Source organism: Schistocerca serialis, chromosome 10 (genome assembly GCF_023864345.2).
Source record: "Schistocerca serialis cubense isolate TAMUIC-IGC-003099 chromosome 10, iqSchSeri2.2, whole genome shotgun sequence".
Lineage (NCBI taxonomy): Eukaryota > Metazoa > Arthropoda > Insecta > Orthoptera > Acrididae > Schistocerca > Schistocerca serialis.
Window position 1 is genome coordinate 101,997,124 of NC_064647.1, and position 72,089 is coordinate 102,069,212.

The following is a 72,089-nucleotide window of genomic DNA, read 5'->3' on the forward strand; positions in this document are numbered from 1 at the left end:
CTGAGAATATGTTCGAGAATCCTGCAACAAACCGATGTTAAGGATGTTGGTCTGTAATTTTGAGGATCCGTCCTTCTACCCTTCTTATAGAGGGTGTTACAAAAAGGTACGGTCAAACTTTCAGGAAACATTCCTCACACACAAAGAAAGAAAATATGTTATGTGGACATGTGTCCGGAAACGCTTACTTTCCATGTTAGAGCTCATTTTATTACTTCTCTTCAAATCACATTAATCATGGAATGGAAACACACAGCAACAGAACGTACCAGCGTGACTTCAAACACTTTGTTACAGGAAATGTTCAAAATGTCCTCCGTTAGCGAGGCTACATGAATCCACCATCCGTCGCATGGAATCCCTGATGCGCTGATGCAGCCCTGGAGGATGGCGTACTGTATCACAGCCGTCCACAATACGAGCACGAAGAGTCTCTACATTTGGTACCGGGGTTGCATAGACAAGAGCTTTCAAATGCCCCCATAAATGAAAGTCAAGAGCGTTGAGGTCAGGAGAGCGTGGAGGCCGTGGAATTGGTCCGCCTCTACCAACCCATCGGTCACCGAATCTGTTGTTGAGAAGCGTACGAACACTTCGACTGAAATGTGCAGGAGATCCATCGTGCATGAACCACATGTTGTGTCGTACTTGTAAAGGCACATGTTCTAGCAGCACAGGTAGGGTATCCCGTATGAAATCATGATAACGTGCTCTATTGAGCGTAGGTGGAAGAACATGGGGCCCAATCCAGACATCGCCAACTATGCCTGCCCAAACGTTCACAGAAAATCTGTGTTGATGACGTGACTGCACAATTGCGTGCGGATTCTCGTCAGCCCACACATGTTGATTGTGAAAATTTACAATTTGATCACGTTGGGATGAAGCCCCATCCATAAAGAGAACATTTGCACTGAAATGAGGATTGACACATTGTTGGATGAACCATTCGCAGAAGTGTACCCGTGGAGGCCAATCAGCTGCTGATAGTGCCTGCACACGCTGTACATGGTACGGAAACAGCTGGTTCTCCCGTAGCACTCTCCATACAGTGACGTGGTGAACGTTACCTTGTACAGCAGCAACTTCTCTGACGCTGACATTAGGGTTATCGTCAACTGCACGAAGAATTGCCTCGTCCATTGCAGGTGTCCTCGTCGTTCTAGGTCTTCCCCATTCGCGAGTCATAGGCTGGAATGTTCCGTGCTCCCTAAGACGCCGATCAATTGCTTCGAACGTCTTCCTGTCGGGACACCTTCGTTCTGGAAATCTGTCCCGATACGAACGTACCGCGCCAAGGCTATTGCCCCGTGCTAATCCATATATCAAATGGGCATCTGCCAACTCCGCATCTGTAAACATTGCACTGACTGCAAAACCACGTTCGTGATGAACACTAACCTGTTGATGCTACGTAGTGATGTGCTTGATGCTAGTACTGTAGAGCAATGAGTCACATGTCAACACAAGCACCGAAGTCAACATTACCTTCCTTCAATTGGGCCAACTGCCGGTGAATCGAGGAAGTACAGTACATACTGACGAAACTAAAAAGAGCTCTAACATGGAAAGTAAGCGTTTCCGGACACATGTCCACATAACATGTTTTCTTTATTTGTGTGTGAGGAATGTTTCCTGAAAGTTTGGCCGTACCTTTTTGTAACATCCTGTATACAGGCGTCTACTGCGCTTTTTTTCCAGTCGCTCGGTACTTTACTTTGGGCAAGTGCACGTCTTTCACAGTGTTTCCGGACATAAGTTCATTAGACGCTTTTTGTTCCGTGTTATCTCATCGATCACTCCCTAGAGTTTCTGTTCCGGCGTAAGGTCAAGAGCCGGCACTCCAGTCGGAAAAGATAGAGCGGAGAGGGCTGCGAAGAAGACGTCAGCCAACAGCACGCTGACCGACCCCTCTCCAGGACGACCATGCGACACCAGCGGCCTCTAGCCGGAGTGAACGTAAGCGCCGCTGCCTACCGCTCGCGCCGCGCTTCTACTTAAGCTACTGGATAGAAGCATCCAATGTATTACTTCACTTTGTATTGGAATCGTTATACTGAAGGACATTGATTATACAGGGTGAAAAGTATTTAAACCGACAACTCTGGGTGGTTGTAGGGGACATCAAAACAAATATCTTTCCCTGATGTCATTTTTTCGTATGAGGAGTATTTAAACCGGTAGAGGAAGATTTCTCTGGCGGCCAATTAATTAAACCAACAAACACTTTTCCATTTTTTTATGACCAAGAGACAACACATTAACACAACCCAATTTCAATTACAGTAGATTTTCAAAAATGCCTCCATTGACACGTAAACAAAGGTTACACCGTCGCATCATGTGCTGCCTGACAAGGGCAAAAACGCCAGGAGTATCCTGAATTGTTCCTGCTGCTGCTACTATCCGGGCAAACAGATCCTCTTCTGATGCAATAGGAGTTGCGTAAAAAAGGTTGCGCATCTCTCCCCACACTAAAAAGCCCAGAGGGGACATATCTGGGGATCGAGCAGGCCATGGCACAGGACCACCTCTGCCAATCGACACTTCTGGGAACTGTCGGTCTAGGAATCGACGCACACGACGACTGAAATGTGCCAGCGCCCCGTCATGTTGGAACCACATGCGTTGTCTTGTAGGGAGCGGGACGTCTTCCAGCAATTCTGGCAATGCTCTGGTGAGAAAATTGTAATAGTGCCTGCCATTTAATGGCCTAGGTAGCAGATACGGCCCAATTAAACAGCCCCCAAACAACACCGACCCACACGTTAACGAAGAACCGCACTTGATGAGCGCTAGTAACTGTGGCATGTGGGTTATCCTCACTTCAAACATGCAAATTGTGCACGTTGAAGACTCCATCACGCCCGAACGTTGCTTCATCGGTAAACAACACAGAGGATGGAAATGTAGGATGCATTTCACACTGTTCCAGGTACCACTGCGAAAACTGTGCTCTTGGTGGATAATCAACTGGTTCCAGGTTGTGGACACGCTGTAAGTAAAATGGATCTAACTATTGCTCTCGAATGACTGTTCTTACATTCGTCTGATTCGTCCCCATGTTACGTGCAATTGTACGAGTGCTGATTGAAGGGCCCCGCTCCACATAATGCAAGACAGCTTCCTCAAATTGTAGCGTTCTTACCGTGCGACGGCGTCCCTGTTCAGGCAATCTGCTAAATGACCCGGTCTCACGCAAACGTTGGTACACAGCAGCAAAGGTCGTATGGTGCGGGATACGGCGATTAGGATATTGTTGTTGATAAACCCGCTGTGCAGCTCGTCCGTTGTGATGCGCTACGTAGTACGCACCAACCATATCAGTGCACTCACTCCAGGTGTATCGCTCCGTTAGTAAACAGAGACAATGCACTACTACACTGGTGGACAGCAGTTGCCTACAACTGAAGAGCGTAATACGGCCTCTTAGCAACTGAAGAGCGTAATACGACGTCCACCGGTTTAAATAATCCTCATACGAAAAAATGACATTAGGGAAAAATATTTATTTTGATGTCCCCTACAACCTCCCAGAGTTTGTCGGTTTAAATACTTTTCATCCTGTATTGGATGTCACCGTTTGCTTGCGACACTTCTGTGTTATTGTCAAAGTTAAGTATCGTCATTGATTCATTTTGTAATAAAACTCTTTAATACGATTTGCTTTATTTGTTGTCTAGCAATCCGAGAAAACAGGTTTCCTTGACACCTCACATTTGACGAGTAGACAGGATTCAACTGTTTGCACACGGTGGAAAAAAATCACCTTGTATTTAGGACTTTTGTGGTCGGTGGAAACATGAGGGCGATTGATATGGCGCGCGCAGCTATCCTGTGATCTTGTTCAGAGCGCGCACTGTAATCGATTATACACTCCTGGAAATTGAAAGAAGAACACCGTGAATTCATTGTCCCAGGAAGGGGAAACTTTATTGACACATTCCTTGGGTCAGATACATCACATGATCACACTGACAGAACCACAGGCACATAGACACAGGCAACAGAGCATGCACAATGTCGGCACTAGTACAGTGTATATCCACCTTTCGCAGCAATGCAGGCTGCTATTCTCCCATGGAGACGATCGTAGAGATGCTGGATGTAGTCCTGTGGAACGGCTTGCCATGCCATTTCCACCTGGCGCCTCAGTTGGACCAGCGTTCGTGCTGGACGTGCAGACCGCGTGAGACGACGCTTCATCCAGTCCCAAACATGCTCAATGGGGGACAGATCCGGAGATCTTGCTGGCCAGGGTAGTTGACTTACACCTTCTAGAGCACGTTGGGTGGCACGAGATACATGCGGACGTGCATTGTCCTGTTGGAACAGCAAGTTCCCTTGCCGGTCTAGGAATGGTAGAACGATGGGTTCGATGACGGTTTGGATGTACCGTGCACTATTCAGTGTCCCCTCGACGATCACCAATGGTGTACGGCCAGTGTAGGAGATCGATCCCCACACCATGATGCCGGGTGTTGGCCCTGTGTGCCTCGGTCGTATGCAGTCCTGATTGTGGCGCTCACCTGCACGGCGCCAAACACGCATACGACCATCATTGGCACCAAGGCAGAAGCGACTCTCATCGCTGAAGACGACACGTCTCCATTCGTCCCTCCATTCACGCCTGTCGCGACACCACTGGAGGCGGGCTGCACGATGTTGGGGCGTGAGCGGAAGACGGCCTAACGGTGTGCGGGACCGTAGCCCAGCTTCATGGAGACGGTTGCGAATGGTCCTCGCCGATACCCCAGGAGCAACAGTGTCCCTAATTTGCTGGGAAGTGGCGGTGCGGTCCCCTACGGCACTACGTAGGATCCTACGGTCTTGGCGTGCATCCGTGCGTCGCTGCGGTCCGGTCCCAGGTCGACGGGCACGTGCACCTTCCGCCGACCATTGGCGACAACATCGATGTACTGTGGAGACCTCACGCCCCACGTGTTGAGCAATTCGGCGGTACGTCCACCCGGCCTCCCGCATGCCCACTATACGCCCTCGCTCAAAGTCCGTCAACTGCACATACGGTTCACGTCCACGCTGTCGCGGCATGCTACCAGTGTTAAAGACTGCGATGGAGCTCCGTATGCCACGGCAAACTGGCTGACACTGACGGCGGCGGTGCACAAATGCTGCGCAGCTAGCGCCATTCGACGGCCAATACCGCGGTTCCTGGTGTGTCCGCTGTGCCGTGCGTGTGATTATTGCTTGTACAGCCCTCTCGCAGTGTCCGGAGCAAGTATGGTGGGTCTGACACACCGGTGTCAATGTGTTCTTTTTTCCATTTCCAGGAGTGTAGTTGGCTGTTCTGGTGCGGGCGGCGCTCCGATGGCCATTTGCTATGACGTCGCTGGCGTGCGTTTGCGGTGGCCGGTGGAAAGCGAGAGGGTAGTTGGTTTTTCCGGGTATTGCACGGAACGTGAAGTTCGCTCTGCCTGACCTGCTAGTGACTGGCGCTAAGGTGGTTGTGCCTCGCAATATGAGCAGAGTGGTCTGGGGCGGAGGCGACTCGCCGCTGTGCTGGCCATGCGGTGGTGATTGATTGGAATCGGCGTACTCGTTCTGCCTGTCTGTCTGATGTGGAGGTCCAGTGGGGTCCTGTGATACTCTGACCCGGAGACAACTAGTTGCTGAATTTTGGAGTCGTCTGCCAGGTTAGGGTGTGGGCTCGGTAGGCTCTTCAGATTTTCCCCTAGAAGTTCCAGCAGCGGTTTCTGAACTTTTCTGGTGTGGGACGCTGTTGTTGGAACTTTTTGCTGTGTGTGTGGCTCGTTACGATATTTGTTGGTACTAATTTATTTGCTCAACTGGAGTCCTGCCCGGAGTTGCGTTCATGTATGGTACATTTGGCAGTCGATGTGTTAGGTAAAGTCTACCTAAGAAGGGCGGTTTTGTACAGTATATACATAGTGAATTATTGCTGCTTGGTATATGTGGTCTTCTGGGACCTGAACAACACGATCTAGTCAATTTGGTTGTGTAACAGCATTTAGTGGTATGTTCTGTATTTTTTTACTGAGTTATTATTAACTTGGTGGAATAGTCGCGTTTGGTGTCGTTAAGGCACTTCTAAGGCTGTGGTTTGACTATTCATGTGCGCTTGGCTTTTATTGTTTCGTTTTAGGAAGCGAGAATTGTTTGAGATTTGTGTCTGTGGGCTTCCGGCACTTATTAAGAGCGCCCGAGTTAACGGCACCGTGGTTATCATGTGCTGTCGGGATGTTATATTGTGTTGATATTATCTGTCGTGTGTTACAGAACATAGCCAGGGTGCGTCAGTGATGGGCAGTTGTGGGAGGCATGTCGGGGAGCTCTCAGCGGTTTATTGCGGGGACCGTTTCTAGTGGGGAGGCTCCCAAGTGTTGAGAGCTCGCTCGTCTGTGATTGCGTTGGGAGTTGCCCTCGCCCTTCGGTTGTATCAAATTATTACTTTGTTATTATATTTATTGGTTGTGTGTTGCGCTTCTTTCATTTTATGGTGCCAAGCGCCTTTATCTTTCTCAAAGTTTTTTACATAAATCATTTTAAATTGTAATGCCAAGTTAACTTATTATTGGATTTTGTCTTTTGGATAAACTCTAAAAGCACTATTGTAAAAGGTTCTTGGCTTTATTGTGGCAAGCCGCCGTTATTGTTTCTAAAGCTCACTCTTTAACCATTTGTTAAGTTTTGTAAGTGATGTGTTGGTAAATGTGCCAACACCTTGTAGATAGAGGAGGCCGAAATGCACGCTATCTAACGCAGACGGGCGTGAATTCTGGAACAGGATAAGTAGTGAAAGCTAATAAGAAAAGTATGCAGCTCCTCGAATACTTAACTTTTATTTATCCTTGTTGTGAATACAGCATTCTTGATGAGACATTTCATGCGATACTATCAAACTATGTAAGGCTAATGGCGCCTTGCTAGGTTGTAGCCATGGACTTAGCTGAAGGCTATTCTAAATGTCTCTCGGCAAATGAGAGAAGGCTTCGTCAGTGTAGTCGCTAGCAATGTCGTCCGTACAACTGGGGCGAGTGCTATTCCGTATCTTGAGACCTGCCTTGTGGTGGCGCTCGGTCTGCGATCACACAGTGGCGACACGCGGGTCCGACATGTACTAAATGGACCGCGGCCGATTTAAGCTACCACCTAGCAAGTGTGGTGTCTGGCGGTTACACCACAGTAAGTTGTATGAATTTGTTGTTATTTAAAAGAGTTTAGTATTGGCAATTTAATAAATTGTGTACAGAGTCTTGTAAGAGGTCCATGATTAAAGAATTTGTTGCTACCGCACTCGAGCAGATGTAATTTCGATGGACTGCTCATGCGCTGCGTGCGATATGTAAGCTGTAAGAGAATCTCAGATCACAGAGCAGTGTTGTCAGCAGTAGGAACTGTGTGGCAGTAGGAGTAAGTAGTAGCTAACAGTCATGTGTGTGGAGTTGGCTGGGCCGGTCGTGGGGGAGCGATGGCGGTGCCTGAGCGTTGTAGTATAAGGTAAAAGCAGCCTCGCGCATATGTAATATTGTTATGTCATGTCCCATGTAAATGTTTTTAAAAGAAATCTCTTAATAATAATCTTTCCTATAAAAGTTAACTTTTGACAATGATTCATTTCAATTTAAAGAATTCACTAATTTCACCAATCCTTGGTCATCCCGATTATTGAAAAGAAAAATCAGTTGTTTCTTTTTATACATGACAGATCTATCGGCCAGTATTGCACTCGGCTGTGCCAGAAAAATTTCTTATAGGAGCAGATACATATGCATTATCCGGCGACCTTACTGAGGTAAGAATTTTCAATTTATTCAGAGTGATCTTTCGGGGCCATGACGCAGCACTGCTGACATCCAAAATTTACCAGTATAAATTCACGGTCAATTATTGAAAGGTTATAAGTGAGCCACAATTTTTTATTGAGAGATTAGTCACTTTTTCTTGTTGATAGGTTATGCAATTTATTTTTTGGGAGGATACGCTAAATGTCAATGTTATAGTTATATTTTTTACTGTTGGGAGGTTTCAGAACTTTTACTGTTGGGAGGTTACACTAAAAGTGAATATTATTCATATTATTTTATTGTGGGGAGGTTACAGTCTGCTGTTTGGATATTATTGGGCGGAACTCCTTGGATAGTTGTGCTGTAAGAATACACATTTCAGACAGTGTCTGCTGTGTTTCCGTCCGAGTAGTTCTCATTGTGTAAGTCGGCTCCAGTGAGGTGACCCGTTTGGTGTGGAGCTTGTCAGCAGGCACTGGAGCGAACAGCGCCTCTCGCGCCTGGAGCCAGCCGTAGTGTGCCGGCTCGTTGGCGCGCTGACCCCCTGTCCCTGTGTCTGTGTGGCGCACAGACGGTCGCAGCAGCCAACAGCCCGTGGGCAGCTGCGTTGAGCCGAGCTGGGGTCAACTCGCGGTTAACCTCGGCTGGGGGACGCCTCCAGAACTCTGCCCACAGAGCGACGGAGAGGCGAGGCAGAGCCGCGCCGCGCTGCGCCCTGCTTGCTGGAATATTCCAGCAGGGGGCCAGTTTTCCAGCTCCACGGACGTGTTTACCCAGCCCAAAACACACTCCATACCCTGCCCCATACAAACTGCGACGAGGTCGCGAATAATGTCAGTGATCCAGGAAGTAGAGGATTTCTCTTTCACAATTGCTGGCTGATCTAGCGATGGAGAAAACAGCCCGGTTAAAACCGACACCGGTAATTCAGTTATGAATAACCAGTACTTCTTGGTGTTTGTTTAGTTTACTATTAACCGAGTAATAATCAGAAACATCAATCAGCCATACAGCAGTGCTAAACTTTTTCGTTTGTAAATAAATGTAGAAATGTTGGAACACGTGAGGCAATACTGACCCTACGACTTTTCATAGAAGAGACATTAAGGAAAGGCAAACCTACGTTTCTAGCATTTGTAGATTTAGAGAAAGCTTTTGACAATGTTGACTCGAATACTCTCTTTCAAATTGTGAAGGTTGCAGGGGTAAAATACAGGGGGCGAAAGGCTATTTACAATTTGTACAGAAACCAGATGGCAGTTATAAGAGTCGAGGGACATGTAAGGGAAGCAATGGGTGGGAAGGGAGTAAGACAGGGTTGTAGCCTCTCCCCGATGTTACTCAATCTGTATATTGAGCAAGCAGTAAAGGAAACGAAAGAAAAGTTCGGAGTAGGTATTAAAATCCATGGAGAAGAAATAAAAACGTTGACGTTCGCCGATGACATTGTAATTCTGTCAGAGACAGCAAAGGACTTGGAAGAGCAGTTGAACGGAATGGACAGTGTCTTGAAAGGAGGATACAAGATTAACATCAACAAAAGTAAAACGAGGATAATGGAATGTAGTCGAATTTAGCCGTGTGATGCTGAGGGAATTAGATTAGGAAACGAGACACTTAAAGTAGTAAAGGAGTTTCGCTATTTGGGGAGCAAAATAACTGATGATGGTCGAAATAGAGAAGATACAAAATGTAGACTGGCAATGGCAAGGAGAGCGTTTCTGAAGAAGAGAAATTTGTTAACGTCGAGTATAGATTTAAGTGTGAGGAAGTCGTTTATGGAAGAATTTGCATGGAGTGTAGCCATGTATGGAAGTGAAACATGGACGATAAATAGTTCGGACAAGAAGAGAATAGAAGCTTTCGAAATGTGGTGCTACAGAAGAATGCTGAAGATTATATGGGTAGATCACATAACTAATGAGGAGGTATTGAATAGAAGTGGGGAGAAGAGAAGTCTGTGGCACAACTTGACTAGAAGAAGGGATCGGTTGGTAGAACGTGTTCTGAGGCTTCAAGGCATCACCAATTTAGTATTGGAGGGCAGCGTGGAGGGTAAAAATCGTAGAGGGAAACCAAGAGATGAATACACTAAGCAGATTCTGAAGAATGTAGGTTGCAGTAGGTACTGGGAGATGAAGAATGTTGCAAAAGATGGAGTAGCATGGAGAGCTCCATCAAACCAGTCTCAGGACTGAAGACCACAACAACAACAAAAAATAAAGTATTGATAAAAAAAAGTGTAATTTTTTTATGTTCTGCATTGGCTTTAAATATTGAAATTGGGAAAAGTAATGAGTGCTTTATTAGCAATGCTGACAGACAAGGGCAAGAAACACGTGACATGAGAATTGTTACAGCACTGCTGAAACAATGTACTCCTGTGTTGTATAAACTGTACGTGGAGTGAGGAGAAAGGAAAGGAAAGGCAAGAGGAGAAACTACTGATGTCAGCTGCATCGGGACTTTGTGCGCAGTCGGCGGCAACGAGAGAAAATTTGTACCGGATGGGGATTCGAACCCGGGCTCTTGTACTTACTAGGTGCTGCGTTAATCACTGCACCATCTTTTTTATTTCATTTTTTTCGTTATTGTTCGCTGCATACACTATGTGATCAAAAGTATCCGGACACCTGACAAAATGTCATACAAGTTCGTGGCGCCCTCCATCGGTAATGATGGAATTCAATATGGTGTTGGCCCACCCTCAGCCTGGATGACAGCATCCACTATCGAGTCTGGCAGGCTTACGTTCAATCAGGTGCTGGGATGTTTCTTTGGGAATGGCAACGCATTCTTCAGGTCAGGACTATGTGCAGGCCAGTCCATTACAGGGATGTTATTGTGGTGTAACCATTGCACCTCAGGCCGTGCGTTATGAACAGGTGGTCGATCGTGTAGAAAAATGCAATCGCCATCCCCGAATTGCTCTTCAACAGTGGGAAGCAAGAACGATCTTCAACCATCAATGTAGGCTTGAGCTGTGATAGTGTCACGCAAAACAACAAGGGGTGCAAGCCCCCCTCCATCAAAAACACGACCACACCATAACACCACCTCTTCAGAATTTTACTGTTGGTACTACACACGCTGGCAGATGACGTTCAGCGGGCATTCGAAATACCTGCACCCTGCCATCGGATCGCCACATTGTGTACCGTGATTCGTCACTCCACACAACATTTTTCCACTGTTCAATCGTCCAATGTTTACGCTCCTTACACCCAGCGAGGCGTCGCTTGGCTTTTACCGGCGTGATGTGTGGCTTATGAGCAGCCGCTCGACCATGAAATGCCAGTTTTCTCACCTCCCGCCTAATTGTCATAGTAAAGTTGATTCTGATGCAGTTTGGAATTCCTATGTGATGGACTGGATAGATGTCTGCCTATTACGCATTACGACTCTCTTCAACTGTTGGCGGTCTCTGTCAATCAACAGACGAGGTCGGCCTGTTCGCTTTTGTGCTGTACGCATTCGTTCACGTTTACACTTCACTATCACATCGGGAACAGTGGATCTAGGCATGTTTAGGAGTGTCGAAATCTCGCGTATGACCACAAGTGACACCCAATCACCTGACCACGTCGAAATCCGTGAGTTCTGCGGAGCGCCCCATTCTGCTCTCTCACGAAGTGTAATGACTACTGAAATCGCTGATATCGAGTGCCTGGCAGTAGGTGGCAGCACAATGCACCTAATATGACAAACTTATGTTTTTGGGGTTCTCCGGATACTTTTGATCACATAGTGTACGTTCCATGACAGCCATTCATGTTCATCGTTAATCTACACTCCTGGAAATTGAAATAAGAACACCGTGAATTCATTGTCCCAGGAAGGGGAAACTTTATTGACACATTCCTGGGGTCAGATACATCACATGATCACACTGACAGAACCACAGGCACATAGACACAGGCAACAGAGCATGCACAATGTCGGCACTAGTACAGTGTATATCCACCTTTCGCAGCAATGCAGGCTGCTATTCTCCCATGGAGACGATCGTAGAGATGCTGGATGTAGTCCTGTGGAACGGCTTGCCATGCCATTTCCACCTGGCGCCTCAGTTGGACCAGCGTTCGTGCTGGACGTGCAGACCGCGTGAGACGACGCTTCATCCAGTCCCAAACATGCTCAATGGGGGACAGATCGGGAGATCTTGCTGGCCAGGGTAGTTGACTTACACCTTCTAGAGCACGTTGGGTGGCACGGGATACATGCGGACGTGCATTGTCCTGTTGGAACAGCAAGTTCCCTTGCCGGTCTAGGAATGGTAGAACGATGGGTTCGATGACGGTTTGGATGTACCGTGCAATATTCAGTGTCCCCTCGACGATCACCAGTGGTGTATGGCCAGTGTAGGAGATCGCTCCCCACACCATGATGCCGGGTGTTGGCCCTGTGTGCCTCGGTCGTATGCAGTCCTGATTGTGGCGCTCACCTGCACGGCGCCAAACACGCATACGACCATCATTGGCACCAAGGCAGAAGCGACTCTCATCGCTGAAGACGACACGTCTCCATTCGTCCCTCCATTCACGCCTGTCGCGACACCACTGGAGGCGGGCTGCACGATGTTGGGGCGTGAGCGGAAGACGGCCTAACGGTGTGCGGGACCGTAGCCCAGCTTCATGGAGACGGTTGCGAATGGTCCTCGCCGATACCCCAGGAGCAACAGTGTCCCTAATTTGCTGGGAAGTGGCGGTGCGGTCCCCTACGGCACTACGTAGGATCCTACGGTCTTGGCGTGCATCCGTGCGTCGCTGCGGTCCGGTCCCAGGTCGACGGGCACGTGCACCTTCCGCCGACCATTGGCGACAACATCGATGTACTGTGGAGACCTCACGCCCCACGTGTTGAGCAATTCGGCGGTACGTCCACCCGGCCTCCCGCATGCCCACTATACGCCCTCGCTCAAAGTCCGTCAACTGCACATACGGTTCACGTCCACGCTGTCGCGGCATGCTACCAGTGTTAAAGACTGCGATGGAGCTCCGTATGCCACGGCAAACTGGCTGACACTGACGGCGGCGGTGCACAAATGCTGCGCAGCTAGCGCCATTCGACGGCCAATACCGCGGTTCCTGGTGTGTCCGCTGTGCCGTGCGTGTGATTATTGCTTGTACAGCCCTCTCGCAGTGTCCGGAGCAAGTATGGTGGGTCTGACACACCGGTGTCAATGTGTTCTTTTTTCCATTTCCAGGAGTGTAGTTGGCTGTTCTGGTGCGGGCGGCGCTCCGATGGCCATTTGCTATGACGTCGCTGGCGTGCGTTTGCGGTGGCCGGTGGAAAGCGAGAGGGTAGTTGGTTTTTCCGGGTATTGCACGGAACGTGAAGTTCGCTCTGCCTGACCTGCTAGTGACTGGCGCTAAGGTGGTTGTGCCTCGCAATATGAGCAGAGTGGTCTGGGGCGGAGGCGACTCGCCGCTGTGCTGGCCATGCGGTGGTGATTGATTGGAATCGGCGTACTCGTTCTGCCTGTCTGTCTGATGTGGAGGTCCAGTGGGGTCCTGTGATACTCTGACCCGGAGACAACTAGTTGCTGAATTTTGGAGTCGTCTGCCAGGTTAGGGTGTGGGCTCGGTAGGCTCTTCAGATTTTCCCCTAGAAGTTCCAGCAGCGGTTTCTGAACTTTTCTGGTGTGGGACGCTGTTGTTGGAACTTTTTGCTGTGTGTGTGGCTCGTTACGATATTTGTTGGTACTAATTTATTTGCTCAACTGGAGTCCTGCCCGGAGTTGCGTTCATGTATGGTACATTTGGCAGTCGATGTGTTAGGTAAAGTCTACCTAAGAAGGGCGGTTTTGTACAGTATATACATAGTGAATTATTGCTGCTTGGTATATGTGGTCTTCTGGGACCTGAACAACACGATCTAGTCAATTTGGTTGTGTAACAGCATTTAGTGGTATGTTCTGTATTTTTTTACTGAGTTATTATTAACTTGGTGGAATAGTCGCGTTTGGTGTCGTTAAGGCACTTCTAAGGCTGTGGTTTGACTATTCATGTGCGCTTGGCTTTTATTGTTTCGTTTTAGGAAGCGAGAATTGTTTGAGATTTGTGTCTGTGGGCTTCCGGCACTTATTAAGAGCGCCCGAGTTAACGGCACCGTGGTTATCATGTGCTGTCGGGATGTTATATTGTGTTGATATTATCTGTCGTGTGTTACAGAACATAGCCAGGGTGCGTCAGTGATGGGCAGTTGTGGGAGGCATGTCGGGGAGCTCTCAGCGGTTTATTGCGGGGACCGTTTCTAGTGGGGAGGCTCCCAAGTGTTGAGAGCTCGCTCGTCTGTGATTGCGTTGGGAGTTGCCCTCGCCCTTCGGTTGTATCAAATTATTACTTTGTTATTATATTTATTGGTTGTGTGTTGCGCTTCTTTCATTTTATGGTGCCAAGCGCCTTTATCTTTCTCAAAGTTTTTTACATAAATCATTTTAAATTGTAATGCCAAGTTAACTTATTATTGGATTTTGTCTTTTGGATAAACTCTAAAAGCACTATTGTAAAAGGTTCTTGGCTTTATTGTGGCAAGCCGCCGTTATTGTTTCTAAAGCTCACTCTTTAACCATTTGTTAAGTTTTGTAAGTGATGTGTTGGTAAATGTGCCAACACCTTGTAGATAGAGGAGGCCGAAATGCACGCTATCTAACGCAGACGGGCGTGAATTCTGGAACAGGATAAGTAGTGAAAGCTAATAAGAAAAGTATGCAGCTCCTCGAATACTTAACTTTTATTTATCCTTGTTGTGAATACAGCATTCTTGATGAGACATTTCATGCGATACTATCAAACTATGTAAGGCTAATGGCGCCTTGCTAGGTTGTAGCCATGGACTTAGCTGAAGGCTATTCTAAATGTCTCTCGGCAAATGAGAGAAGGCTTCGTCAGTGTAGTCGCTAGCAATGTCGTCCGTACAACTGGGGCGAGTGCTATTCCGTATCTTGAGACCTGCCTTGTGGTGGCGCTCGGTCTGCGATCACACAGTGGCGACACGCGGGTCCGACATGTACTAAATGGACCGCGGCCGATTTAAGCTACCACCTAGCAAGTGTGGTGTCTGGCGGTTACACCACAGTAAGTTGTATGAATTTGTTGTTATTTAAAAGAGTTTAGTATTGGCAATTTAATAAATTGTGTACAGAGTCTTGTAAGAGGTCCATGATTAAAGAATTTGTTGCTACCGCACTCGAGCAGATGTAATTTCGATGGACTGCTCATGCGCTGCGTGCGATATGTAAGCTGTAAGAGAATCTCAGATCACAGAGCAGTGTTGTCAGCAGTAGGAACTGTGTGGCAGTAGGAGTAAGTAGTAGCTAACAGTCATGTGTGTGGAGTTGGCTGGGCCGGTCGTGGGGGAGCGATGGCGGTGCCTGAGCGTTGTAGTATAAGGTAAAAGCAGCCTCGCGCATATGTAATATTGTTATGTCATGTCCCATGTAAATGTTTTTAAAAGAAATCTCTTAATAATAATCTTTCCTATAAAAGTTAACTTTTGACAATGATTCATTTCAATTTAAAGAATTCACTAATTTCACCAATCCTTGGTCATCCCGATTATTGAAAAGAAAAATCAGTTGTTTCTTTTTATACATGACAGATCTATCGGCCAGTATTGCACTCGGCTGTGCCAGAAAAATTTCTTATAGGAGCAGATACATATGCATTATCCGGCGACCTTACTGAGGTAAGAATTTTCAATTTATTCAGAGTGATCTTTCGGGGCCATGACGCAGCACTGCTGACATCCAAAATTTACCAGTATAAATTCACGGTCAATTATTGAAAGGTTATAAGTGAGCCACAATTTTTTATTGAGAGATTAGTCACTTTTTCTTGTTGATAGGTTATGCAATTTATTTTTTGGGAGGATACGCTAAATGTCAATGTTATAGTTATATTTTTTACTGTTGGGAGGTTTCAGAACTTTTACTGTTGGGAGGTTACACTAAAAGTGAATATTATTCATATTATTTTATTGTGGGGAGGTTACAGTCTGCTGTTTGGATATTATTGGGCGGAACTCCTTGGATAGTTGTGCTGTAAGAATACACATTTCAGACAGTGTCTGCTGTGTTTCCGTCCGAGTAGTTCTCATTGTGTAAGTCGGCTCCAGTGAGGTGACCCGTTTGGTGTGGAGCTTGTCAGCAGGCACTGGAGCGAACAGCGCCTCTCGCGCCTGGAGCCAGCCGTAGTGTGCCGGCTCGTTGGCGCGCTGACCCCCTGTCCCTGTGTCTGTGTGGCGCACAGACGGTCGCAGCAGCCAACAGCCCGTGGGCAGCTGCGTTGAGCCGAGCTGGGGTCAACTCGCGGTTAACCTCGGCTGGGGGACGCCTCCAGAACTCTGCCCACAGAGCGACGGAGAGGCGAGGCAGAGCCGCGCCGCGCTGCGCCCTGCTTGCTGGAATATTCCAGCAGGGGGCCAGTTTTCCAGCTCCACGGACGTGTTTACCCAGCCCAAAACACACTCCATACCCTGCCCCATACAAACTGCGACGAGGTCGCGAATAATGTCAGTGATCCAGGAAGTAGAGGATTTCTCTTTCACAATTGCTGGCTGATCTAGCGATGGAGAAAACAGCCCGGTTAAAACCGACACCGGTAATTCAGTTATGAATAACCAGTACTTCTTGGTGTTTGTTTAGTTTACTATTAACCGAGTAATAATCAGAAACATCAATCAGCCATACAGCAGTGCTAAACTTTTTCGTTTGTAAATAAATGTAGAAATGTTGGAACACGTGAGGCAATACTGACCCTACGACTTTTCATAGAAGAGACATTAAGGAAAGGCAAACCTACGTTTCTAGCATTTGTAGATTTAGAGAAAGCTTTTGACAATGTTGACTCGAATACTCTCTTTCAAATTGTGAAGGTTGCAGGGGTAAAATACAGGGGGCGAAAGGCTATTTACAATTTGTACAGAAACCAGATGGCAGTTATAAGAGTCGAGGGACATGTAAGGGAAGCAATGGGTGGGAAGGGAGTAAGACAGGGTTGTAGCCTCTCCCCGATGTTACTCAATCTGTATATTGAGCAAGCAGTAAAGGAAACGAAAGAAAAGTTCGGAGTAGGTATTAAAATCCATGGAGAAGAAATAAAAACGTTGACGTTCGCCGATGACATTGTAATTCTGTCAGAGACAGCAAAGGACTTGGAAGAGCAGTTGAACGGAATGGACAGTGTCTTGAAAGGAGGATACAAGATTAACATCAACAAAAGTAAAACGAGGATAATGGAATGTAGTCGAATTTAGCCGTGTGATGCTGAGGGAATTAGATTAGGAAACGAGACACTTAAAGTAGTAAAGGAGTTTCGCTATTTGGGGAGCAAAATAACTGATGATGGTCGAAATAGAGAAGATACAAAATGTAGACTGGCAATGGCAAGGAGAGCGTTTCTGAAGAAGAGAAATTTGTTAACGTCGAGTATAGATTTAAGTGTGAGGAAGTCGTTTATGGAAGAATTTGCATGGAGTGTAGCCATGTATGGAAGTGAAACATGGACGATAAATAGTTCGGACAAGAAGAGAATAGAAGCTTTCGAAATGTGGTGCTACAGAAGAATGCTGAAGATTATATGGGTAGATCACATAACTAATGAGGAGGTATTGAATAGAAGTGGGGAGAAGAGAAGTCTGTGGCACAACTTGACTAGAAGAAGGGATCGGTTGGTAGAACGTGTTCTGAGGCTTCAAGGCATCACCAATTTAGTATTGGAGGGCAGCGTGGAGGGTAAAAATCGTAGAGGGAAACCAAGAGATGAATACACTAAGCAGATTCTGAAGAATGTAGGTTGCAGTAGGTACTGGGAGATGAAGAATGTTGCAAAAGATGGAGTAGCATGGAGAGCTCCATCAAACCAGTCTCAGGACTGAAGACCACAACAACAACAAAAAATAAAGTATTGATAAAAAAAAGTGTAATTTTTTTATGTTCTGCATTGGCTTTAAATATTGAAATTGGGAAAAGTAATGAGTGCTTTATTAGCAATGCTGACAGACAAGGGCAAGAAACACGTGACATGAGAATTGTTACAGCACTGCTGAAACAATGTACTCCTGTGTTGTATAAACTGTACGTGGAGTGAGGAGAAAGGAAAGGAAAGGCAAGAGGAGAAACTACTGATGTCAGCTGCATCGGGACTTTGTGCGCAGTCGGCGGCAACGAGAGAAAATTTGTACCGGATGGGGATTCGAACCCGGGCTCTTGTACTTACTAGGTGCTGCGTTAATCACTGCACCATCTTTTTTATTTCATTTTTTTCGTTATTGTTCGCTGCATACACTATGTGATCAAAAGTATCCGGACACCTGACAAAATGTCATACAAGTTCGTGGCGCCCTCCATCGGTAATGATGGAATTCAATATGGTGTTGGCCCACCCTCAGCCTGGATGACAGCATCCACTATCGAGTCTGGCAGGCTTACGTTCAATCAGGTGCTGGGATGTTTCTTTGGGAATGGCAACGCATTCTTCAGGTCAGGACTATGTGCAGGCCAGTCCATTACAGGGATGTTATTGTGGTGTAACCATTGCACCTCAGGCCGTGCGTTATGAACAGGTGGTCGATCGTGTAGAAAAATGCAATCGCCATCCCCGAATTGCTCTTCAACAGTGGGAAGCAAGAACGATCTTCAACCATCAATGTAGGCTTGAGCTGTGATAGTGTCACGCAAAACAACAAGGGGTGCAAGCCCCCCTCCATCAAAAACACGACCACACCATAACACCACCTCTTCAGAATTTTACTGTTGGTACTACACACGCTGGCAGATGACGTTCAGCGGGCATTCGAAATACCTGCACCCTGCCATCGGATCGCCACATTGTGTACCGTGATTCGTCACTCCACACAACATTTTTCCACTGTTCAATCGTCCAATGTTTACGCTCCTTACACCCAGCGAGGCGTCGCTTGGCTTTTACCGGCGTGATGTGTGGCTTATGAGCAGCCGCTCGACCATGAAATGCCAGTTTTCTCACCTCCCGCCTAATTGTCATAGTAAAGTTGATTCTGATGCAGTTTGGAATTCCTATGTGATGGACTGGATAGATGTCTGCCTATTACGCATTACGACTCTCTTCAACTGTTGGCGGTCTCTGTCAATCAACAGACGAGGTCGGCCTGTTCGCTTTTGTGCTGTACGCATTCGTTCACGTTTACACTTCACTATCACATCGGGAACAGTGGATCTAGGCATGTTTAGGAGTGTCGAAATCTCGCGTATGACCACAAGTGACACCCAATCACCTGACCACGTCGAAATCCGTGAGTTCTGCGGAGCGCCCCATTCTGCTCTCTCACGAAGTGTAATGACTACTGAAATCGCTGATATCGAGTGCCTGGCAGTAGGTGGCAGCACAATGCACCTAATATGACAAACTTATGTTTTTGGGGTTCTCCGGATACTTTTGATCACATAGTGTACGTTCCATGACAGCCATTCATGTTCATCGTTAATCTACACTCCTGGAAATTGAAATAAGAACACCGTGAATTCATTGTCCCAGGAAGGGGAAACTTTATTGACACATTCCTGGGGTCAGATACATCACATGATCACACTGACAGAACCACAGGCACATAGACACAGGCAACAGAGCATGCACAATGTCGGCACTAGTACAGTGTATATCCACCTTTCGCAGCAATGCAGGCTGCTATTCTCCCATGGAGACGATCGTAGAGATGCTGGATGTAGTCCTGTGGAACGGCTTGCCATGCCATTTCCACCTGGCGCCTCAGTTGGACCAGCGTTCGTGCTGGACGTGCAGACCGCGTGAGACGACGCTTCATCCAGTCCCAAACATGCTCAATGGGGGACAGATCGGGAGATCTTGCTGGCCAGGGTAGTTGACTTACACCTTCTAGAGCACGTTGGGTGGCACGGGATACATGCGGACGTGCATTGTCCTGTTGGAACAGCAAGTTCCCTTGCCGGTCTAGGAATGGTAGAACGATGGGTTCGATGACGGTTTGGATGTACCGTGCAATATTCAGTGTCCCCTCGACGATCACCAGTGGTGTATGGCCAGTGTAGGAGATCGCTCCCCACACCATGATGCCGGGTGTTGGCCCTGTGTGCCTCGGTCGTATGCAGTCCTGATTGTGGCGCTCACCTGCACGGCGCCAAACACGCATACGACCATCATTGGCACCAAGGCAGAAGCGACTCTCATCGCTGAAGACGACACGTCTCCATTCGTCCCTCCATTCACGCCTGTCGCGACACCACTGGAGGCGGGCTGCACGATGTTGGGGCGTGAGCGGAAGACGGCCTAACGGTGTGCGGGACCGTAGCCCAGCTTCATGGAGACGGTTGCGAATGGTCCTCGCCGATACCCCAGGAGCAACAGTGTCCCTAATTTGCTGGGAAGTGGCGGTGCGGTCCCCTATGGCACTGCGTAGGATCCTACGGTCTTGGCGTGCATCCGTGCGTCGCTGCGGTCCGGTCCCAGGTCGACGGGCACGTGCACCTTCCGCCGACCACTGGCGACAACATCGATGTACTGTGGAGACCTCACGCCCCACGTGTTGAGCAATTCGGCGGTACGTCCACCCGGCCTCCCACATGCCCACTATACGCCCTCGCTCAAAGTCCGTCAACTGCACATACGGTTCACGTCCACGCTGTCGCGGCATGCTACCAGTGTTAAAGACTGCGATGGAGCTCCGTATGCCACGGCAAACTGGCTGACACTGACGGCGGCGGTGCACAAATGCTGCGCAGCTAACGCCATTCGACGGCCAACACCGCGGTTCCTGGTGTGTCCGCTGTGCCGTGCGTGTGATTATTGCTTGCACAGCCCTCTCGCAGTGTCCGGAGCAAGTATGGTGGGTCTGACACACCGGTGTCAATGTGGCACACAGGGCCAACACCCGGCATCATGGTGTGGGGAGCGATCTCTACACTGGCCATACACCACTGGTGATCGTCGAGAGGACACTGAATAGTGCACGGTACATCCAAACCGTCATCGAACCCATCGTTCTACCATTCCTAGACCGGCAAGGGAACGTGCTGTTCCAACAGGACAATGCACGTCCGCATGTATCCCGTGCCACCCAACGTGCTCTAGAAGGTGTAAGTCAACTACCCTGGCCAGCAAGATCTCCGGATCTGTCCCCCATTGAGCATGTTTGGGACTGGATGAAGCGTCGTCTCACGCGGTCTGCACGTCCAGCACGAACGCTGGTCCAACTGAGGCGCCAGGTGGAAATGGCATGGCAAGCCGTTCCACAGGACTACATCCAGCATCTCTACGATCGTCTCCATGGGAGAATAGCAGCCTGTATTGCTGCGAAAGGTGGATATACACTGTACTAGTGCCGACATTGTGCATGCTCTGTTGCCTGTGTCTATGTGCCTGTGGTTCTGTCAGTGTGATCATGTGATGTATCTGACCCCAGGAATGTGTCAATAAAGTTTCCCCTTCCTGGGACAATGAATTCACGGTGTTCTTATTTCAGTTTCCAGGAGTGTATGTACATGCATGGACCTGTTCCAACCTGACCTGTACGGTAGTTTCTCGCTGTCGTCACCGAACATCCATTATACTGCCGAATGGCAGCAACCCTAGGCTGGAAGTATTTTTACGAAGTGATGTAGCAATGAAGTACACCGCTTCATTTAAAAGTGAACACGAGCAGTTAGCGTCTGTCGAGTCGTAGCGCCTGCTCCGTTCACCGACGCCCTCTACCGTCGTGGTGTGAGGTCTGAAGATGGTCTAAAACAGACCGAAACCAGTGAAACCTTCCCGTCTCCTCTATAGCTCTTTTCTTCCCTTCTACAATAACCTATGAAACCTTTCCTTAGGAATTCTATCTCTTGCTTAATAATAACAAATGAAATCCTCCCTTTGAAATTTAATCTCTTTCTCAATCTTCGCATACAAATTTATTTGTTGCTCATTAAAGGTGATTTTGTGATTATTTGACGAAACATAGAATGTGTCGTCGTCGTGGCCTTCAGTCGTTATCTGCAATAACCCAAAACTGTTCCTTACCTATTTTACTGTTACTGGATCGCCATCTGACTGCTACATCGAACTGCGACATGAATATACTTACTCTCTTTTACTATACTCTGTTAGCTGCTGGTGGGCTGTCATAATAAGTGGCTGTATTTATTACCAAAGCTGACGTTATTCTTTAATAGCAAAGCTGACGTTATTCTTTAATTAATTTGACTGAAGTTACGTAATTCATAGTTACACTTTTTCTTGACAACAATAAAATTTTTGCGAAGTTTTACGTTGATGGCTTTTGCGATGGATTGTAATCAGCAATGCAACATTGCTGGCAAAAATTAATTATATTCTGAAAAAGCTTCAAATATTTACTGTTGGTAATGAAATGATTTTACAAACGTTTTTACAATAATCTTAGAACTAGCATTGCGCAAACATACATTCAGTAGTCTTGAGTTTCGCAAAAAAAATAATTCAATAATATTAGTTCCTCTTATGGTAATAGTTAGGTGATGTCTCTGTACATCCGTTTATAGTCTCTTGTAAACCATAGTGAGAGGCTGGCAGGCACACCGCTCCTCTCAACCTCTCGCTTCAGACCTGCTACCGACTCGCTTCACTTCTCGCTCACTACTGACTTCCTACGAACGCTAAAGTGCGGTCTCTCCAGCCAACAATGCTTTCTGGTGCAGGCAATCCCTGCTACCATTACAAAATGTATCAATGCGCGGTCTTTCCCGCTCTTTTCTTAAAATGTATCCATACGCGGTCTCTCCCGCCCTTTTTAAAATTATATCAATTTGCGGTCTCTCTTGCCAACGATACTTCGGTGCAGACATTCGCTGCTACCACAATTATTTCCAACATGACAAATATTAATTATCCCTACTTAACCAGTTAATAAAATATAAACATCTTTCATAAATTGTGGTTTGACAATACACAATAGAAATATGCGCGTCTTACACCAGTAACCCCATAAAGAAGTTTCTCGCTGTTGTCACTGCTCATGTTCATTTTGAAGTAATTAAAAAACCTCTGTTTTGCAAGAGAAGTGTTCTCAAAAGAAATTCGTGATTCATTTGTTTTAAAAGATCAAGGATCTCTCTGTCATTTTATATGAAATAATAAAGGAAGAAAGGAATTATGGTAACAGTAATAAATTAAGAACTTAACAATTGATTCGTACTATACAATAGGCAGTAGCGGATCTGCTTTCTGTGTCTACATCATATGCCTTTATCTGCTTGTAACCCTTCAAAACGGACAAACTAACAGGAAAAACACAGTTTTCACCCTTTAGCACTGACTATTCGTAATGCCCATCCTCGATTACAGCATGATTTTTGAGCAGAGTTTCAAAATGAGAAAATTTCTGATTTTTTTGTTGTATTCATCCTCTGCCACTTTCCGAGAAAAGCAGTCAGTCGTGGACGGGCTAATTTTTCCATTTATTTCCCTTTTTAATATAAAAATTTAATTCTATATATCAAAAAACGGAGGGAATCAAATTCTTTCAACCTTTGTTCAGTTTCTGCGTTTACTACAGGAAATAACAGGAATAAAAAGACAAAAATCCGTTATTTCAGAAAGTGGCTGTTTGTAGCGCTTTTAAAAGTCAGGTTAAACTGGGGTGGTAAAAAACTTTTACAGTCGCTTGCCGTTGCTGCAGCGGTAAGCGCCATCCCTAGTCAGGTTACAAATGTAGCAGTATTACCACAGGACACCCGCGTCGTAGTATCTTATTACCAGTACTGTTTTCGACATACACTGAAGCGCCAAAGAAATTGGTATAGGCATGCGTATTCAAATACGGAGATATGTAAATAGGCACAATATGACGCTCCAGTCGACACAGCCTCATTAAGACAACAAGTCTCTAGCGCAGTTGTTGGATCGATAACTGCTGCTACAGTGGCAGGTTGTCAAAATTTCAGTGTGTTTGAACGTGGTGTTAAAATCGGCGCACTAGCGATAGGACACAGCATCTCCGAGGTAGCGATGAAGTGGGGATTTTCCCGTAGGACCATTTCACGACTGTATCATGAATATCAGGAGTCCTTTGAAACGTCAAATCTCCGACGTCGTTGCGGCCGGAAACAGATCCTGCCAGAACGGGACCAATGACGACTGAAGCGAATCGTTCAAAATGACGGAAGTGCAACATGAGCCGTGGTAAAAATTGCTGTTTTGAAGAGTGCGCCGCAGCGCGTAGTATTAAGCAGTCGCCTTCCCTTTTTGGCGGTGGCGCCGATGTGGCAATCGCAGCTTTGGTGTGTCCCTCTGGTGTGAGAGGGGAAAGGTTGCCTGTTCACATGCATTTAAGGGGCGCTATGAGCTCGCCAGTCGGTCAGTCTGGGTCAGTCTCTCGTCCCCAGCTTGCTAGTCTGTCTCTCGTCCGCATTTGTTAGGCAGTTAGTCTCTGTCTGTCGTTCGGAGTGCTAGTCTGTCGTTCGGATCAACCTTTAAAGCTGCCAAAATGAGAGTCTTTCCAATCCGCCAGTAAGAAAACTCAGCGAGTGGTCGCCTGGTTGGGACTTACTTGCTGCATCTGATTCTGCTCGTTAGGCCGCCAGTCTTCTCGAGTTTGCTCAGGCAATGGTCATTGGCGGTTGGACCGATCGGTTGGTCGGTCGCGCACTGAGACACAAGATGACTTGTCCGTCTTAAGCGTCGGCGCATGTGAGGTCGCCACGTGAGTCCAGTGGGCCGCGGCGTATAGCAAGGGGTAGTGACTTCGCGGTCGACACGAGAGCAACAGGAGTCAACCCACGACCTCAGTCTGGCCGGTGCGAGCTGCGACGCTGTGAGACGGGAGATCGGCGCGCCTTCCTGCGTCCGTTGAAGCGGCTGGCAGCGGACGGTTCGGGAGAGCTATTTGGGGGTGCTGCGCCAGGTCTTCTCAAGCAATAGCAGTTTATTAGAAGTTAAGTGATTGGTGATACGTTGTTTGATTTACTCTTGTTAAGTTCTACTTGTTTTCTTGGTGAGGTCACCAGCCGTTTTGCTTTGGGGTCGTCTCACCATTCTTCTCCGTTGGCCCACCCGTGGGAAGGTGGTTGTTTATAAATTGGGTGGTCCGTTTTTCCCTTGTGGAGTAGGGGCGGGTTAGAGCAACCTGCGGTTCGGGGTGTCCGGTAATCTCCCTATCAATCTACCGAACGTTAATAGCTGCCTCTGCCATGTTTGTCGGATTTGGTGTGTTAACGAATTTATTGCTTGGAGTGTAACGGCCTAATACCTGAAATATGTTTTGATCTTTGGAAACTTTGATATTATTGCCTATGATCTTGAGAGGCGGTATCTGTGTACTGTAGAGCATCTTAACTATTGTTTGGCCAGCCTTGTAGAATTTTATACAAGATTGCATTTCATGGGCTTTTATTTAAATGATCATTTTGGTACATAAAATTGTCACCCTTTCACCGTAAGACTTTTCTTAGAAGTTAAAATCAAGTTGCACCTTCGGTGGCAAGGTTAATATTTTAATTGGTAGTGTTTTGTACCATTTCCATCCCCCCTATGGAGGTGCATAGTTTGTGTGCTTGTGTAAATTGTTAAAACTCCTGGTTTCAAGTTATTGGAGGGTTGCAGATTTGCACCAGTGTAGTCTTTCAGAGGTTGTTGTGAGCGGTCGTAACTACGGCCGTGTCAAAAGGGAGCGGCAAGGTTCTCTGCCCGAAAGCTCATACAGTCAAAACTTGTTTCTTTCTGCTTCTGAATAAATTGTAACTTTGATATTTAGAGGGTGCTTTCTGATTATAATTTTAAATCTGTTTCTTTTAAAAAATGCTTTTAGGCACTATTAAAGTGAATAAAATTCCATTTGTTAAAAAGAATTTGGTTATGATTTCATCAGTTACTCCCTGGCAACTACACTCCTGGAAATTGAAATAAGAACACCGTGAATTCATTGTCCCAGGAAGGGGAAACTTTATTGACACATTCCTGGGGTCAGATACATCACATCATCACACTGACAGAATCACAGGCACATAGACACAGGCAACAGAGCATGCACAATGTCGGCACTAGTACAGTCTATATCCACCTTTCGCAGCAATGCAGGCTGCTATTCTCCCATGGAGACGATCGTAGAGATGCTGGATGTAGTCCTGTGGAACGGCTTGCCATGTCATTTCCACCTGGCGCCTCAGTTGGACCAGCGTTCGTGCTGGACATGCAGACCGCGTGAGACGACGCTTCATCCAGTCCCAAACATGCTCAATGGGGGACGGATCCGGAGATCTTGCTGGCCAGGGTAGTTGACTTACACCTTCTAGAGCACGTTGGGTGGCACGGGATACATGCGGACGTGCATTGTCCTGTTGGAACAGCAAGTTCCCTTGCCGGTCTAGGAATGGTAGAACGATGGGTTCGATGACGGTTTGGATGTACCGTGCACTATTCAGTGTCCCCTCGACGATCACCAGTGGTCTACGGCCAGTGTAGCAGATCGCTCCCCACACCATAATGCCGGGTGTTGGCCCTGTGTGCCTCGGTCGTATGCAGTCCTGATTGTGGCGCTCACCTGCACGGCGCCAAACACGCATACGACCATCATTGGCACCAAGGCAGAAGTGACTCTCATCGCTGAAGACGACACGTCTCCATTCGTCCCTCCATTCACGCCTGTCGCGACACCACTGGAGGCGGGCTGCACGATGTTGGGGTGTGAGCGGAAGACGGCCTAACGGTGTGCGGGACCGTAGCCCAGCTTCATGGAGACGGTTGCGAATGGTCCTCGCCGATACCCCAGGAGCAACAGTGTCCCTAATTTGCTGGGAAGTGGCGGTGCAGTCCCCTACGGCACTGCGTAGGATCCTACGGTCTTGGCGTGCATCCGTGTGTCGCTGCGGTCCGGTCCCAGGTCGACGGGCACGTGCACCTTCCGCCGACCACTGGCGACAACATCGATGTACTGTGGAGACCTCACGCCCCACGTGTTGAGCAATTCGGCGGTACGTCCACCCGGCCTCCCGCATGCCCACTATACGCCCTCGTTCAAAGTCCGTCAACTGCACATACGGTTCACGTCCACGCTGTCGCGGCATGCTACCAGTGTTAAAGACTGCGATGGAGCTCCGTATGCCACGGCAAACTGGCTGACACTGACGGCGGCGGTGCACAAATGCTGCGCAGCTAGCGCCATTCGACGGCCAATACCGCGGTTCCTGGTGTGTCCGTTGTGCCGTGCGTGTGATCATTGCTTGTACAGCCCTCTCGCAGTGTCCGGAGCAAGTATGGTGGGTCTGACACACCGGTGTCAATGTGTTCTTTTTTCCATTTCCAGGAGTGTACTTCCATGCTTAAATAGTGTGATTAAATGCGTTAATGTTCTTGATGAATCGCTAGTAAATAAAATATATTCTTAAGAATATTCTTTGAAAAAAAATCACGCTTCACAACCCTTCCGCAAATTGCTGCAGATTTCCATACTAGGTCATCAACAATGATATCATCGATATGGGATTTCGGAGCCGAAAATCCACTGCTGTATCCTTGATGACTGCCCGACGCAAAGATTTACGCGTCTCCTGGTCCCTTCAATACCGACATTGGTCTGTTGATGACTGGAAACATGTTTCCTGGTGGGACGAGTCCCGTTTCAGATTGTATCAAATGGATGGACTTGAACGGGTGTGGAGACAACCTCATGCAAGCATGCATCCTGCATGTCAGCAGGGGACTGTTCAAGCTCATGGGGCTCTGTAATGGTTTGGTGCGTGTGCAGCTGGAGTGATATGGGCTCTCTGGTACGTCTAGATACAACTATGACAGGTGAAACGTACGTAAGCATCCTGTCTGATCACCTGCATCCATTCATATCCAATTGTATTCCGACGGAGTTGGATAATTCCAGCAGGACAATATGACACCCCACACATCCAGGGTTGCTACAGAGTAGCTCCAGGAACACTCTTCTAAGTTGAAACACTTCCACTGTCTACCAGACTTCACAGACATGAACGTTATTCAGCATATCTGGGATGCCTTGCAACGTTTTGTTCAGAAGAGACCTCCATCCTCTCGTCCTTTTACAGATTTATGAACAGCCCTGCAGGATTCATGCTGTCATTTTCCTCCAGCACTACTTCAGACATAAGTCCAGTCCATGCCATGTCATGTTGCGGCACCTCTGCGTGCTCGAGGGGGCCCTAAACGATATTAGGCAGTTGTACCAGTTTCTTTGGCTCTTCAGTGTACATACTAGTCTGAGTCTGTGACCTGGATTGCGAGAGTGAACGTATACTTTATGAAACAGCTGGTAGGTCTAAGTGATTTGATACTAGTAATTTGCCCACGTGCTACTGTTCAAGATACTGTCGCCCTTTAAGAAATGTCTTAAGTTTAGTCGGTTGTAATATAGTACAGAGTTGATATTTAAAGAACTACCATCTGCTATTGTTGTTGTTTTAACGTACTTTAGACATTTTGTGCTTTAGAGGGAGCTCCTTTCACACAATTATTACGTAAAGATTAGCGGGGAGGATGATCGCTGAATTTTTTATAATTATAGTACGATTAAATAGGGTGACCCTGTTGCTTGTCGTAAACCGAGGAGGTGTTTGTGATGTAGCTGTTGGCCTACTGAGCGCATGTGGAATACGAGTAACTGGCTTAAACTTTTTGCACTGCTGTTAATCTGGAAATGTTTCTAAGGTCGAGTGCTCTTGTATGCATTGGTGTAATTATTACTTCTTAACTGAAATATCTGAGAGGCATTTAAATTGTTGATTTGTTAAGGGTATACGGAACGCCCTATGCTTACAATGTTGAATTGAGCTAAAAGTTAGGAACATTTTCTCACTTGTTATTTGGACGATACTCTTGATTTTTTCTCAGAACGCAGAGATATGTTCTGCTTTTATGCTGAATTATTAATTCTGAAAAAATAATGTACAGTTTTTTAGATATTTTATTTTTTGTAAATGTTAAAAAAGTTATACATTTTAACAAGTGTTTTAAAATTTACATCCATTAATACAAAATAATTCCACATATCTTTTAATTCAGATATATTAGAAGGTCTTAAGGAACAACTACAGAAAATTTCATCTTTCTACTATAAATAGGCCCTGAGAAAATGTACCTTATACACAAAAAAATCTAAAGTTACGGGAAATTAGCTTCAAAGTTTTTACTTCAGTACAAGCCTGCTCCATAGCTTGTACCATCAGAATCGTCCAACAGCTTCCTCTTGATGGCTCTGCTATGCTGTCTAGCCATCTTTGAATATACTTTTATGGCATTATCTGAAGACCTGAGCCGTTCTTTGTCCAAACAGAGCATAGCTGCGGCAGTTCGTAGTCCTACACAGAGCCCCAACTTCTGCAGAACTTTGCACTTTGTTATATTGCCCTGATTGAATGATGAAACAGCATCATAAACGCCAAAGTGAAGTGTGTTTATACCCACAAACACAGTTTTAGGTAGTCTATTCCATATCACATGGTTCACACACTCATTTGGATTTTGAGTCCGGCCATGAAGACATTTCTTTAGTAGACTAATATCTGCGAGGTCTCGGAATATTGGTTTTATTTCATCCATTATGGCAGGTGGCGGGTGATGAGGGTGATTGTAATGTTTCTTAGTTACCTTGCCTCTGTTGTACTTGCACCAACTATCGTTTCCTTTTGGACATAGCCCATGTTGGGGATTCTCATTGTTTGAAGCTGTATGAAAAAACAGAGCCCAGGCTGCTCTTCTCATTAATTCTGCATCTGCTGTATTCTGTCTTATTGCTAGACCATAGCACTTCTGAATATGATCTATTGTAGCATCTGTCAGTCTATTTTTCCCATCTAAAGTTTTTCCATCGCTCAATTTCTTGCCTTTCATGCTAGGCTTGAGTCGTCGAAGTCTTGATCCCATCCTTTTCTGGACATGGCCAACACACTCCAGTTTGGAAATTTTCACATCGTTACCATAGGGTCTCAGTTGCTAAATTTCTTTGAAAGTCTTTGAGTCACCATCTCCAAGATAATTTATGTATCTAACGTTGTACCATTTCACTGAGCGTTGATAAATACTTCTTACACCAGCAACTTCCATACCACCACTTGACCCATAGTAATTTTCCATGCACTCCTCTTCATGTTTATTTTTCATTTTCTCCTTGCATCTGCAATGCTTGGAAAGTATTGCCACATCAACTACCTTACCAGTGTCCACACTTGTAGCTGTTACTACGCCATTCAGAGATGTGTGGCCTCTCTTCTGCCAGCTTCCATCAAAAGCTATGGACAAGTCTCTGCTTCCTCAACAGCATCTTTAATGTTTTCCTGTGCCACATCTTCTACAGCAGAGCCTATTGCAATGATGTGTTTGTTAAATTTTGAAGGTGGAGGAGGGAGGTTCATCACAACACACAACATGGCACCTGCAGCTGTGCCCTTTCCTATACACCGTAATCCATAAACCAGTCTAATGTTTATATCGTATAGTTTACCTGTATCTGCAGTAACATGTGAGGAATTGAAGAAAGTAACACTGTTTTTGCAATAACTGCACATCAACTCTAATTCACAAGCAAGTCCTACATGTAAGTTTGTTTTCAATGAAACACCACATTTTCCACATTGTTTGCAGCACACATTGTTCACCAAAACGTCTGATAATAAAGATACGTTAATTACCTCATATTTTGTAGTCCCAGCATTTACTTTCTTGTATTCTTCTTCAATTCCAGCTAGTTTTCTTCTTGAAGCACTTTCCGGTGTAGTGGCAGCAGCATCACTCAATGTATCACTACCAGTGTTGATGTTAGTCGCTACTGGGACATCAGATACTGATGAAGATGAATCAGACGAATTTTTAGTACACTTCACTTTCTTGCGCAAATGTACACTCTTTCTAAATACCTTCAGACTAGGTCTTGGCATGTTGAAGGAAAGAAAATGACTTCTCCACATACGACTGTCACAACAATGACATGGATGTACTCACAAAGGAAACAATACAAATGGTGGAGAATCTATTGTCAACTGTCTAGCAGTGTAGCCAACAGAAAAGCTAACTCTCTTGTGCTCAATTATATCTCTGGCAAGGCTGTCTATATCAGGTATATTTCGCGCCTCATATACAAGGTGCAGAACATCGTGTGTCGAAATTATTTTAAAAAATTATTTAAAATAGTTCTATTCATGTCATCCAAATATTTTATACATTGCATTAAACGGGAGAGTCAAAATTTTTCGAAAATGCATTTACCCAAAAATCGATTTTTTCATCGAAAAACTCATTCCGTATACCCGTAAGTTAGTATGAGGGAGCAATTACGTACTGGATTAACTCACGGATGATTAAATTGAAAGGTTAAAATTAAATGAGTGTGTGATGTATAATGTCAAGGGATACTTCTAATACTTTTAATTGCATTTCATTGGTAATTTCCTGGGTGTGTGCGCGTGGGATTACGTATGTTTGTTGCGGTTATTAGACATCGTAATTAACCGCTGTGACTTCTTGCCTATGCCTGGTGCTAACAGGTTTATGTTGTAGGCATAATAAGTTATTCTAACCAGAAGGGCCAAGACATGGAGTGTTGTAAAGAGAAATCTTGGCATTCTTTGTACATATTGTTTATTGTCAACATCATTTTACTGTCATCAGTCAGAGTTGTAAGGCTAATAATGTTGTTTAATGCTGGCTATCAGAGTTTCTGAACTGACTATCTTTGCTCAAGTGTTTGAAGATTTGAAGAGACTGACAATAAGACTGATTTTAAGCTATATTTGTAAAGTGCCTTGGCACCTTAACATTCCTGCCCCCCCCCCCCCCCCGCTCCTACTATTTCAGCGAGTCCCGCTTCGGACTGAGCCTAGGTGATCAGCAAAGATGTGTCTGCAAACGGCACGGACAGCGATGGAACGCCATCCAGCATGGCTACTGAATCCGTCCTCAAGTGAGAACTGCTGGAGCATTACGAGCAAGGCCTTCCAAACAGGTCTATATTTTGACAATCTAACGCACCAGTTGGGCAGAATTTTGCACGTTATCCCCCAGGAGGTCGCCCAACAGCTCTATCAGTCATTACCAATCCGAATAACTGCTTGCATAAGGGCCAGAGGGGGCCAACGCGTTATTAACCTGCTCAATTTGCGGAGATGTTTCTCCTGAGTAAACAATAGAATTTTTCTGAAATTTTAAGCATCTGTTTGTCTGCACATGTATATCACAGTTACTGATTTCCGTCCCATTCGCGTAATTCCTTTTAGGTGTGTCGTTTAGTTTTATTTTTCGTGTACCAGGAAAATGCAGGATACCCCCTTATTCCACAAAGAAATTTGAAACCGTTTTGTAAGGCCTGTTAGCGTTTTTAGCATTGACAGGCTATAAACTGACGCCAGATAGACCCCGCTCACAATATAGGTACCTGTTTCCATTTTCACGAAACTGACGGCTGCCCCTAGCTCCATTAAGAACTTCAATTGACTTTTCTTTGTTTGCCCAGTACCGTATGGCGTTACTAGAGCAAAAAGAAAATCTCTCAGCCAATTTATAAACTAGTATATTGTGCGTAGCTCTTTTTCTGCTACTGAAGGTGTACAAAGCAACAACAGTCCAAACTCAGTTCCAAGTGTACATTAAGAATGCACCAACGTACGATACACTGGTTAGGTGGCGCAGCGGCTTCCTATGTGGTCAGACAGGCCTGAATGGAGAAGGACCAAGTGGAAGACCATATTCTCAGAGGAGAATTGGGCATCCAAAGGGGGGGTGGCAGCTTGGTGCTCGAACAGCGGCGTACCCCAATCCAGGCGACAGTGGAAAAAGTGAAAATCAGTTTTCAACACCTTGCGATACATTTCGACCATGACAAAATTTCCCATTCGCGTCAACAGTATGATTAGCCGTGTTACTAGATTAGATTAGATTAGTACTTGTCCCATAGATCGTGAACACGACACTTCGTAATGATGTGGAACGTGTCAGGTTAATAAAAGGCGTCCATACAAAGTATTACATTGCACAAAATATTACATGACACTCAGTATTTTTAATTTTTTTGTGGGGGATGGGGAAGTTACCCACTTACTACATCCAAAAATTCACCTGATGAGTAGAGGGAGTTGCCATTAAGAAATTATTTTAATTTCCTTTTACATGCTATTTGGCTGTCAGACTTTTGATGCTATTAGGTAAGTGACCAAAGACTTTTGTGGCAGCATAATTTATCCCCTCCTGAGCCAAAGCTAGACTTAACCTTGTATAGTGAAGATCATCCTTTCTCCTAGTGTTGTAGCTATGTACACTGCTATTACTTTTGAATTCGTTCGGATTGGTAATAACAAATTTCATAAGTGAATATATATATTGTGAGGCTACAGTGAAGATCTCTAGCTCTTTAAATGATTGTCTGCAGGATGATCTTCGATGAGCTCCAGCAATTATTCTGATTACACGCTTTTGTGCAATGAATACTCTTTTACTCAATGATGAGTTACCCCAGAATATGATGCAATACGAAAGCAGAGTATGAAAATAGACGTGGTAAGCTAATTTACTCAGATGTATATCTCTAAAATTTGCAATGACCCTAATAGCATAAGTAGCTGAACTAAACGTTTCAGCAGATCCTCAGTCCAATTTTTTCAGTTCATCCCCTCATCAATGCATACACCTAGAAATTTTGAATATTCTACCTTAGCTACTGATTTCTGGTCGAAGTCTATATTTATTAATGGTGTCATTCCATTTACTGTGTGGAACTGTATATACTGTGTTTTGTCAAAGTTTAATGAGAGCCCATTTGCAGAGAACCACTTAATGATTTTCTGAAAAACATCGTTTACAATTTCACCAGTTAATTCTTGTCTGTTGGGTGTGATAGCTATACTTGTATCATCGGCAAAAAGTACCAGCTTTGCATCTTCGTGAATATAGAATGGCAAGTCACTAATATATATTAAGAACAGCAGAGGACCCAAGACCGAACCTTGCGGCACCCCATTCTTGATTGTTCCCCAGTTTGAGAAATCACCAGTTTTTTGCATATTATCTGAACTGTTTATTTCAACTTTCTGCACTCTTCCAGTGAGGTATGATTTAAACCATTTGAGCACTGTCCCTTTCATACCACAGTTCTTGAGCTTATCTAGAAGTATTCCATGATTTACACAATCAGAAGCCTTTGATAGATCACAAAAATTCCCAACGGGTGACTTCCGGTTACTCAGAGCATTTAATGTTTCATTAGAGAAAGTATATATAGCATTTTCCGTTGAAATACCCTTCTGGAAACCAAACTGACATTTTGTTAAAACTTTATTTTTACCAAGGTGTGAAGCTACTCTACAATACATTACTTTTTCAAGAATTTTCGATAAGGCAGTCAGAAGAGAGATTGGGCGGTAGTTGGCCAGTCTTCTCTGAAGCTGTCCCCCAACATATTTTATAACATTTTACACTCATTTCCCGTGATCAAACACCCGACTACTGACGGTGCGAATAATAACTGCACTCGGAATTCAGTACTTCCAATGACTGTCCTTTTATGTCTTTCTGCTCACTTCTCTCATATGTGCCGTGGAGGGAACGTTCAGTTGGGAGCCTAACGGCTGGCTAGTGACAGGTAAGGACGCTTTTAAGAGGAGATGGCTACCATAAAAATATTACAAAGCTGTAGGTAGACGAGTAAACATGCCGTTCTGGCTCACTCCACACTACCCAGGTGAAACTTGGGAGGCCCATTTTCTGTCAAAGAAATTGACCAGCTGCAAGTAGGACTAGAGCACGGAGGGTTCCGTACCAAATTAATTATGTATAGAGATAGTTTATGCATTCCGGGAATCGAAGATATTGCAGATTTTTGCCTGTTATCGACATTAACACTGACAAAATATCGTTTCCAGGAATTCCAAGACTTTCGAGGTTTCAGTTTCAAGTATGAAGTCGAATAACAACTGATGAAATAAATATATTTTTCGTGTGATATAATTACTAGTTAACACTTTCGGATCTTTCCCATTACTTATACTGTGGAACCTTTCTTCTTGGCAATTCTCACGATTCTGCCTGAATGGCAGGTAGCTTATAGATTTTGATGAGTGAATATGCGAATTTCAACATATGTGACATAAACGGCCGTGTCTTTTGCTTGAATTATCTTAGAAGCTTACGTTTATTACACCGCTTAGTAACTATAGATCTTAGTACGCGGCACAAATTTCAACTTGATGTGTCTACGCTTCCCAGCGGAAAAGATGTCTTAACAGGCAAACTGATAGACAGTCGGATAACAAATAAAAAAAGTCGTTTTTTGTAAATACAGGTTTACAATTTTAGGGCTTTTCTCTTTATTTGTGTCGTGAAACATTGCTTCTTGCCAAATTTCACAACTCTACGTCAACGGGAAATAACCTGTAAGAGTTTCTTGAAATTACTGCAACCTGTCGCCTTTTTCTTTTGTTCTTCAATCCTTGTTGTCCCATTACCGGTTTCGAACCGTCTAGCGATTCATTATAAGATGGTAAATACGTACTGATTATCCACAGCAGTGTGGCAGTCGTGTAGCTACGACGAGATGTGTAAACGAAACATGTAAGCACTGAGTGTGGCGAGAATTATTCACATTATGAGATCGATTTTGTTGCGTTACTTACAGTTATTAGAAACCATTATTTAGCTGTTGGTGCACACGGTATATTGGAAAGCATAATGAAAGTATTCCACTGACGTTAATTGTACTGCACTTCACGTACTTAGCCGCAAGTAACACGTTCCACGTGCTTTACAAAAGGTAGATAAACCAAGGAGTATAGCTAAAGTTATGTGAAAGAGTTTGTGTTAGGGCAAGGAGTGTCTTTGTTCAGCTCTTCTAATATACCCTCTCAATAGTACGTATGTACCTATTTCTCTACTGCAAATATAACATGTAGTTATAGGGCAAAATTCGAATGTGCTATTTATAAAATCTATTAAACAATGCGCTTGGAAGATATTATATCTTAGCACTGAAATTCGTTTGACAATTCATTTATCTTTTGCTTAAGTAACATTGATCAACAATTATGAAATAAATAATAAACACCACAGCATTACTTTTGTTTATTTATTTGTTTAATAATGAAACGTTAAGTTGGATAGTATGTGGAAGGAGGAGATTCTGTGTGTGTGTGTGTGTGTGTGTGTGTGTGTGTGTGTGTGTTTGTGTGTGTGTGTGTGTGTGTGTGTGTGTGTGTGTGCGTATGTGTGCACTAGGAGGAGAGAGAGAGAGAGTGTTGAGTAGGTATGCCGATACAGAAGAGATAAAACTTTCAGTACACTACAGGTTTTGATCACTGAGTTTTCGAGTATCAAAATATGTGACGTAAATGACGTTATCTTTTGACTGAATTGACTTAGAAGCTTAAACTCTTCACACGCTAACGGACCATAGACCCTAATATGTGACATGAATCTGAGCTTCATACGTCTTATCGTCCCCGATCAAAAGGCTCAGACAAACAGACGTTTTTAGAGGCAGAGGCACGGAACTCTCATAATTTTTTTTTATGAATTTTACAGTCATGAACCACATACAACTTAAGACTTACAGTGTTTCTTTTTCTTCCTTTCTTCCCAGTACTTCATTTTCTCTCCAACTGCTCGTCTCAGCTCATCTGTTCACACTGTCTGGGCTCGAGGGTTTGGCTCATCTTCTTCATAGTTTGCGTTTTCTATCAGTAGCGTGAAGTGATTCCTGCCACGTATTATTTCTTGTGTTACATCTACTTTGGTGGCATACTTCTTTACTGCTTCTATCCATCCTACAGCTTTTTTTTCAGCTTACTAACGTAATTAAAAATTTTCTTTGTAATCCGTGTTTCTTCCATTGTTTTTAAATGACAAAAAAATTTTAGCCGTCTCTTCCTCATCGTATCTGTGATCTTTTCTGTATTTTTGTATAAATCTTCATTTCTCCCTTTAATCCACCTATTTTCATTGCTTTTCTCAGAACCTAGAATTTTTCTTAGTATTTTTTCTCTCTTTTTTTCTAGTTCTCTTAATTCTCCTTTCTTATTCAATGTTAGGCACTCTGATCCATATGTTGCTCGTGTCCCAATAACTGAATTATAATGTCTAATCTCCGCTTCTATGGATTTCTTATTGTAGTAGTTACATGCAAGTTCTAACCGTTTTATTCTTTCACTGGCTTGGATCCACTCCCCAATCATCTCTTTTGATTTGTCCATACTTCGTTTTCATAAACTTTTCTGTGTCATGTTTGTGTTCTATATACTCGATTTCTTCATAGAATGTTATTACCCCAATCTTCTCAGCAATCTCGTGTAACAGATCGAGCCATATCATCCGCAAAGGATAAACATTTCGCTTCAAATTTGTTCTTTCCTTGGCCGATGTTTATACTCTTTGTGCCTCTTTTTTTTAATGTGGTTTACCGTGTTTTTACTGTTTTATCTAAAAACAAGTTAAAGAGAATTGGGGACAGTAAATCTCCTTGTCGAACTCCTGTTTTGATTTTGAATGGTTCAGAAATGTATCCTTGAAACTTAATCCTTGATGTCGTATCTGTGAGCGTTTCTTCAACAGGTCTTCTGGTGTTTTCGTCTATCCCTGATTAATAAAGTATCTGGAATAGTGTTTGTCTGTCAGCTGAGTCGTAGGCCTTCTTGAAGTCTGAAAAAGTAACTACTGTATTTTTATTTTATATAGCTCTCTTTCAATTTTTTTTAAAATTAAGGATCAGTTCTACACATAATCTACCTTCTCTAAATCGCAGATCGTGGTCTTGCGCACGGGGTCCCGAGCTCGATTCCCGGCGGGGTCAATGATTTTTCCTGCTTCGAGATGACTGGGTGGTGTTGTGTCGTCTTTATCATCATCACTCCTCCCCATTACGCTCGGAGGAAAGCAATGGCAAACCACCTCCACTAGGACCTTGCCTAGTACAGCGGTGCGGGTCCCCCGCATCGTTCCCTACACTCCTCGGAGTATGGGACCCGATCACCATCATATATACCGGGTGATCCAAAAGTCAGTATAAATTTGAAAACTTAATAAACTACGGAATAATGTAGATAGAGAGGTAAAAATTGACACACATGCTTGGAATGACATGGGGTTTCATTAGAACCACCCCATATTGCTAGACGCGTGAAAGATCTCTTGCGCGCGTCGTTTGGTGATGATCGTATGCTCAGCCGCCACGTTTGTCATGCTTGGCCTCCCAGTTCCCCAGACCTCAGTCCGTGCGATTATTGGCTTTGGGGTTACCTGAAGTCGCAAGTGTACCTCTAGGGATGCTGAAAGACAACATCCGACGCCAATGCCTCACAATAACACCGGACATGCTTTACAGTGCTGTTCATGTTGTGTTGGCAGAAGAACCAACGCCGTGTTTCTAGAGGAGGCCGAAATACACGCGTATAGCTCACGCAGACTGGCGTGAGGAGGGAAGGACTATACTGACGTGAGGTCTGGAACATGACAAGGAATTAGAACTCAGAAAGCGAACGTAATTAGTTTGATACTTTACTTTAATCCTTTAATGATGAACGTCGCTCTTGAAGGTACGTGATTCACAATATCAGTAGTAACTGAATATGGCGCCTTGCTAGGTCGTAGCAAATGACGTAGCTGAAGGCTATGCTAAACTGTCGTCTCTGAAAATGAGAGCGTATGTAGTCGGTGAACCATCGCTAGCAAAGTCGGTTGTACAACTGGAGCGAGTGCTAGGAAGTCTCTCTAGACCTGCCGTCTGGCGGCGCTCGGTCTGCAATCACTGATAGTGGCGACACGCGGGTCCGACGTATACTAACGGACCGCGGCCGATTTAAAGGCTACCACCTAGCAAGTGTGGTGTCTGGCGGTGACACCACAGTTCACAACATTACTCCTCGACTACAGCTATTGTTGAGGAATGATGGTGGAAATATTGAGCACTTCCTGTAAGGAACATCATTTTTGCTTTGTCTTACTTTGTTATGCTAATTATTGCTATTCTGATCAGATGAAGCGCCATTTGTCGGACGTTTTTTGAACTTTTGTACTTTTTAGGTTCTAATAAAACCCCGTGTCATCCCAAGCATGTGGGCCAATTTGCACCTCTCTATCCACATTATTCCGTGATTTGTTTTGTTTTCAAATTTATACTGACTTTTTGATCACCTGGTATATATATATATATATATATATATATATATATATATATATATATTCGCAGAGGCCTTTCAGCAATATAAGAGATCTCTAGACACAGAGGACCTCGTGAATTTTCGTTACGACTCCTCGAAATAATATTGGATTTAAACTTTTAGAATCCAGGGTTCTGGTTGGTTCTTGCTGGACTTTTTCGTAGAGCATGCAGTGTCTGGGCAGCGTATACGTGCCAAGCTTCTTATATGTCCTTTTGAATATTTTGCCATGTAGTGGGAGAGATTCTCTGTCCTCCTCAGAGCACTACTGGCTGAAAATAACAAAAATCCGTAAAAACAGGAGTTGGTTCAACATTTTTACTTAAATTTTATTGGTCGGAACTCTCAAACTTTGACATTACTGGCCGGCAAGTTGCTGCTATGGCGAAGAAGTAGCCAAGCGTTTGACACCGTTCCTCACAAGCGACTTCTAATCAAGCTGCGGGCCTATGGGGTATCGTCTCAGTTGTGTGACTGGATTCGTGATTTCCTGTCAGGAAGGTCGCAGTTCGTAGTAACAGACGACAAATCATGGAGTAAAACAGAAGTGATATCAGGTGTTCCCCAGGGAAGCGTCCTGGGACCTCTGCTATTCCTGATCTATATAAATGACCTGGGTGACAATCTGAGCAGTTCTCTTAGGTTGTTCGCAGATGATGCTGTAATTTACCGTCTAGTAAGGTCATCCGAAGACCAGTATCAGTTGCAAAGCGATGTAGAAAAGATTGCTGTATGGTGTGGCAGGTGGCAGTTGACGCTAAATAACGAAAAGTGTCCACATGAGTTCCAAAAGAAATCCGTTGCAATTCGATTACTCAACTAAGTACCTGGGTGTAAAAATTACGAACAACTTCAGTTCGAAAGACCACATAGATCATATTGTGGGGAAGGCGAGCCAAAGGTTGCGTTTCATTGGCAGGACACTGAGAAGATGCAACAAGTCCACTAAAGAGACAGCTGACACTACACTCGTTCGTCCTCTGTTAGAATATTGCTGCGCGGTGTGGGATCCTTACCAGGTGGGATTGACGGAGGACATCGAAAGGGTGCAAAAAAGGGCAGCTCGTTTTGTATTATCACGTAATAGGGGAGAGAGTGTGGCAGATTTGATACGCGGGTTGGGATGGAAGTCATTAAAGCAAAGACGTTTTTCGTCGCGGCGAGATCTGTTTACGAAATTTCAGTCACCAACTTTCTCTTCCGAATGCGAAAGTATTTTGTTGAGCCCAACCTACATAGGTGGGAATGATCATCAAAATAAAATAAGAGAAATCAGAGCTCGAACAGAAAGGTTTAGGTGTTCGTTTTTCCCGCGCGCTGTTCGGGAGTGGAATGGTAGAGAGATAGTATGATTGTGATTCGATGAACCCTCTGCCAAGCACTTAAATGTGAATTGCAGAGTAGTCATGTAGATGTAGATGTAGATGAAGCTACACGACCCCCAGAAAGAGAAGACAGTTCTCGTCAGGGTTTTGGAGAGTTACGCCTTAACGTGAGAGTAACGACAAAGACTGCTGGGAGACTGATAAGCAGAGCCTTGCGGTTGCAGAGAAGGACGTTTCCACTCCACTACGAAGAGCGCAAAGAAACCTGAAGACAAAACAGCTAGCAGCTACTGCCGCTGCCTTCCGCATTACGTTGCGAGAATGGTAGAACGTGCCGTCATTGCGCTCGGCAATTCCGTAGGTACGCAATAGTAGTTGAATCCCTTCAGAAGCCAGCTATTCCGTTTTCATATTTCGCACGCAGCCTGCTAATTTCTTCGGTATGCACTTTGGCGATCACACTGGTGTTCGATCCAATTTTTCCGCGTTCTACTAACGACACTTCGTAATTGCACTTGAAGTACGCAACCATTACGGCACCTCACCTCAGCCTCTCGATACCAGCAATATTCTTCTGTGTTCCTGTAAAGTAGTTAACATATTTCTGAGACAACATTCAGATTTTATTTCATTAATTTAGAGGTACTTCGATACGTCGATATGTTTACATTGCAATGATATTATTCTTATGTGTATTCTTTCTTTTGTCACTATGATTTTTAACGTACTTGTAACTCTGATTTTTGGGCGCGTAAGCGCTTTTTAGAGAGTCAAGTCTTGGTCGTCATGTTGAAAAGACGCAAATTGTAGTCAGTTTCTGAAATGTGAACTTTAACAGTGAGGAAGATATTTTCAAGTATGTTTTATATTGTGAAGTGGTATTACAACAAAAGTAATAAAAAAGAAGTGTAACTTAAATTCGGAGTGCTGATTACTTTTTTACATCACCATTGTGCTAACTTGCAAAAGTTCAATCTTCAAGAATGGTTTATGAAACACATCGATAAAACTTTTGAATATCGCAGAATAACACCAAGGCCTCTTTGCATCCGAGCATGGAATCATCACCACCTAGATTTTCGACGATTGAGCCATGAGTTCACAATGAGACCAGCGTGGGAAACATGAAAAGATGAGTGCCTAGTTTATCCATTATTTCAAGAAATGACTGTATTAACTGTTCTCTAATGACACTTGCCACATGATATAGCTTTGTTGTTGCCCGAAACGCAATATTTAGCAGCGTGAGAAACACTATAATCATAATTAATTTTTGACCTTTGTTGTGGTAGGGTTGTTAGAACTTGAAGTCGCTGGTGGTATTCGTATATTGTCGACATAACTTTTCCTTTACCGTGCCCACCCACCTGTGTCTCAGTTACAGTTCACCATTAGAAACGCCTGTCCAAGTATTCAATGGTCACTGTGTATCTTCTACCCAAAATGACAAAAGGACGTGCTATTAATATTGTGGAAGAATTAGTGACATACAAGCAAACGAAAAAATCATGAAACCGATATTCTCAATACACAAATCGCTCTTAAACATGAAAATTATCTAAAAAATGTTATTAATATTTTGGTAAACGATAACAGGTAAAAACACAGAGTAAACGAAGACAAAAAATACATAAAATTATAGCACAATCTCATGACACTGTCGTGCCTTTGGCAGCTGCAGCGACACTAGCGCTCCGAGCGGTGAGAAAGCAATGTTTGTTTTTAATTACATTCTACTTAATTAAGGAAACAGTTACCTTTTTGTGTTCCATGCGTTAGTAAATTACCAAGAGATATGAAGTATCGTGAATTACAAGTGAAAACAGCCGAACTACACTGATTAAATGACTAGCTGCAACCGATTCATGAAGAAATTCTTCGAAATATGCGTGTATTTGTAGATTACTCCTCTGGAAGAAAGAAAATACAAACACATATTTCATGTATAAAGTTGGACCATTACGGAATAAGAGGAGTAGCTCACAATTGGTTCACCACTTACTTTAGCAACGGGCAGCAATAGGTCATTATTCACAATGTTGATAACGGCTGTGATGTGGGATCTGACTGGAGTACTGTCAAGTGGGGGGTGCCCCAGGGATCAGTGTTGGGGCCGCTCCTGTTCCTTATTTATATAAATGATATGCCCTCTAGTATTATGGGTAACTTTAAAATATTTCTGTTTGCTAATGACACTAGCTTGGTAGTAAAGGATGTTGCGTGCAACATTGACTAGGTTTCAAGTAGTGCAGTACATGACCTCAGTTCATGGCTTGTAGAAAATAAACTAACGTTAAATCACAGTAAGACTCAGTTTTGACGGTTTCTAACACACAATTCAACAAAACCTGACGTTCTAATCTCACAGAACGGGCATATGATTAGTGAAACTGAACAGTTAAAATTTCTAGGTGTTCAGATAGATAGTAAGCTGTCATGGAAAGCCCACATTCAGGATCTTGTTCAAAGACTTAATACTGCCATTTTCACTATTCGAACGGTATCAAAACTGAGTGATACTTCGACACGTAAGTTAGTCTGCTTTGCTTATTTTCATTCACTTATGTCGTATGGTATTATGTTTTGGGGTAACTCTTCCCATTCTAGAAGAATATTTTTGGCTCAGAAAAGGGCGGTTCGGGCAATAAGTGGTGTGAGTTCACGAACCTCTTGTCGACCTCTGTTCACGAGTCTGGGTTTTTTGACATTGGCCTCTCAATATGTATATTCCTTATTGTCCTTTCTTGTTACCAATATTAGTTTATTTCCAAGAATAAGCAGCTTTCACTCGGTTAATACTCGGCAGAAATCAAACCCCCATTTGGATAGGACTTCCTCAACTCTTGTGCAAAAAGGTGTGCAGTATACTGCTGCATCCACTTTCAATAAGCTGCCACTCGAATTCAAAAATCTTAGAAGTAATCCACGCGCTTTCAGGTTCATGAACATTTATTTTAATCTGTTATTACTTTTATGTTGTAAGTTCATGTACTGACACGTTCCACGGCCTTGGAGATTTGCTCCTCAATTTGGTCCTACGGAACTTGATGTGTAAATAATTAAATAAATAAATGAAAAGCATATTGCTATTGTTATATGCGCTTTCCTCGATACTTAACATATTTTTTATTGAGTATAATGATGCCCACATTCTTACGCTACAGCTCACTGCTTAATACACGAATATTTTTGTAAGTAAAACAAGTTTTCTTCAAAAGCGAATGTGTTGAAGATTCTTGGTTTTCGTACTCAGATTTAGCAACAATTGTGCAACTGGTTTCTCCTGTGTTGTGAAACAATTTTATTCCTTTCGACGGTTTATTATCACGTCTGTGTGGTTTTTCCTTAAGCTGCAGGTGAGATAGCTTATTTGGTATGTTAAATAATGTAAGTATTACATTCCATATAGGTTCCCTCCCCCCATGAACCATGGACCTTGCCGTTGGTGGGAAGGCTTGCGTGCCTCAGCGATACAGATAGCCGTACCGTAGGTGCAACCACAACGGAGGGGTATCTGTTGAGAGGCCAGACAAACGTGTGGTTCCTGAAGAGGGGCAGCAGCCTTTTCAGTAGTTGCAAGGGCAACAGTCTGGATGATTGACTGATCTGGCCTTGTAACAATAACCAAAACGGCCTTGCCGTGTCGGTACTGCGAACGGCTGAAAGCAAGGGGAAACTACGGCCGTAATTTTTCCCGAGGACACGCAGCTTTACTGTATGATTACATGATGATGGCGTCCTCTTGGGTAAAATATTCCGGAGGTAAAATAGTCCCCCATTCGGATCTCTGGGCGGGGACTACTCAAGAGGATGTCGTTATCAGGAGAAAGAAAACTGGCGTTCTACGGATCGGAGCGTGGAATGTCAGATCCCTTAATCGGGCAGGTAGGTTAGAAAATTTAAAAAGGGAAATGGATAGGTTGAAGTTAGATATAGTGGGAATTAGTGAAGTTCGGTGGCAGGAGGAACAAGACTTCTGGTCAGGTGACTACAGGGTTATAAACACAAAATCAAATAGGGGTAATGCAGGAGTAGGTTTAATAATGAATAGGAAAATAGGAATGCGGGTAAGCTACTACAAACAGCATAGTGAACGCATTATTGTGGCCAAGATAGATACGAAGCCCACACCTACTACAGTAGTACAAGTTTATATGCCAACTAGCTCTGCAGATGACGAAGAAATTGAAGAAATGTATGATGAAATAAAAGAAATTATTCAGATTGTGAAGGGAGACGAAAATTTAATACTCATGGGTGACTGGAATTCGAGTGTAGGAAAAGGGAGAGAAGGAAACATAGTAGGTGAATATGGATTGGGGGACAGAAATGAAAGAGGAAGCCGCCTGGTAGAATTTTGCACAGATCACAACATAATCATAACTAACACTTGGTTTAAGAATCATGAAAGAAGGTTGTATACGTGGAAGATCCCTGGAGATACTAAAAGGTATCAGATAGATTATATAATGGTAAGACAGAGATTTAGGAACCAGGTTTTAAATTGTAAGACATTTCCAGGGGCAGTTGTGGACTCTGACCACAATCTATTGGTTATGACCTGTAGATTAAAACTGAAGAAACTGCAAAAAGGTGGGAATTTAAGGAGATGGGACCTGGATAAACTAAAAGAACCAGAGGTTGTACAGAGATTCAGGGAGAGCATAAGGGAGCAATTGACAGGAATGGGGGAAAGAAATACAGTAGAAGAAGAATGGGTAGCTTTGAGGGATGAAGTAGTGTAGGCAGCAGAGGATCAAGTAGGTAAAAAGACGAGGGCTAGTAGAAATCCTTGGGTAACAGAAGAAATATTGAATTTAATTGATGAAAGGAGAAAATATAAAAATGCAGTAAATGAAGCAGGCAAAAAGGAATACAAACGTCTCAAAAATGAGATCGACAGGAAGTGCAAAATGGCTAAGCAGGGATGGCTAGAGGACAAATGTAAGGATGTAGAGGCCTATCTAACTAGGGGTAAGATAGATACCGCCTACAGGAAAATTAAAGAGACCTTTGGAGATAAGAGAACGAATGGTATGAATATCAAGAGCTCAGATGGAAACCCAGTTCTAAGCAAAGAAGGGAAAGCAGAAAGGTGGAAGGAGTATATAGAGGGTCTATACAAGGGCGATGTACTTGAGGACAATATTATGGAAATGGAAGAGGATGTAGATGAAGATGAAACGGGAGATATGATACTGCGTGAAGAGTTTGACAGAGCACTGAAAGACCTGAGTCGAAACAAAGCCCCCGGAGTAGACAATATTCCATTGGAACTACTGACGGCCGTGGGAGAGCCAGTCCTGACAAAACTCTACCATCTGGTGAGGAAGATGTATGAAACAGGCGAAATACCCTCAGACTTCAAGAAGAATATAATAATTCCAATCCCAAAGAAGGCAGGTGTTGACAGATGTGAAAATTACCGAACTATCAGCTTAATAAGTCACAGCTGCAAAATACTAACACGAATTCTTTACAGACGAATGGAAAAACTAGTAGAAGCCAACCTCGGGGAAGATCAGTTTGGATTCCGTAGAAACACTGGAACACGTGAGGCGATACTGACCTTACGACTTATCTTAGAAGAAAGATTAAGGAAAGGCAAACCTACGTTTCTAGCATTTGTAGACTTAGAGAAAGCTTTTGACAATGTTGACTGGAATACTCTCTTTCAAATTCTAAAGGTGGCAGGGGTAAAATACAGGGAGCGAAAGGCTATTTACAATTTGTACAGAAACCAGATGGCAGTTATAAGAGTCGAGGGACATGAAAGGGAAGCAGTGGTTGGGAAGGGAGTAAGACAGGGTTGTAGCCTCTCCCCGATGTTGTTCAATCTGTATATTGAGCAAGCAGTAAAGGAAACAAAAGAAAAATTCGGGGCAGGTATTAAAATTCATGGAGAAGAAATAAAAACTTTGAGGTTCGCCGATGACATTGTAATTCTGTCAGAGACAGCAAAGGACTTGGAAGAGCAGTTGAATGGAATGGACAGTGTCTTGAAAGGAGGATATAAGATGAACATCAACAAAAGCAAAACAAGGATAATGGAATGTAGTCTAATTAAGTCGGGTGATGCTGAGGGAATTAGATTAGGAAATGAGGCACTTAAAGTAGTAAAGGAGTTTTGCTATTTGGGGAGCAAAATAACTGATGATGGTCGAAGTAGAGAGGATATAAAATGTAGGCTGGCAATGGCAAGGAAAGCGTTTCTGAAGAAGAGAAATTTGTTAACATCCAGTATTGATTTAAGTGTCAGGCAGTCATTTCTGAAAGTGTTCGTATGGAGTGTAGCCATGTATGGAAGTGAAACATGGGCGATAAATAGTTTGGACAAGAAGAGAATAGAAGCTTTCAAAATGTGGTGCTACAGAAGAATGCTGAAGATTAGATGGGTAGATCACATAACTAATGAGGAAGTATTGAATAGGATTGGGGAGAAGAGAAGTTTGTGGCACAACTTGACCAGAAGAAGGGATCGGTTGGTAGGACATGTTGTGAGGCATCAAGGGATCACCAAATTAGTATTGGAGGGCAGCGTGGAGGGTAAAAATCGTAGAGGGAGACCAAGAGATGAATACACTAAGCAGATTCAGAAGGATGTGGGTTGCAGTAGGTACTGGGAGATGAAAAAGCTTGCACAGGATAGAGTAGCATGGAGAGCTGCATCAAACCAGTCTCAGGACTGAAGACCACAACAACAACAACATAGGTTCCCTATGTTCTACTTCAACTGATTTAGCTGCAAGTGTAGCGAAAAAAATTCCGCTTTGTTGGGTATGGCTCAAATGGCTCTGAGCGCTATGGGACTTAACATCTGTGGTCATCAGTCCCCTAGAACTTAGAACTACTTAAACCTAACTGACCTAAGGACATCACACACATCCATGCCCGGGGCAGGATTCGACCCTGCGACCGTAGCAGTCGCGCTATTCCGGACTGAAGCGCCTAGATCCGCTCGGCCACGGCGGCCGTCTTTGTTGGGTATATACACGATGTTTTTCTGCAGGTGGTCATGTCTTCTGGAGTTTAACAGCAGTTTTTGTTATTAAAGGAAAACGACAATATTCAATAAATATCTGTGCGTTACAAGAGAATCGTAAATAAAATACCTTGTAATGTACTGTTTCATACTTCTCAAGGTGCTCAGAGAACTAAAAGGAAGAGATATGTGGTGTCATCTTGTAGCTATTGTCGATTTTTTTAAAACACCACATGGACTCGCTACTGTAAAAACTATGTTACAAATCAATACAAACGTTATCATTCGCACTCATCCGGTATCGTATTCCGAAGTGTCGCTTGCTGGCCCCATGGGGCGCTACTATCGCCTTGAGTAAAAAAAAAAAAAAAAACTAGGCGCAGTATCGCGACTCTTTTGCTAGACTGTGATAATACCAACGAATCACAACTAACGCCGCCGGCTAGCAAAGATTAGTCTTTAAAAATAAAGCGTCAGTGACAATAAACTACCAATCTAGCTGCCAAAAGCAGTATTTCACGGCAAAAATTATACAAAAATAAAAACTGCGTTACTTTTAACAGTCTAGCAATAGACAGTTGACAGTTCACTAACTGATTCAATATGGGCATCTAATCCATCTAGAAGTAAGTAAACATGCAAGCTGACCTTTACGCACAACTTTTATAAACGTAAGTATAATTAACAACTGTAACATCAACTGGTTTACTTGACAATGGCGCTATAGCCGAAACATGGGTTTAGCAAGGCGGAAGTGCTACTAATCCAACTAACTGCTGCTTGACTGGAATAATTCATTATATGATAACAATTTAATCCTAAATTTTAACACAAATTCGACAAGTGATTTGTAAATTTCTGTATTCATGTAAGTCATTTGTGAATGTCTGTATGCTACGTAATCAAGTGTGTTACCACATCTGAAGAAAGTTTTTGGTTAATGTGGACCAGTTGCATAACAACCCAGTCTGATCCTGTTATTTACTTACGGCAGCCAAAGTAGATGCGGCTGACGTCCTGGGTTTCCCCACGGTCGCAGTATGGCGATGGTATGACGCGAATTCTACAGAGGGGTTGACGACAGCGTCGGTGGTTGAATTTCAGCCTGGTGGCGGTTGTTGCGAACCGTCTCTTTTTCCCTATGCCACATGAGTTCAAATGGTTCAAATGGCTCTGAGCACTATGCGACTTAACTTCTGAGGTCATCAGTCGCCTAGAACTTAGAACTAATTAAACCTAACTAACCCAAGGACATCACACACATCCATGCCCGAGGCAGGATTCGAACCTGCGACCGTAGCGGTCTCTCGGTTCCACACTGTAGCGCCTAGAACCGCACGGCCGCTCCGGCCGGCCCACTTGAGTTACACTGGTTGACAATTGCTAAGGAACAGAGACATTTTTGGACAGGAATAATCACCAATAATTATGTACGACATCAAATGATGTACGAAGTGAAACATAATACACACGTAACAGAGGTGGAATGGTAATTACCGGGGCGATCAAAAAGTCAGTATAAATTTTAAAACTGAATAAATCACGGAATAACGTAGATAGAGAGGTACAAATTGACACACATGCTTCGAATGACATGGGGTTTTATTAGAAACAAAAAATTACAAACGTTCAAAAAATGACCGACAGATGGCGCTTCATCTGATCATTATAGCAATAATTAGCATAACAAAGTAAGACAGGAAATGCTCAATATGTCCACCATCATTCCTCAACGATAGCTGTAGTCGAGGAATAATTTTGTGAACAGCACTGTAAAGCATATCCGGAGTTAGGGAGAGGCATTGGCGTCGGATGCTGTCTTTCAGCATCCCTAGAGACGTCGGTCGATCACGATACACTTGCGACTTCAGGTAACCCCAAAGCCAATAATCGCACGGACTGAGGTCTGGGGACCTGGGAGGCCAAGCATGACAAACGTGGCGGCTGAGCATACGATCATCACCAAACGACGCACGCAAGAGATCTTTCACGCGTCGAGCAATACTTTGCTTTTTTTTTGTTCTAATAAAACCGCATGTAATTCCAAGCGTGTGTCAATTTTTACCTCTCTATCACCATTATTTCGTGGTTTATTAAGTTTTAAAATTTATATTGACTTTTTGATCAACCGGTATATAACTAGAAATGGTACCGATTTCACCACATCGATAAGCAGGAAAACAGATATAAATAACGTTCATGTTCGACACAGGTCAGACTCCCAACATAAAGGTCTCTATCGGACATCCAGTAAGAAACATGCTGTCCTCGAGCACTAACGCACATTCTCCTCCTGTACTTGATCTTGGTTACCAAACTGTTGAGGAGTCCTTAGGAGATGCTGTCTCACTCCTCTCTCAAGGCGGTTTTGAGTTCTTGCACGGTTCGATGAAGCGGTGTTCATTGATAAGTCCGTCTTTCAAGAGCATCCCAGGTCTGCTCTATAGGATTTAGGTCTGGGAAGTGTACAGGATAATTTTGGAAATTTCTGGTAAGGTCTTATGGGACCAAGCTGCTGAGGTCATCGGTCCCTAAGCTTACGCACTACTTAATCTAACTTAAACCAACTTGCGAGGAGGACTCTAGCCTCCGACGGGGGGAGCCATGCAAACCCTGACAAGGCGCTTAAGACCGCACGTCTGTATGACAATTCACATGTCCAATATCTTCAATTTCCCTTGTGTCCGACACCTCAGTGGTCCTAAATGGGATGACACCGTCATTAATAAACCGGAAGTCGGGACTTACCTCACGCCTAAATAGACGGGCATAATCCAGAATAATTTCCCTGCAGTACCACTGTGCTGTAACGATACCTTGCGCAAAGACATACCCCGATCTCCGCCCACACCATAAGACCTAGACCATAGCGATGACGTTCATGATTCTGTGGTTTGTAAAGTGTTCCCTCTCTCTCTCTCTCTCTCTCTCTCTCTCTCTTTCTCTCTCTCTCCATATTAACCGGTCACCAGAATGGGCTTGCCACAGCAAAGCACCCGAGAACATCATTATGCACCACTAACCTCAAGGAACATGCTTCCTACACCAATGAATTGTTTCTCGGCATGTCGTGGTTGATCTGGGATGTATTTAACAGGCTTCCGAGCATACAAATCGGCCTTATTTAAGCGCTGCGAAATGGTCCTGGTAGAGGAATGTGTACCGGACGCAGTTACAAGATCTTTTGCGATCTACCTGGGAGCGACATGTCTGTTCTTTTTCGCCACTATGGCTACGTATCGATCCTCTTGCGGTATGGTGGTCTGTCTGTGACAATCGTCATGCTTTCGCATATTATTTCCACCTTCAGCGGCCTTCTATGATCGCGGGATATTTTTGGACACTCCCATTATGTTGTCACAGTAGCGACACTTAAACAGGCTTCGAGCAGTCCAATTGCTCGTCCAAGATCGTAAGCACTTGAATGATGCCGCGCCGGATTGGCCGAGCGGTCTAAGGCGCTGCAGTCATGGACTGTGTGGCTGGTCCCGGTGGAGGTTCGAGTTCTCCCTCGGGCATGGGTGTGTGTGTTTGTCCTTAGGATAATTTGGGTTAAGTAGTGTGTAAGCTTAGGGACTGATGACCTTAGTTAGTTAAGTCCAATAAGATTTCACACACTCACTCACACTTGAATGATATCTTGCAGATACGTTGCCATACCACACGGAATCTGATAAAAACCGGTTACCAGACAACCTTTGTCAACCATCGTGCCGCATGAACAGTCGAATCCGTATAAGCATTGCTGCATTTAACACGTCTTCCCTCTACATTTCCTTTTACTACCATTGGTCGGGTGGCCTGTAGTAATTTTCGGTTGTTCCGTGCAGTTGGTAGTTGTTCCTTAGCAAGTGTCAGTTGTTCCTTACAAGGGAACCTCCGCATCGCACCCCCCTCAGATTTAGTAATAAGTTGGCACAGTGGATAGGCCTTGAAAAACTGAACACAGATCAATCGAGAAAACAGGAAGAAGTTGTGAGGAACTATGAAAAAATAAGCAAAATATACAAACTGAGTAGTCCATGCGCAAGATATGTAACATCAAGGATGACGTGACGTCGGGAGCGCCGTGGTTAGCGTGAGCAGCTGCGGAACGAGAGGTCCTTGGTTCAAGTCTTCCCTCGAGTGGAAAGTTCAATTTTTCATTTTCAGACAGTTATCAAAGTTAAGGCACTCACACGTAATCAACCGCTCTCCAAAATTCCATGACATGTTCAGATTTTCTTGGACATATGCAGGATTTGACGGTCTACACACGGAAAAATTTGAAAACGTTAAAAACATATGTTTTGACAGAGCACAGGGAAAACCGTGCGACTGTGAAACGGTTGCATTCATTTGTTGCAGTTTATGTGACAAACTCTTATGTTTTCATCACTTTTTTGGGAGCGATTATCACATCCACAAGAAAACCTAAATCGGGCAAGGTAGAAGACTCTTACCCATTCGCCAAGTGTGTAAGTGTCATTTTCACACAGATCAAACTTCAGGCACTCACACGTAATCAACCGCTCTCCAAAATTCCAGGACATGTTCAGATTTTCTTGGACATATGCAGGATTTGACGGTCTACACACGGAAAAATTTGAAAACGTTAAAAACATATGTTTTGACAGAGCACAGCGGAAACTGTGCGACTGTGAAACTGTTGCATTCATTTGTTGCAGTTTATGTGACAAACTCTTATGTTTTCATCACTTTTTTGGGAGCGATTATCACATCCACAAGAAAACCTAAATCGGGCAAGGTAGAAGACTCTTACCCATTCGCCAAGTGTGTAAGTTAGGTGGGTCGACAACATATTCCTGTCATGTGACGCACATGCCGTCACCAGTGTCGTATAGAATATATCAGACGTGTTTTCCTGTTGAGGAATCGGTCGACCTATGACCTTGCGATCAAATGTTTTCGGTTCCCATTGAAGAGTCACGTCCTTTTGTTTACTACTCACATGGTTTTGCGGTGCGGTCGCAAAACACAGACACTAATTTATTACTGTGAACAGAGACGTCAATGAACGAACGGACAGATGATAACTTTGCGAAAATAAAAAAAGTAAATTCTTCACTCGAGGGAAGACCTGAACCAAGGAGCTCCTGTTCCGTAGCTGCTCACGCTAACCACGGGACCACGGCGCTCCTGAGCTCACACTACCCTTGGTGTTGCTTATCTTGCGCATGGACTGCTCAGTTTGTATATTTTGCTTATTTTTTCCATAGTTCCACACAACTTCTTCCTGTTTTCTCGATTGATCTGTGTTCAGTTTTCCAAGGCCTATACACTGTGCCAACTAAATGTGAAGGGGGTGCGATGGGGAGGTTCCCTTGTTAGCATTTGCTAGCAGTGTATATTTCATAGCCCAGTTTTGTGTGTAAATGTGGCTAGATTTGTCTGTGCCAGGTGCCGTTGATTACATCTTCGGCCGCTGACATCTTGTCCCATTCGCATTTGGCCGAGTCTGTGACTACAGTAATTAGGTCATCCGCTGAAATGAGTCGCCGTGTTATTCCTTCTTCGTTGCGTTCTTCGCCAATTGGTCAGCTTTCTAATTCCTCACAATCGCAGCCGTGTCCTTCGATCCGCGCAAATGATACCTCCGTACCGTTTCCTTGCGGCTCTCCCTCGTCTTTCAATGCGAAAGTGAGACTCGCACTGGTGAGTGAGCATTGCCTCGGGGGCGGGGACAACGCGGTGGCCCTGTGTGTGCGGCCAAACCTGTTTCCCTGCCCGCACGAGGAACAGGAAGCTTCGACTGCGGTCGGCAGGGAGGTCGAGGAGAAACCGCGACCCTGGGCGGGGCCAGCGAAAGTCGCCGACCACCTCGCGGCCGGCGCCTTTTTCGGGAATCGGCAGCAGTTATCGGCGTCTCTCAAGTACGCACGCACCTACTCGTACCTAGTCAGGACACCTACTGCACTTGCGGTCCAACGAAGACAGGACTTCCGTATTTATGACGGTGTCTTTCAACATCCAGTCGTATTCCTTTGATACTGGGTCTCCACTCATTACAAGCTGTGTGAGTCTCCTACATATACAGGGTGTTACAAAAAGGTACGGCTAAACTTTCAGGAAACATTCCTCACACACAAAGAAAGAAATTATGTTATGTGGACATGTGTCCGGAAACGCTTACTTTCCATGTTAGAGCTCATTTTATTACTTCTCTTCAAATCACATTAATCATGGAATGGAAACACACAGCAACAGTACTTACTTCAAACACTTTGTTACAGGAAATGTTCAAAATGTCCTCCGTTAGCGAGGATACATGCATCCACCCTCCGTCGCATGGAATCCCTGATGCGCAGATGCAGCCCTGCAGAATGGCGTATTGTATCACAGCCGCCCACGATACGAGCACGAAGAGTCTCTACATTTGGTACTGGGGTTGCGTAGACAAGAGCTTTCAAATGCCCCCATAAATGAAAGTCAAGAGGGTTGAGGTCAGGAGAGCGTGGAGACCATGGAATTGGTCCGCCTCTGCCAATCCATCGGTCACCGAATCTGTTGTTGAGAAGCGTACGAACACTTCGACTGAAATGTGCAGGAGCTCCATCGTGCATGAACCACATGTTGTGTCGTACACGTAAAGGCACTTGTTCTGGCAGCACAGGTAGAGTATCCCGTATGAAATCATGATAACGTGCTCCATTAAGCGTAGGTGGAAGAACATGGGGCCCAATCAAGACATCACCAACAATACCTGCCCAAACGTTCGCAGAAAATCTGTTTGATGACGTGATTGCACAATTGCGTGCGGATTCTCGTCAGCCCTCACATGTTGATTGTGAAAATTTACAATTTGATCACGTTGGAATGAAGCCCCATCCGTAAAGAGAACATTAGCAATGTATTGAGGATTGACACGTTGTTGGATGAACCATTCGCAGAAGTGTACCCGTGGAGGCCAATCAGCTGCTGATAGTGCCTGCACACGCTGTACATGATACGGAAACACTCTCCATACTCTCCATACAGTGACGTGGTGAACGTTACCTTGTACAGCAGCAACTTCTCTGACGCTGACATTAGGGTCATCGTCAACTGCACGAAGAATTGCTTCGTCCATTGCAGGTGTCCTCGTCGTTCTAGGTCTTCTGCAGTCGCGAGTCATAGGCTGGAATGTTCCGTGCTCCCTAAGACGCCGATCAATTGCTTCGAACGTCTTCCTGTCGGGACACCTTCGTTCTGGAAATCTGTCTCGATACAAACGTACCGTGCCACGGCTATTGCCCCGTGCTAATCCATACATCAAATGGGCATCTAGCAACTCCGCATTTGTAAACATTGCACTGACTGAGAAACCACGTTCGTGATGAACACTAACCTGTTGAAACTACGTACTGATGTGCTTGATGCTAGTACCGTCGAGCAATGAGTCGCATGTCAACACAAGCACCGAAGTCAACATTACCTTCCTTCAATTGCGCCAACTGGCGGTGAATCGAGGAAGTACAGTACATACTGACGAAACTAAAATGAGCTCTAACAATGAAATTAAGCGTTTCCGATGTCCACATAACAGCTTTTCTTTATTTGTGAGTGAGGAATGTTTCCTGAAAGTTTGGCCGTACCTTTTTGTAACACCCTGTATAATACGGGTACATCGTATTTGTCCTGGCTACACGTATCTGGCAGCAGTTCCTCTTCTCATATGGAAGTATACAGCTCCAGAGACCTTTTCAAGTCTCAAGCATCTGTGATGTATACAGGGTGTTTCCGTAAGAGCGTGCTGTACTGAACAATCTGAGGTAGGGGATTTGCCGTCGGAGAAGCCAGCTTAAGGAAATAATAGGAATGGAAATGAAATGGGCGTGTGCCATCGTTGGCCGGGAGGCCCCATCCGGGGAAGTTCGGCCGCAAAGTACAAGTGTTATTTCAGCCGACGCCACGTTGGGCGACTTGCGCGTCCGTGATGAGGACGAAATGAAGAGGAGGACAACACAACACCCAGTCCCCGAACGGAGAAAATCTTCAACACGGCCGGGAATCGAACCCGGGCCCGGTTGCATGGGAGGCGAACACGTTACCACCCAGCTAAGCAGGCGGACATAACAGGAATAAAATCACGTTACTTTGTTTAGATTAAAGTTCAGTCTTGATCACGTTATGTCTGTTTTAATGGGTAACCGGTTTCGGTTTTTTCTATAAAACGATCATCAGACCCATTGGCTCCCTTGGGTTGGTAGTTGGAGCTCTCCTTGCTGCTGTGCAGTCAACAGATCAGTTGACTGCACAGCAGCAAGGAGAGCTCCACCTACCAACCCAAGGGAGCCAATGGGTCTGATGATCGTTTTATAGAAAAAACCGAAACCGGTTACCCATTAAAACAGACATAACGTGATCAAGACTGAACTTTAATCTAAATATAACAATTGATCACTGTATTCGAAAAATGTTTACCAAAACGTTACTTCGTAACTTTTATTTATTTATTTATTTATTTATTGTTCCGTGGGACCAAATTAAGGAGAAGTCTCCATGGTCATGGAACGAGTCAATACATGGAATTATAACACGATAGTAGAAACAGATAAAATGAAATACAAAAAACATTTTCATGCGATACATCTTAAGTTTAAATAAATAAAATCAACAATGTAACAGTGGAATTTGCTTAATTTTTTAGCTCTTCCAGGAGCTCCTCGACAGAATAGAAGGACTGAGCCGTGGGAAAACTCTTCAGTTTAGACTTAAAAGAGTTTGGGTTACTGCTAAGATTTTTGAGTTCTTGTGGCAGCTTATTGAAAACTGATGCAGCAGAATAGTGCACTCCTTTCTGCACAAGAGTCAAGCAAGTGCATTCCATATGCAGATTTGATTTCTGCCTAGTATTAACTGAGTGAAAGCTGCTAACTCTTGGGAATAGGCTAATATTGCTAACAACAAACGACATAAAAGAAAATATATACTGTGAGGGCAATGTCAGAATTCCCAGACTATTGAATAGGGGTCGACAAGAGGTTCTCGAACTTACGCCACATATAGCTCGAACAGCCCGTTTTTGAGCCAAAAATATCCTTTTTGAATCAGAAGAATTACACCAAAAAATAATACCATACGACATAAGTGTATGAAAATATGCGAAGTAGGCTACATTTCGTGTTGAACTGGACTTGGGCTTTCCACAACAGCTTACTATCTATCCGAACGCCTAGGAACTTCAACTGTTCCGTCTCGCTTATAATATGCCCATTCTGTCTGATCAAAATATCGGTTCTTGTTGAATTGTGAGTTATAAACTGTAAAAACTGAGTCTTACTGTGATTTAGCATCAAATTATTTTCCACAATCCACGAACTTATTCCCTGAACTACATTATTTGATACTGTTTCAATATTACACACAAGATCCTTCACTACCAAGCTGGTGTCATCAGCACACAGAAATATTTTTGAATCACCTGTAATACTAGAAGGCATTTCATGTATATTTATATTTTACATTAGGTATATTTTGCATTAGTTAACTTCAGGTACCATCACTGGTACAATCAACGTACTATTTGTAATGCATCTTGTAAAATGTGCTGAAACTGACGGCCACCAACTTCAATGTAAGTATGACATCGGCGAACAAGATTCTGTCGCACCCTGAGAAATATTCCTGGTGTGTTTCGAATCACATCACAGGCAGCTACAATTCTGGCAACTAATTCGATTTCCGTATGCATTAGGCTCTCATACATAAATGACTTTAATACCCCATAGGATAGAATAGATTCAGGTCAGGCGATCTCGCAGTCGATGGAACAGTAACTCCCCTTCCAATCGAGGGACGAGGAAATACTGTACCGGCACTGTTCCACCGTATTGTACTGTATGTCTCTGAATAGCACTGACAAGGGGAAGGCCTTAGACACGGCCAACCGATTCGGCTCAAATTTGGCAGGTCGCTTGTGTACAACCTAAAACGAAGGACTCTAAGATATTTTGGGTCAACAACCCCGCAATTTTGAGAAAATCGCCCCTATTGGTTATGACGAGCAATCGACTCAAAATTGGAGGGATCGATAGATAATTGTAAGTAGAGCATTTTTCATCATCTGGTATGCGGTCCGCAAACGCAAACTTTTCCAGAAATCGAGGTAAGAAACTTTTACAACTGTCGCTTTTGTGTCCACATGGTCGACGCCATCATCGATCGAGCAGCGGCCAAGGTAATTGGCTGGGAATCGGAAAACCCTGTTTCGAATCTCTAAGAAACCTAGATGATGTTATTCTTTTCGTTTGCATTTTTCCATATCTCAATTCATAGGGATAGGAGAGTTAATAAGGTAAGTAAATCAATAAGGAATGATAATAATAAGGTAGGCAAACTAATTTCCCAAACGCCGTGAGTTAGTAAAGTATTAAACTTTTAAGCCTTGTCACATGTAAACAGCTCCGAGTAAGAGTGCTGCGAATTCCTCACGAGGCATCACAGGTAACCAACCGCTCGACGCTTGTTTACAGCGAGGCACGGGACAGAATGCACGCGGGGAGAGTGTGTTGTCCCGGTTGCCTCTTCGTCATATCATAGTTGTGAACCTGGAAGAATGAAGGTGCCCAGCATCGGCCTTATAGAAGTCAATCGGAAAGAGTTGTTTGCCGTCATTAGGCTGCCGCGAACCTCGCGGATACATGCACCGAATGAAATACGTTTTGTGAATGAATACAGTGTTCTTCCGTAAGTAACACATGACGAGTACTGTATATAGTTTGCAGTAATTACCTCGTCTGTTTATGCCGTAGTCACTGGTTATTGTTTGTTGTGTCATAACTTACTAATGCATAATCTGAATAATGGAGGATGTGCACCCTTCGACTAGCGCTGTAATATACAGGGTGTTTCAAAAATGACCGGTATATTTGAAACGGCAATAAAAACTAAACGAGAAGCGATAGAAATACACCGTTTGTTGCAATATGCTTGGGACAACAGTACATTTTCAGGCGGACAAACTTTCGAAATTACAGTAGTTACAATTTTCAACAACAGATGGCGCTGCGGTCTGGGAAACTCTATAGTACGATATTTTCCACATATCCACCATGCGTAGCAATAATATGGCGTAGTCTCTGAATGAAATTACCCGAAACCTTTGACAACGTGTCTGGCGGAATGGCTTCATATGCAGATGAGATGTACTGCTTCAGCTGTTCAATTGTTTCTGGATTCTGGTGGTACACCTGGTCTTTCAAGTGTCCCCACAGAAAGAAGTCACAGGGGTTCATGTCTGGCGAATAGGGAGGCCAATCCACGCCGCCTCCCGTATGTTTCGGATAGCACAAAGCAATCACACGATCATCGAAATATTGATTCAGGAAATTAAAGACGTCGGCCGTGCGATGTGGCCGGGCACCATCTTGCATAAACCACGAGGTGTTCGCAGTGTCGTCTAAGGCAGTTTGTACCACCACAAATTCACGAAGAATGTCCAGATAGCGTGATGCAGTAATCGTTTCGGATCTGAAAAATGGGCCAATGATTCCTTTGGAAGACATGGCGGCCCAGACCAGTACTTTTTGAGGATGCAGGGACGATGGGACTGCAACATGGGGCTTTTCGGTTCCCCATATGCGCCAGTTCTGTTTATTGACGAAGCCGTCCAGGTAAAAATAAGCTTCGTCAGTAAACCAAATGCTGCCCACATGCATATCGCCGTCATCAATCCTGTGCACTATATCGTTAGCGAATGTCTCCCGTGCAGCAATGGTAGCGGCGCTGAGGGGTTGCCGCATTTGAATTTTGTATGGATAGAGGTGTAAACTCTGGCGCATGAGACGATACATCGACGTTGGCGTCATTTGGACCGCAGCTGCAACACGGCGAACGGAAACCCGAGGCCGCTGTTGGATCACCTGCTGCACTAGCTGCGCGTTGCCCTCTGTGGTTGCCGTACGCGGTCGCCCTACCTTTCCAGCACGTTCATCCGTCACGTTCCCAGTCCGTTGAAATTTTTCAAACAGATCCTTTATTGTATCGCTTTTCGGTCCTTTGGTTACATTAAACCTCCGTTGAAAACTTCGTCTTGTTGCAACAACACTGTGTTCTAGGCGGTGGAATTCCAACACCAGAAAAATCCTCTGTTCTAAGGAATAAACCGTGTTGTCTACAGCACACTTGCACGTTGTGAACAGCACACGCTTACAGCAGAAAGACGACGTACAGAATGGCGCACCCACAGACTGCGTTGTCTTCTATATCTTTCACATCACTTGCAGCGCCATCTGTTGTTGAAAATTGTAACTACTGTAATTTCGAAAGTTTGTCCGCCTGAAAATGTACTGTTGTCCCAGGCATATTGCAACAAACGGTGTATTTCTATCGCTGCTCGTTTAGTTTTTATTGCCGTTTCAAATATACCGGTCATTTTTGAAACACCCTGTATATCTGGAAGCCTGTCACAGACGATGGCAAGCGGGAAGTTACCGACGCTGTGTTTCGATTTGTAAAAGTGTTGCAAGACAGATGCGTTATCAATGCACTACCGGAAGCAGGCAGTTCTGTTTCTCGGTATTCCAGACTGATTGGAGCGGCAGTTGTAAAAGATTCTTACCACGATTTCTGGAAACGTATGCGTTTTCGGACCCCATACCTGCTGATGAAAAATGCTCTATTTACAATTATCCATCGATCCCGCCAATTTTGAGTCGATTGCTCGTCATAACCTTTAGGGGCGATTTTCTCAAAAACGCGGGGCTGTTGACCCAAAATATCTTAGATTCCTTCGTTTTAGGTTGTACACAAGCGACCTGCCAAATTTGAACCGAATCGGTTGGCCGTGTCTGAGGCCTTCCCCTTGTGAGTAATGAAGGGGTGTGTCGTTCATTAACAGCGCTTCGTTCCATGGCACGACGTAAATACGATACAACAGAGCTCCCTAATGGACAAGTAAAGTAAACAAAACTAGCATCATGACTTGCTGGTAAACAGGCTCGTCCTCCTTCTTTCCTGCAAGGAAACAAGGAATGTACATGTAAATAAACAGCACAGTACGTGGCACAAACTTTGAACACAAATGGTTCAAATGGCTCTGAGCACTATGAGACTTAACATCTGAGGTCATCAGTCCCCTAGAACTTAAAACTACTTAAACCTAACTAACCTAAGGACATCACACACATCCATGCCCGAGGCAGGATTCGAACCTGCGACTGGAGCGGTCGCTCGGCTCCAGAATGTAGCGCCCAGAACCGCACGGCCACTCCGGCCGGCTACGTGTTAACTTGTCCGCATGTCAGACGTAAATAAATGTTCAAATGTGTGTGAATTCCTAAGGGACCAAACTGCTTAGGTCATCGGTCCCTAGACTTACACACTACTTAAAGTAACTTAAGTTAAGAACAACACTCATACCCATGCGCAAAGGAGGACTCGAGCCTCCGGCGGGAGGGGCTGCGCAGTCCATGACATGACGCCTCAAACCGCGCGGCCATTCCGCGCGGCTAGAGGTAAATAAGAAACTTCCTGGCAGATTAAAACTGTGTGCCGGACCGAGACTCGAACTCGGGACCTTTGCCTTTCGCGGGCAAGTGCTCTACCAACTGAGCTACCCAAGCACGACTCACGCCCCGTCCTCACAGCTTTACTTCTGCCAGTACCTCGTCTCCTACCTTCCAAACTTAGCACAAGCGAGGAGCGAAACTTGCAGAACTAGCACTCCTGAAAGATAGGATATTGCGGAGATATGGGTTAGCCACAGTCTGGGGGATGTTTCCAGAATGAGATTTTCACTCTGCAGCGGAGTGTGCGCTGATATGAAACTTCCTGGCAGATTCAAACTGTGTGCCGGACCGAGACTCGAAAGGTCCAGAGTTCGAGTCTCGGTCCGCCACGCCGGCCGCCGTGGTCTAGCGGTTCAGGCGCTGCAGTCCGGAACCGCGGGGCTGCTACGGTCGCAGGATCGAATCCTGCCTCGGGCATGGGTGTGTGTGATGTCCTTAGGTTAGTTAGATTTAAGTAGTTCTAAGTTCTAGGGGACTTATGACCTAAGATGTAGAGTCCCATAGTGCTCAGAGCCATTTGAACCATTTGAACCATCGGTCCGCCACACAATTTTAATCTGCCAGGAAGTTTCATATCAGCGCACACTCCGCTGCAGAGCGAAAATCTCATTCTAGAGGTAAATAAGTTGGAAAAAGTACTGCTAGACAAAGCGTAGACAAGTTTACTTCCATATCCCCTTAAGCTGGTTTCTCCGACCTAGGTTCCCTATTTCAAAATGTTCAGTGAAACATTCTCTATGTCCTGTTCCATTTTTGCACCCTCGTACGGAAGCATCCTGTCTATGCAGACTGAAGCGACTAATTAAAATTTTTACCAAGGCTGGGATTCGAAACTGGGTCTCCTGCTCAATAGGGAGACGCGCTAACAACTACACCATCCTGGAGTAGTGGCTTTGCAAAACAGCACGGAATACCCATCGTGCCTCCCTCCTCAGTCCAAAATTCCATTCGTGCCTCAGTCCGCTTGGTATTCCCTCTAAACTCAACCAGCCTTTCAGGGGCTCTCCAGCTGTTTTGGAATAGCAGCTCTTTTGATAGTGAGATACTTTTAACAGGGAGACCAAAAGAAAACTGTCACTGCTTTCCAAAGGTGACAAATATGATCTTACCAAACAAGTGGTCATGACATTTTGTCTCTTCAGGGCCTGTCTATAATGGACATACAATTCTCCCTTAACTACTTATAAAGAAAAGAAGCTGGAGATTGGCGCGCAAAGCGAAGGCGCCAAAGCAGCTTTCGCATGGTGTGTCACTGAAAAGTTACATAATCCGATGAAATTAGGACCACACACAGAAACAAATGCTAAAGGTACCTGGAAGAAATACGCAATGAGACGAACAGAAATGACAAAGACAATAATTACAGTGAAGACACCACGATTTATTACGAACCCTGGACTTTCGAAAAGGCGGGACATCTTCATGGGATGTGTGATCGCCGCAACGCGCTAAGATGCTAGCCACCAGGTTTTGTAGGGAGTTCTTTTGGAAGGGCGTTTCACTCTTTCACCAGTGCGGTTTGCGACTGCCGGATGGTCGTTGGTGTTTGTGAACGTGCGACGACGCATCTCCTCCAAGCACCACTGGCGTGCCCGACGGGATTTAAGTCGGGGGGAAAAGGCAGGTCGGTCCACTCGCCGAATTCCTTTCATGCCGTCCGCAGCTCGTGGTCGTCTGGTAGCGTTCTCGATTCCCACGCCCGGGTTCCCGGGTTCGATTCCCGGCGGGGTCAGGGATTTTCTCTGCCTCGTGATGACTGGGTGTTGTGTGATGTCCTTAGGTTAGTTAGGTTTAAGTAGTTCTAAGTTCTAGGGGACTGATGACCATAGATGTTAAGTCCCATAGTGCACAGAGCCATTTTAACCTTTCATACCAAGAGCTGCTCCACCTGGGTCGTTCGATGCGGTTGCACATTTTTGACCATAAAAAACTCAGAGCCGATAGCAAAGACGCATAGTGGAATGGAATATAGTTTCACAATATCGCTGATCGGTGAGGGTATCGTGTTCAAGAATTTGGAAGTCAGTACGTCTATGCAACACTGTACCTTCCCTCACCACAACATCTAGACCAGAATGGCCGACAGTCTTCTTGTGAACGCTTCTTTCCATGTGATTGTACGTCCAGAGTTGTTCACCATGACTCGTAACACCATAACTCTACTGCTCTACTGATTTATTTTGCCTTTTTGTTTTATTTAATATTACATCATTGAGTTTCTGTAAATGTTGTTGCATTGAATCCATACTATGGAAGTGTGTATTCTTTTCTCTGTTACAAACTTGATGTCTTTTGGAATGTGAGAACTTTGACCTATGTAATATATATGATATGAGCAAATGATATGTTTGTCTTTCTCACTTAATGTCTTTGGTTATCTATGAGATTGAATAATTTTGTTTAAATATTTTTTATAGAAATGTCAATAGGTGCAAATGTTCTGTTTTGTTTAAAATGATTGTTGCCTGTTATGTAAACTGCTGACCTTCACTTAGGGTTCTTAGTTATGTCATATGTAAAAGGTATTGTGGTTCCCTTCGGGAACGGAAGTGTGTAGCGCGCGCAAATTGTGGTTGGCATAGGTAGAAAAGGTGGAACAAAGAGATACCAAACTGTGCACTGCCCATGTAAAAGTTGTATATTGTGCTGGTTCCGAGAGAGGCTTCTCCTGCTGCTTTCCAATGCCTCGGATGGATGGATAAATAGCTGGAATTATTCTGGAATTGGTATCTATCATTGCCACCAAGAAATGAGAGAGTCCAGCAGTTCTACCTGCAATTCCACCTACTAACATGCAATCTCCACCTCATTGCGCAATCACTGTAATGGAACACTATAGTAATGTACAGTGAAGGATCAGCTCATTGGATGTTTTAGTGTGCACAAATATAAGGTAACTTATAACTGATTCATGTACCTACCTTGATTTTTTCCCTATCGCAACGCCTCTCAGCCCCCACATGAACCATGGACCTTGCCGTTGGTGGGGAGGTTTGCGTGCCTCAGCGATACAGATAGCCGTACCGTAGGTACAACCACAACGGAGGGGTATCTGTTGAGAGGCCAGACAAACGTGTGGTTCCTGAAGAGGGGCAGCAGCCTTTTCAGTAGTTGCAAGGGCAACAGTCTGGATGATTGACTGATCTGGCCTTGTAACAATAACCAAAACGGCCTTGCTGTGCTGGTACTGCGAACGGCTGAAAGCAAGGGGAAACTACGGCCGTAATTTTTCCCGAGGGCATGCAGCTTTACTGTATGATTAAATGATGATGGCGTCCTCTTGGGTAAAATATTCCGGAGGTAAAATAGTCCCCCATTCGGATCTCCGGGCGGGGACTACTCAAGAGTATGTCGTTATCAGGAGAAAGAAAACTGGAGTTCTACGGATCGGAGCGTGGAATGTCAGATCCCTTAATCGGGCAGGTAGGTTAGAAAATTTAAAAAGGGAAATGGATAGGTTAAAGTTAGATATAGTGGGAATTAGTGAAGTTCGGTGGCAGGAGGAACAAGACTTCTGGTCAGGTGACTACAGGGTTATAAACACAAAATCAAATAGGGGTAATGCAGGAGTAGGTTTAATAATGAATAGGAAAATAGGAATGCGGGTAAGCTACTACAAACAGCATAGTGAACGCATTATTGTGGCCAAGATAGATACGAAGCCCACACCTACTACAGTAGTACAAGTTTATATGCCAACTAGCTCTGCAGATGACGAAGAAATTGAAGAAATGTATGATGAAATAAAAGAAATTATTCAGATAGTGAAGGTAGACGAAAATTTAATAGTCATGGGTGACTGGAACTCGAGTGTAGCAAAAGGGAGAGAAGGAAACGTAGTAGGAGAATATGGATTGGGTGGAAGAAATGAAAGAGGAAGCCGCCTGATAGAATTTTGCACAGAGCACAACTTAATCATAGCTAACACTTGGTTTAAGAATCATGATAGAAGGTTGTATACATGGAAGAACCCTGGAGATACTAAAAGGTATCAGATAGATTATATAATGGTAAGACAGAGATTTAGGAACCAGGTTTTAAATTGTAAGACATTTCCAGGGGCAGATGTGGACTCTGACCACAATCTGTTGGTTATGACCTGTAGATTAAAACTGAAGACACTGCAAAAAGGTGGGAATTTAAGGAGATGGGACCTGGATAAACTGAAAGAACCAGAGGTTGTACAGAGTTTCAGGGAGAGCATAATGGAACAATTGACAGGAAAGAGGAAAGAAATACAGTAGAAGCAGAATGGGTAGCTCTGAGGGACGAAGTAGTGAAGGCAGCAGAGGATCAAGTAGATCAAAAGACAAGGGCTAGTAGAAATCCTTGGGTAACAGAAGAAATATTGAATTTAACTGATGAAAGGAGAAAATATAAAAATGCAATAAATGAAGCAGGCAAAAAGGAATACAAACGTCTCAAAAATGAGATCGACAGGAAGTGCAAACTGGCTAAGCAGGGATGGCTAGAGGACAAATGTAAGGATGTAGAGGCTTATCTCACTAGGGGTAAGATAGATACTGCCTACAGGAAAATTAAAGAGACCTTTGGAGATAAGAGAACCACATGTATGAACATCAAGAGCTCAGATGGAAACCCAGTTCTAAGCAAAGAAGGGAAAGCAGAAAGGTGGAAGGAGTATATAGAGGGTCTATACAAGGGCGATGCACTTGAGGACAATATTATGGAAATGGAAGAGGATGTAGATGAAGATGAAATGGGAGATACGATACTGCGTGAAGAGTTTGACAGAGCACTGAAGGACCTGAGTCGAAACAAGGCTCCCGGAGTAGACAAAATTCCATTGGAACTACTGACGGCCTTGGGAGAGCCAGTCCTGACAAAACTCTACCATCTGGTGAGCAAGATGTACGAAACAGGCGAAATACCCTCAGACTTCAAGAAGAATATAATAATTCCAATCCCAAAGAAAGCAGGTGTTGACAGATGTGAAAATTACCGAACCATCAGTTTAATAAGCCACAGCTGCAAAGTACTAACACGAATTCTTTACAGACGAATGGAAAAACTAGTAGAAGCCGACCTCGGGGAAGATCAGTTTGGATGCCGTAGAAATACTGGAACACGTGAGGCAATACTGACCTTACGACTTATCTTAGAAGAAAGATTAAGGAAAGGCAAACCTACGTTTCTAGCATTTGTAGACTTAGAGAAAGCTTTTGACAATGTTGACTGGAATACTCTCTTTCAAATTCTAAAGGTGGCAGGGGTAAAATACAGGGAGCGAAAGGCTATTTACAACTTGTACAGAAACCAGATGGCAGTTATAAGAGTCGAGGGACATGAAACAGAAGCAGTGGTTGGGAAGGGAGTGAGACAGGGTTGTAGCCTCTCCCCGATGTTATTCAATCTCTATATTGAGCAAGCAGTAAAGGAAACAAAAGAAAAATTTGGAGTAGGTATTAAAATCCATGGAGAAGAAATAAAAACTTTGAGGTTCGCCGATGACATTGTAATTCTGTCAGAGACAGCAAAGGACTTGGAAGAGCAGTTGAACGGAATGGATGGTGTCTTGAAGGGAGGATATAACATGAACATCAACAAAAGCAAAACGAGGATAATGGAATGTAGTCGAGTTAAGTCGGGTGATGCTGAGGGTATTAGATTAGGAAATGAGACACTTAAAGTAGTAAAGGAGTTTTGCTATTTGGGGAGCAAAATAACTGATGATGGACGAAGTAAAGAGGATATAAAATGTAGACTGGCAATGGCAAGGAAAGCGTTTCTGAAGAAGAGAAATTTGTTAACATCGAGTATAGATTTAAGTGTCAGGAAGTTATTTCTGAAAGTATTTGTATGGAGTGTAGCCATGTATGGAAGTGAAACATGGACGGTAAATACTTTGGACAAGAAGAGAATAGAAGCTTTTGAAATGTGGTGCTACAGAAGAATGCTGAAGATTAGATGGGTAGATCACATAACTAATGATGAAGTATTGAATAGGATTGGGGAGAAGAGATGTTTGTGGCACAACTTGACCAGAAGAAGGGATCGGTTGGTAGGACATGTTCTGAGGCATCAAGGGATCACCAATTTAGTATTGGAGGGCAGCGTGGAGGGTAAAAATCATAGGGGGAGACCAAGAGATGAATACACTAAGCAGATTCAGAAGGATGTAGGTTGCAGTAGGTACTGGGAGATGAAGAAGCTTGCACAGGATAGAGTAGCATGGAGAGCTGCATCAAACCAGTCTCAGGACTGAAGACCACAACAACAACAGACGCCTCTCAGGTTCCCCTCCATTTGAACTATGATTACCGAGTGTCCTAGTTTGTGGAAAAAATGAAAGCCTCAAAGCCAAATAGTTAATTGAATAATATTGCTTGATCTTTGGTAAGAAGGGAGTAATCAGATTTACTGTGGGTTTAGTGAAATTGTGGGAGGTAGTAAATGTAGTTTTGTGAAAGCCTCCCAGTGATGGAAACAGTCCAATTTAAGGTTCTGTGGAGTTTCAGAGTCACCTAGTTAATCATTTACTTGAAAGTAGAAGACTGTGGAAATAAAGACAATTTGCTGTTTCTTTTAAAGATTAAAAGTTCTTAAAACTGAGGCTTATAAAGTTTTGCTTAGTTAATGAGTGCCTGTAGTAAATTTTAAAAGATGAGTCAGTCTCTTGCAAATTTCTCAACATTGTGTCTCACTGTAGTAAAAGTGGAAAACTGCAATAGTGGAAAGTTATATACTCATGCTTGCTAAGTACTTGTTTCTTTTGGGAAATGAAAGTGCATATTAATAAATAGGATCCACAGGTTATCCTTCATGCTCATGATAAATAACAGTTAAATAGAAAGGCCACTATTTATGAAAACAATAATTTCTTTATTCAAAAGACACCGAGAAGTAACCTGTTAGTGAATTCCAATTAACTTCCATTCTAAATAAAATAGTATTTAGCGAAGTGAGACTTAACCTGTGATCAGTTCATAATTTTGCAGTGAACTACATTTACGATTTTATGTCAGCTAGGAAAATGCGTGAAAAATAATTGTGTGTAATGTTATCTGTTATATTTATAGTCTGTCCTGCTCTGTCAGCTTCCAATCTTAACCGTGAACATATGCAGGTGTCAGAGTTCATTGCACTTGCGTGTGGCAAAATATACGTTACTCATACCTATTTTCTTAAACAAGAATGTTAATCGTTCTCTTGCCTAATTACGCTGGCGACCGTTTTCCTTATTCTTTAAACAGTGTAGCTAGGTAAAATATTGTTTGTTACTGTTTAAATATTTACGTAATTCTGACTTCCACTTCCGATAAGCCACCTCCGTTAGGTACAACACGGTCAACATAATAAAATTCCTCTCAGAGGGTAACACTGCTCTGTTGCTTTATTACATAATTGCTCTAACGAGATAGTTTTATTTCACGAGTTGTCTCCAACTTTCAGGTTATGGTATAGCAGTAGCGGACAGAAGTGTTACAGACTGTTTTGGTCGTCCAGGTGTTATGATTCGGGGGAGGCAAGGGTAAGCAAATGAAAAAAAATTTATAGCGCGTTATGACCTCCAAATCTTTCAGCACGATACACTCACTGATTAACACTGTTTTTACGCTTGCCAATATGTGTCTGTTGAAGGGTGCCTTTCGCACGCGAGTTCAAATTTGTGTATGACAACGTGCGCCAGCATCGACCAGAGTAGGTGGAGAACTCTTGCATTTGGTGAACGGACTGGGCAAGATCTTGCCCCGACTAAAATCCCGTCGAACAGATGTGGTATGTGTTAGGAAGGTGTACTGCAGCACGTCCACATTCACCAACGGTCATACACCAGCTGTCCGCTTCGATAGCTGAGTGGTCAGCGCGACGGAATGGCACACTAAGGGGCCCGGGTTCGATCCCCGGCTGGGTGGGAGATTTTCTCCGCTCAGGGACAGGGTGTTGTGTTGTCGTCATCATCATTATCGTATCATCCCCATCGACGCGCGAGTACTCGAAGTGGCGTCACCACAAAAGACTTGCACCAGGCGACCGGTCTACCCGATGGGGGGCCGTAGCCCAACCACACCTAAACTACAGGCCTGCGCGCACACTTGTGACGTCACATACTGATGGCCAGTCTGTATCGGAACGCTCCTGTTAAGCACTCTGCAGCTGTACGAACTTTACGAGTTGTAGAGCTGAGACCGCATAGGGATCCTCGTGCTTTCCTCTTCTACATGGCCTTGTAATGAAAGTATGGAAATTTATATCACTGCGTAAAGTAACTGAACAAAACTGCCCTATGTTATTTCAAGATGTAAAATTATTTTGACGATTTGCCTTAAATACGTGTTTCTAGGCTCGAATACAAACTCTAATTTTAAATTCTGTCTTTTACCTCAGGAGCTACGTTTTCTTGCAGTAAAAAATCGGCAATGTACAACAACAATCAGACGTGTTCGTTTTTAAATAAAGCAGCTGGAGCTCCTACAGAATTTAAGAATTTGTTTCCCCGGTTATTTTCGTAATTTTTCCTCTCCACTTCAAACTTTGCTGACCTCACACAAAACTCATTTCAATCGACGAAATTTAGCACCTCCTGACATAATATTTAATAAATCAAAAAAACCCGAAAAAATATTTTATTTCCCTGCTTCTCCAGAACTTTAGAACCTTAAACATGAAAAGATTGTTTCTCCTACATCCTTGACTGAAATTCGTGTCACAGAGTGCTGTTGATTTAATCACAATGTACTTACCTCGAAATTCTGCTTTATACACTGCCTAATCTGTCGAACACTGAATTCATTAAAACAATTTTCTAAGATAGTTTCCTCAAATTGAAATTTTTTCCGAATAGATATATATGTAAAACTAAACAAAATCATTCCGTAGCTCTTCCAGATAAAATTACTGGAAACTCAGTAATGTGGTAGGAATGATAAGGAATACTAAACATTTTCGAGTCACACTAATTAATGAAACTAATCTGTGTGACAATAGTTGCAAATATGAGAGACATTTCACGGCCAGCTTCGTATTAAACTCGCAGCAATGGTCCAGAATTAAGAAACAAATGATAATGCTACATGATAAATAACTGCTTTTAAAAACAATTGGCAAATGTGGTGCAATGGAAACAAATAACGCGCTATAATTTTTTTTTCATTTGCTTACCCTTGAATGATGCGTAGACACAAATTCCTGTCTGGGAATAGCTGCAATCCAGCTATTTCTCAACTTCACACATTGGGGAAATCGAAACATGTGCACTTTCATGCCTTTTTGGGATTTATAATTTCCCTGGCAAAAGGGAAGGCAACACTTGTATCCCATACTTCGAAGAACTGTAGGCGAATACTGTATGAAGTCTATATCAGTTTCACGTGGCACAAACTTTGAACACAAATGGTTCAAATGGCTCTGAGCACTATGGGACTTAACATCGATGGTCATCAGCCCCTAGAACTTAGAACTACTTAAACCTAGCTAACCTAAGGACATCACAAACATCCATGCCCGAGGCAAGATTCGAACCTGGGACCGTAGCGGTCGTGCGGCTCCAAACTGTAGCGCCTAGAACGGCTCGGCCACCCCAGCCGGCGGAAATGTTTGTTATTCGCGTTTGAACAAAAAAGGGCATCTGCCTTAAATTGGCCTTTTTCACGCACCAGTTTTTTTTCTTTCAGAGGACGATTTATTGTACCGCTACTTGGGAGGAAACACGAAAAATTCAAATGTAAGTTTGAACCCGTGTGTTTGGAAGTTAGCCCCCAAGCATTTGCATTCTGGCGTGAAGGCTGTGGAGATTGTGGCTTTCCTGGCAGTGAGCAGCTTCAGCGAAGGGTATTCACCAATTCTGAAGACCATGACAACGATGGACGTCATCCTGGGACTCAGTTCGACGCAGTTCGCCAAGCATTCGGACGGCCACCGGATTCAAGCGGCCGAAAACCGCTAGTCACCGGCCGTACGAGAGGCTCTGGAGCAGCTGAGGATGGCCCGGATCGAGCAGAACGCCCTCTGTGAGGAAGAGGAAGGACTAGTTTATGGACCTGGAATATCAGATTGAACGTACGTTGCGTAATATTGCATCCCTATGTAGTCAAAAACCCGTTTTTCTCGAAATGACTTTTTTATCGCGCGGTATGGTAACTTAAAATCTACTGAACCGATTGGCATGATTCTTTGTTTCCGACGAAGCTAACTAAACTGTCTAGGAGTTGTACCACTTTTATTCCCATCCATCAACCATAAATATTTTTACTTGGCCGACAAAGTCGAAAAATCGATGAAAAAACCCCATTTTTTTTCAAATGGCCACCATTTTGTTTCCTATGGTCCAAATAACTTAAGCGAGGTACAGCTCCTAAAGAATCTTGTATACTTCGCTAACGTCGACTCAATCTTGATTTTAGACGAGACGGCTCACCTGTGATATACCGCGCGTGGAGTGTGCATAGAAATTTTGTTTCGTTCCGACGGCACTTCCGCCTTTGATCTTCGACATTTCCGTTCGAAAAAATTGCAGTTTGTAGAGGAAATATCAATAAATAAGAAACTTCCTGGCAGATTAAAACTGTGTGCTGGACCGAGACTCGAACTCGGGACCTTTACCTTTCGCGGGCAAGTGCTCTACCAACTGAGCTACCCAAGCACGACTCACGCCCCGTCCTCACAGCTTTACTTCCGCCAGTACCTCGTCTCCTACCTTCCAAACTTTACAGAAGCTCTCCTGCGAACCTTGCAGAACTAGCATCCCTGAAAGAAAAGATATTGCGGAGACATGGCTTAGCCACAGCCTGGGGGATGTTTCCAGAATGAGATTTTCACTCTGCAGCGGAGTGTGCGCTGATATGAAACTTCCTGGCAGATTAAAACTGTGTGCCAGAGCGAGATTCGAGCTCGGGACCTTTGCCTTTCCCGAGCAAGTGCTCTATCAACTGAGCTACCCAAACACGACTCACGCCCCGTCCTCGCAGCTTATGAATAAATATTTTCACTAAATTTGACATTGATATCTATAACATATACGGAGAAAAAAGTTCACAAAATACATGCTTCTTTCGGGCCAAAGATTGTAAACCTCCCCTAAAGTGTAATCAATGTCTTTGAATGAAAGTCTCATTTCTGTTCGTCTCATTGAGTATTTCTTTTAGTTACCCCTTGTTCTACAATATGGCAGCTGTTTCTACGTATGGTCCAAGTTTGATCGAGCTACGTTACTTGCCAGTGGCACACGATGCGAAAGTTACTTTCATCCTTACAGTTTGCACGCCAGTGTAGTTGACAATTGAATAGGACCGTACTCTAACGTCGACCAACCTAACAGGAACAAAATGTCTCTGATATCTAACCCATCACTGAACCAAGCTGAAATCTCCTGCACTCTTACTACACTAAAGTCTTGGTTCTGTGTCTGTGCTGCTTACATCGAGTACTGATGTCCCGAGGAGAATG